A 72089-nucleotide genomic window follows, 5' to 3' on the forward strand; every position below is an offset into this window, starting at 1 on the left:
TCCTCAATCAGCGAAAAGCCATTATACGTGGCGATCATCTCATCGAGAAACCGAGAGATACTTCGACGGTTTGCGAAAACCCCACGAACGCGCGGTAGCACCGCGAGGAGAAACCCCAGCAAGCGAGGTCGCCCAGCACGCGGGGCCAGCCAGGCCCGAGTAACCCACCTTAGGGGGCAGCTACGACGAGCCCGTTACGAGTCCACCGTCCACGAGTCAACCGCCAACGAGTCACCGCCCACGAGTTTCCCACCCACGAGTTCACCGTTTCCAACCGCGATCCCGCATTCGCCGGCCGGCCAGCAGTTTACTATTCTACACACCCACACATACACACGATTGTAAGTAGATTAAAATAAAAAAGTGTAAAAGATAAGACCGTGCATTATGATCCTTTGATTGGTGTCCATGTCCGTGAGCCGACCTTGAGCCTCCGAACCTCAAGCTCGTGCTAGCCAGCAAAAGAGACCTTTGGAGTCCACCCCAGACGGTCCCCGTGGCTCTGACCAGGGACTAGGGGCAACGTAATAGCGGGTCCTTCTAATCCGCCAAGTAACAAATGGCGCCCAACTAAAAGACATACCAATCAAGAGGTCAAAACCAAGTGCTTTAGTCAGGGAAAATTAGATTCTTGTGTTAGGGAACACTCAAATTGCTCAAATCGGTGGAAGGCAAAGTGCTCGAGGGGGAACACGTGCACACTAGTTTTTGGGGGAATAGCTTGTGGTTTTCCGTGTTTACTAGTGCGCGTACACTCACAAAAGGTACCATTCGTAATTGTGAATTTACCATTTAGCGGGTTTTCAATATACTTACCGATAAAAACAAAATTTCTTTAGTGGGTCTTGATTCTGCATAATAATCGAAACACAGCGAAAGAGTTCAGTTAAACGAAGCTTTATTCATTATTTATTAAAATAATACTTACCATTGACGTGAACTGTTTTTCAAAACACTCAATGAACGAAAGTTCATTCAACATGGATTTGCATTCAATGTACAAGAACTTAAATGTCGCTCATCTATCGCTTGATGAAGTAGAGCATAAATTATTGATCAGGAACATAGTTTGCGCACCCAATGAACACGAGAGTATAAAGAGAAGAAAGCTTAAAGATCGAATGAAGGAAGAGAAGAATTTAGACGCCTTTACGGTAACTTACTCGCCGACTTGGAGAGAAGCTGCGGGGGAAGTTTCCATTATATATTCAAAATCAATTATAATCAACGGATTACTAGATAATCCGAAGACTGATGCTAGTCAGAGAGAAAAGCTCAAAACGAGATTAATACACTACAGCGTAAGAATTTTTCTACTCTCTCGTGCTCCCGAAGCTCGTAGACATACGCTCGAGATTATGAATATTAGCAAGCACATTACACAGACTTTTGAAAATCATTTCTCAGACAGTGCGGTTCGCCATAAGGATGAAAATGAGAAACCAGAGCAGCTAGAACACGACATTAGCCAAGCCTTGGAAGAGGTTAGGACAGAGATTGAAATTTTGAACGAAACCGTTTGTGGAAAGGAATCTGAAGTAGAAGAGGAAGCTAGAGTGGGAGTACAAAAGAAATCGATGGAATTATTTAACGGAGCAAGCTTTCATTCGTATTAAAGAATGTTTAATAAGCGCTCCTGTTCTATGCAATCCTAACTTTGACTTACCGTTTCAAATTCAAAGTGACGCGAGCGATACCGCCATAGCTGCGATTTTAGTTCAGGAACATAGTGATGGTGAGAGTGTGGTGGCATACTTTTCCCAAAAGCTCTCTCCTGCTCAGCAAGCCTATGCTGCGTCGGAGAAGGAAGGGCTTGCGGTGATATCAGCCATCAACAAGTTTCGTGCTTACATCGAATGATCCCATTTTGTTGTCGTGACCGATGCTTCGGCTCTCACACACATTATGAGAGGAAAGTGGAGAACTTCTTCAAGGCTTAGTCGCTGGAGTATCGAGCTGCAAGCTTATGATTTAGAGATACGACATCGGCGCGGGAGGGATAACATTATCCCTGATGCTCTCTCGCGTGCGGTCGACGCACTGGACGCAGTGGAGATAGCTGGTACTCCACTCTCCTACAGAAGGTGCAAGATTCGCCTGATGAAAACCTAGATTTTAAAGTAGAGAATGGGAATCTATATAAATTTGTTCCTTCCAAAACGGAATCGCTCGATTATCAGTTTGAATGGAAAGTCTGTCTGCCAAAGGAATCACAGGAGCGAGTTTTGAAAACCGAACATGAACGGTCCCTGCATATCGGTTACGAAAAGATGTTAGACAAGATTAGAAAAAAATACTTTTGGCCGAGAATGGCCACCACAGTTCGAGACTTTGTGGAAAGATGTACGGTTTGTAGGGAGTGCAAACCTGCAACTACGTCACAGCATCCCGTGATGGGAAAGCAAAGAATTTCCACAAAACCTTTTCAAATCTTAGCCATTGATTTTATCCAATCGCTTCCTCGTTCCAAATCAGGCAATATGCATTTGCTCGTCCTGATGGACATATTTTCGAAGTGGACTTTACTGTTCCCGGTAAAAAAGATTAGTGCTGATCTAGTTATCAAGACATTAAAAGAACAGTGGTTTCGGCGGTATTCTGTACCCGAAATCCTAATAACGGACAATGCTAGCAGTTTTTTGAGTAAAAATTTCAAAGATTTCTTGAGAGAATATAACGTGGTGCACTGGGCCAATGCTCGCCACCACAGCCAAGCAAACACAGTAGAGCGGTTGAACAGAACCATAAATGCTTGCATCCGGACGTACGTTAAGTCGGACCAACGAACATGGGACTCAAAAATCTCCGAAGTTGAGTGTACACTAAACAATACACTGCATTCATCCACAGGGTTCTCACCATATCGAATACTCTTTGGTCACGAGATCGTTGCTAGTGGGGACGAACATCGGCTAGATGTGATCACCACTGAGATCTCTGAGCAAGACAGGCTGGAAAAAAAATTACAAATCGATCAAGATGTCTACGGCACCGTGATCAAGAATTTAAAGAGAGCCCACGAGAAAACCACAAAAACTTACAACCTTCGCTTTCGGAAGCCAGCGCCAGTTTACACGGTTGGCCAGAAGGTATATAGAAAAAGGTTTTCACAGTCTTCGGCAGGGGAAAACTTTAACGCAAAGTTAGGGCCATCGTACATTTTATGCAAAATCATCTCTAAGCGAGGAACGAATTCCTACGAGCTTGAAGATGCAACCGGGAAGAATATAGGCATTTTTTCTGCTGCGGATCCAAAACCGGGAATCCCGGAATAGGAAAAATAAACAGCATCACTCTCATTGTTAAATATGTTCATTATGGTTTTCTGATTAATATTCAATGTTATTTGTCAAGTAACGTTTTTTGTAAATTATATCAGTCTCAAGGTCAAAGTCAGGTCAAAGTCAAAGTCGATGAAACAAACGAAGCTCAAATGTACTGTTATGGTCCGTCAATTTAAAGTTTCATTGTCTTAATCCTATTTTCCGTAAACTTTAACGCAATCTTTTCCAAAAAGTAATAGCGAGATTAAAATCACACCGATCAATGCAAACTAAACAAACAATGCAAAATTATAATCTTCGCGAAGCAGACTTTTTCTTAAACCGGTTATGCCTGCGTTACCCTCTCGGAAATCGATTAGCCTATTTACGATAGTAGCTACAACCAATTATATTCACTATGGTTGTTTTCCACAATTTAATTTGCCAATCTTCGCAACTAAATTCACTCTAGCTCAGGACAATAGATCCAAAGCCACCGTACATCAGCCATTACAGTTCACGTTTGAGTAGCAGCTTCATTTAGTACATCTCATGCCAGTGGATCGAAGAGAGATCGAGTCTCTTTCTCTGAACAGAAGCAGTTTAGATTATGGGAAGAAGACAAGATCAATTAAAGAGATCCGCGATAGAGTAAATGTCGCAAAACGGTTTATTTATGACCACAATAAACTATTTTGGTAAATTGACATACGAATGTCTCCTTTTGGAGATAATTTCAAAAGCTTTCAAAGAAGCGGCTCAACCCTGAGCAGGGTTAACCACAAGAAAAAAATAAATAAATATGATTTATTCATTTTTTTTAGAGTGAGTGTGGGGTGGTGTTACCGTTCTGGTACTTTTGCCCTATAAACCGATCACGAGCAAGCAAGAGTGGTGAGAGATAGAGAGAACTTATTTACTCTCTATCGTGGTTACCAATATTATGGCTAGCTAAATGGAATAAATATATAGATATGTATCTACTTATCGTCTAAAATCACGTCCATTTCCTTTGCTATGATTAAATGTTAAATTGTATAGAATATTTTGTTTGTATCTAAAGTATGTTAAAATAGGAAGCACTAAAAATAAAACTAAACGGTATAATATGATAAAATAAATAAATATTGTAACAACACTTACACAAAACACACGATTTGGAAAAATTCGCGGAAACAGGAAACGGCTGGGAAAGCCGCGGAAAAAGAGCACTGGAAGGTGAAAGGGTTGGGAAAATGAAAGAGAGAGAGAGAGTGAGACTACTGGGCCTCTACAGCAAATATTAAAATCACTTTCGATTATACCATCAAAGAGCTCGGATAGACAAACGGATAGAGTTAAAGTTCTACGGAAAAGTCTTAGTTAAAAAGTTAAAGTTCAACGGAAAAGTTTTAGTTAGCAGGAGAAAATAGTTGCGTTGGTAGAAACTACAACGCCTTACGAAAGGTAAAGATTTCCTACTACAGTAAGCCCAGTAGTCCGTAGCAAGTTCTCTCGTTCATTCCCAGGATCAAGACCCAGCAAGTGTTACCCAGCAGCCATTGGAGTGGCTTATTGTCCGGGATCAGCGATTCCCCACAGGGTCCACGGCGTATCCTCAATCAGCGAAAAGCCATTATACGTGGCGATCATCTCATCGAGAAACCGAGAGATACCTCGACGGTTTGCGAAAACCCCACGAACGCGCGGTAGCACCGCGAGGAGAAACCCCAGCAAGCGAGGTCGCCCAGCACGCGGGGCCAGCCAGGCCCGAGTAACCCACCTTAGGGGGCAGCTACGACGAGTCCGTTACGAGTCCACCGTCCACGAGTCAACCGCCAACGAGTCACCGCCCACGAGTTTCCCACCCACGAGTTCACCGTTTCCAACCGCGATCCCGCATTCGCCGGCCGGCCAGCAGTTTACTATTCTACACACCCACACATACACACGATTGTAAGTAGATTAAAATAAAAAAGTGTAAAAGATAAGACCGTGCATTTTGATCCTTTGATTGGTGTCCATGTCCGTGAGCCGACCTTGAGCCTCCGAACCTCAAGCTCGTGCTAGCCAGCAAAAGAGACCTTTGGAGTCCACCCCAGACGGTCCCCGTGGCTCTGACCAGGGACTAGGGGCAACGTAATAGCGGGTCCTTCTAATCCGCCAAGTAACACAATAAGTTGTATAAATAATTATTTAATATTGGTGAAAGGCCACATTGATGTAGTTTCTCTGAGAGAACATCAATGGAAACAGAGTCGAATGCTCCTTTTATGTCTAAGAACACAGACGCCATTTGTTCTTTTTTTTGCGTAAGCTAGTTGGATTTCTGACGAAAGTAGCGCCAGACAATCATTCGTTCCCTTTCCCCTCCGAAAACCAAACTGGGTATCTGATAGCAAGCCGTTCGCCTCAACCCAATTGTCGAGACGTCGTAGGATAATTTTTTCCAACAATTTCCTGATACAGGATAGCATTGCAAACGGTCGATACGAGTTATGGTCGGAGGCTGGTTTTCCCGGTTTTGGAATGGCGATAACTCTCACTTGTCTCCAGTCGTGCGGGACAATGTTCTGCTCAAGAAGCTTATTGAATAAATTCAACAAGCGTCTTTTTGCTAGGTCAGGCAGATTCTTCACCAAGTTGAATTTAATTCTGTCTGGACCCGGAGCATTATTGTTGCATGAGAAAAGTGCAATTGAAAATTCCATCATTGTCAAAGGCGAATCTATGGAATCCTTACTTGTGGGAGCATCGCGAATGATTTTCTGCGCAGGAGCAGAATCTGGACAAACTTTCTTGGCAAAATTAAATATCCAGCGATTTGAAAAATCTTCGCTTTCATTAGTTACGTTTCGATTCCTCATTCTTCTGGCTGTGTTCCAAAGAGTACTCATTGATGTTTCTCTTGACAAGCCATCAACGAAGCGTCTCCAATAACTAGACTTTTCGGCACGACGGAGACTGTCAAATTTGTTTTGCAAAATCGAATAATTTTCAAAGTTCGCACATGTGCACCCTTTCCGTTTCATAATTTCTTTGTAAGCAACTTGTTTAGCTTCATATGCATCCGAGCATTCTTTGTCCCACCAGGGATTGGGAGACCGGTTATTCATTGTCATGCCAGGATTGCATTTCGTTTGGGTTTGTTCTACTGCTTCAATAATCAAACCCGCTAGAAATTCATATTCCTCGGTAGGTGGTAGCTCTTCCGTCGAAACAAGAGAAGTGGAAATTAAAGATTGGTATTTTTTCCAATCAATATTTCGTGTCAAGTCATAAGGGACATTGATTGAATTCGTGAGGCCTAATTCACTGTTAATTGAAATAACGACTGGCAAATGATCGCTACCGTGAGGATCAGGTACAACCTTCCACGTGCAATCTAACCGAAGTGATGTCGAGCACAGAGATAGATCTAATGCACATGGACGTGCAGGAGGTCTGGGGATGCGTGTTGTTTCGCCAGTATTTAAAACTGTCATATTAAATTCGTCACAAACATTGTATATCAAAGAGGATCGATTATCATTGAAGAGGGAACCCCACAATACTCCGTGCGAGTTGAAGTCTCCCAGTATCAGACGCGGAGCAGCCATGGATTCCACTACCTCAAAAATTTGACGTTGTCCAATTTGAACTTTGGGAGGTATATATATATAGAAACGATAGACATGTCTTTGCCTTTAATATTCGTTTGGACTGCTACAGCCTCAATGCCAGCAATCATGGGGATGGTAATTCTATAGAAAGAATAGCACTTTTTAATTCCTAGAAGCACTCCTCCATACGGGGTGTCTCGGTCTAGGCGAATAATGTTGAAATCATTTAAGTTGAAATTAATGTTTGAGGTAAGCCATGTTTCACATAGAGCAAAAGCATCGTATTTTAAATTATGCAGTAAAATTTTTAAGGAATCAATTTTTGGTATGATACTTCTGCAATTCCACTGTAAAACAGTGATGGAGTCTTTCACCTTAGGAGTTGAATTAACCATTGAAAGATATAATTGCTGCAAGGATGGGCCATTGAGCAATCAGCTGCTCTAAAAATGTTCTAATTGTTGGGAGGAACGCTGAAAGTATACTTTTTAGTGGTTCAGAAATATTGAATGCTTTGAAAATCCAATCAACAATTTCAGAAAATTTCAATAAACCTATCCCCGGTTGAGGCTCGGAGGAAGTTGAAATTTTATTATTTCCAGTAATTGTGTTCTGTTTGGATTGTACATTACCAAAACCGGGAGGGACTGGCTTCGGTATTGCATCGGAATTCTTTAGCTTTGGCCGCAATTTATTTGTTGGAGGAGAAATTTTAAGGCCCTTGCTTGGCAGTTTGGGAAAAGAGGATTGTTTTCTTTTCCTGGATCCTCTAGGTAAAACAAATGATGTACCTTCGGACGCTTCGTCAGAGTCAGACTCTTTCGACAATAGAATAGCGTATCTGTTTTCTGGGAGCGTGGGTTCAGGAGTAGCATTTTTCAGTATTTCTGCATAAGAGCGCTTAGACCTCTCCTTCAAGGATCGTTTAATTTTATCCTCCCGCTATTTATATATGGGACATGCAAGGAGCTCGTGTGAATTTTCTCCGCAATGTAAACATTTTTCTAAGTTTTTATTGCATGTATCCTCTTGATGAGGCCCCCCACATTTGCCACACCGTACCTTATTGGAACAGTAAGTGGCTGTATGGCCAAGCTGTTTACAATTGAGGCAATTCATCACACGAGGAATGAAAAGGCGAACAGGGAGACGAATTTTATTATTAAGAACATGGCTAGGTAAAGCAGACCCAGCGAAAGTTACACGAAATGAATAGGATGGTCGGTAAACTTTTTTCTCTTCTTCAAGTGATACTGAGTACAATTGCTTACAATCGAGTATTTTAACTGTATTAAGCAGGGTGTTCTTGAAGCAACCAACACCATGCTTAAGTATATCCTCGGCAGTGAGGCTGGGTTCGGAGATGACTCCATCGCATTCTATATCGCGCGAAAGTATATAAACTTTATATTCACGCGTGAAGAGTTCACAGGCTACTATCTCGTTAGCTTGTCTAATGTTATCAATGCTAACTCGAAGTTTGTCTTTATTTACTTTCACGATCTCTGTTACAGCAGAAAATCGTGAAGTCAGATCCCGTGCAATTTGGACAAGGTTTGATGGCTTTCATTTCCGCCTGAAGACAACTTGCCATGGCCCAGAAGACCCTTGAGGGTATAATTTTATTCTAGGGGGAGTTGAGGGAGAGGGATCAGAAGAATTTTGCTCTTGTGAAATGGAGGATTCCATCTCACTATCCTCCATCTCGCCTACCATACACAATAAGTTGATTAAATACTAACACTAGCTGAATTATACTAAAAATCTACCTGTCCTTCGAAGAGTTGTAGTTTCACGCTGTCTCCCTCTGTCACACGCTCGGGTTGAACACAGCGCAACCACCACTACCAAGATGGAGCCGCTATTTACTTGTGGGTCCAGTGGTATTTCCTTACTACGCAGCGTGGCTAGGTACACAAATACACAAAAACCCGTGTCTGCACTAGCACAGATGAATAAGTGATGATGAAGCAAGACGCTTCACCAACAAGATGCAGCTCTGTTTCACTTCGTCACAAGCGCCGACTGTGTGCAGTGCAACCACTACTACCACCAAGGTGGGGCCGCCGCTTATCTGTGGGTCCAGAGGTATTCCCCTACCACGCAGCGTGGCTAGGTACACAAATACTCAAAATCCCGTATCTGCACTAATACGGATGAATGAGTGATTATGAAGCGAGCCGCTTCACCAACCAGATGCTGCTCTGTCTCACTCCGTCGCAAGCGCCGGTTGTATGCAGTGCAACCACTACCACCACCCAGGTGGGGCGCCGCTTACCTGAGACTTCGTTGCCTTCGCACCAACACTCGCTTATCGCGTGGTACCACCACCAAACGACCGCTCTCGCAGCCAACAATCCTGCCTGTCTCCGCATTAACACAGCATCAAATACTGACACGGTACACAAACTTCTAGCCTATTCACGGCTTGCACAGCTTTGGTTACTACAACCAATCAGCAAACACAACCTTTCAAGGCGAAGGCTAAAACTGTTATGGTCTAAAGGACTTGGGATCGAATTGTAACAGAATTATTTTCATGTATTATTTTTGGGTGTGCAATAATATACGTTGCGCAAATTAAAACTGAAACGAGACTGAAGCGGGAAAGATTCCCATTAGTTTGAAGCTCAACCAGCTGATGTTCACCACATTCCTGTGGAACTATAACTGAAACTGCTATATAGATTGCCCCGTAAACTGAAGGTAGGTTAATTGAGTAAGCTTACTTAATTAACCTACCTTCAGTTTACGGGGCAATCTATATAGCAGTTTCAGTTATAGTTCCACAGGAATGTGGTGAACATCAGCTTGTTGAGCTTACAGCTGATATTCACCACATTCCTGTGGAACTATAACTGAAACTGCTATATAGATTGCCCCGTAAACTGAAGGTAGGTTGATTGAGTAAGCCGGGCTATATCTGTCACTATACGCCAGCAAGATTTTTTCCGGCCGCGAAGCACGATTTGACTTTAACCAAAACTTTTGAACGAATCATCCAGGGATAAAGGTTGGAGTAGCAGTGAATATAACGCTAGAACATAACTTTGCTAAAATAAAATAACACGTCAGAAATAACGGTTATGATCTCCCTTGTTACTTTATGTGAAACTAACAATTTACAGAATAACGTTCCCGCTTTACATGCACCAAAAAAATTGAAAAAAAATGAAGAACCGAACTCATGTCCTTCAGATTGTCTATTTATGACGCTCGCATCTGAACTATAAATCCGCCTATGTTGATAGCTGCCTAATTCAGTTTATGACTAGCATATCACGGTTAACTTGATTGAGGTATCAATCAGAGGATCCAGATAAATTCAATTTTCACCAACGATGAAGACGCTTAAAATCATGTATTGGACATTTTATAATGATTCTCCTTAACCCTGCAAAACCACGTGGTTGGCAGCAGAGGGTTAAGTTGTTTGGAAGAGATGACAGTTAATATATGATACCTAAAAATATAAAATTGTTCTATAAATTGCAAAGTTATTGCCGCGTTGACCTGAAAATTTGTCATTTCATTCATAAAGAAACAATCATTGAAATTATGTCAATTTATCCCATCTTTTCATCATTCGTTTTGGTGTAGCTTTCGCTTAGTGGCAGAGTTGCGACATTCACTGATTTTATTGGAAGGATTTGCAAAAACCTTCGGGTTTGTAGATTAGAAAAACATTTTCTTATGATTCACTAGTAAAAGTACAGAATTAACAAGCGCAAACTTAGTACTAGTTAATAAAAGAAACTTTCTAATTAAATTCTTTTTCCATTTTGCATTCGTCCTAATAAGGACGGTTTGTAGATAACTATGTTGATACAAGACGAGAATCTTTTGAAACAATTCAAATCTTGCCGACGATTGTTTTTACTGCGTACATACATCTTTCCCCTTTCGCAGCTCCCTCCGAATGAGTACGCTTCGCACCAAAGCGTTCCTATTTATTGACTTTACAATGCAGATGGAAGGGCATCCTTTTGTTCGACAAATGAAAATATTTTCATCATTCGTTTTGGTGTAGCTTTCGCTTAGTGGCAGAGTTGCCACATTCACTGATTTTCTTGGAAGGATTTGCAAAAACCTTCGGGTTTGTAGATTAGAAAAACATTTTCTTATGATTCACTGGTAAAAGTACAGAATTAACAAGCGCAAACTTAGTACTAGTTAATAAAAGAAACTTTCTAATTAAATTCTTTTTCCATTTTGCATTCGTCCTAATAAAACGGTTTTGTAGATAACTATGTTGATACAAGACGAGAATCTTTTGAAACAATTCAAACCTTGCCGACGATTGTTTTTACTGCGTACATACATCTTTCCCCTTTCGCAGCTCACACCGAATGAGTACGCTTTGCAGCCTTCGATATTTTGGTGGAAAGTTTAGTGGAAGTTACTACCGCCTTTTCAGTGACTGCGTTTCTTAGCAGGGCTGGAAACGTGACTTTTTTTATGAACGTCATAAGCTTACAAACTTTCACGCTGCTGCCCGAGCAGGAAAGTCATACACGAATTTCATGGTTGGTGTACGTATGAATGTCGTTCAATGAATGTAATCTCTTTGGTGTGCGTGAATGCCGCCACACAGCAGTTTTGTTTCCCACCACCAAGGCTGGAAGAAGTCATTTCGAATTTCATTTTAATGCGAAAGTTCGGGAAAAAACCAATACGACCGCACCGATGCTAGTTTGACTTCGGCTGCTGTGCATGTAAACGGACGAGAGAAAAGCAAAAACGTTCGTGCTGCTGATCGTGCCTGTTACATGTTCGTGAAAGTTCGGTTATTCGGTTTGCTGCCGTAGTTGGGTTTCGTTCGCTAGCTGTTGCGAATGTATGTGAATGGCCCGTGTGTTTTACTTGCATCATCCGTTGCATTGGAACTGTTGCAAATAAATTTCATAGCAGCGGCTCAAAATGAATGTAGTGAACGACATTCATGGCTCATATTTGCAAGATTGGAATGTGCGGCAGTTCGTTTTTCGCTTGCTATAGGAAAGGACTGCAAGCAAAATGTTAGCGGTCACATAGTATCGTTGAAAGGAAAGTTGTTGGCCATTGAAAATCTATAGTTTTGTATATTTACAATTCGCTGATGCGTCAAAATAGAAATATTTTCAACTTTTTAGTAATGAGTTTTATATTGAAGGAGAAGTTGTTGGCCGTTGAAAATCAGTAGTTTTGTACATTTACAATGCGCAGGGGGTCTGCCGATGCGTGAAAATGGAAATGTTTTCAGCTTTTTGGTAATGAGTTTTATATTGAAGGGGAATTCGTTGGCTGTTGAAAATCGATAGTTTTGACATTTAAAATGCGCTGGGGGGTCCGCCGATGTGTCAAAATGTAAATGTTTTCAAGTTTTCAGTAATGAGTTTTACATTGAAGGGAAAATTGTTGACCGCTGAAAATCAATAGTTTTGACATTTAAAATGCGCAGGGGGGTCCGCCGATGCGTCAAAATGGAGAAGTTTTAAACTTTTTAGTAATGAGTTTAATATTGAAAGGGAAATTGTTGGCCATTCAAAATCAATAGTTAAGTAATAATAGTTAAATTATGCGTAAATAACCACAAAACTGCTTTTTAGTTGAACAACAGTCTAACTAGTGGAGGTCTAACTAAAACACGGTCCAGTCAAAGAGTTACGAGCCAGAGAATAAACCCCAATAAAAAAAATTATACACAAACTTTAACCCAGTCCAACGATTCCACATATTTTTTGGATGATACCCTGCACAGGTCGTTAGGCTCTTGGATCATTAGATGTTTATTAGGGAAGACTGTACAGATTTTTTTTATTAGGATGCACATTTCCAACAAAGCTATCTGACAGCTCTGGAAAATTTTAATATGGAATCAAGATGTAAAGGTTAGAAAGGTGTGAACATTGTCGCGTCTGGGTCAGGGTTACCATATTCACAGATTTTTCTGTAATGTCACAGATTTTTTTCACAATTTTTGATCACAGATTCTTTTTCACAGATGGCAGATTTTTTGCATTTTGTCATCACAGATGGTAAAAAGATTTTTTTCGCCGAAACACAGATGTCAATGTGGCATCCCTGGTCTGGGTGTGTTTCTTGATAGTCAAATTGTTCGATGTTAGGTCAACACTAAGACAAGACGTGACGATCGGCTTCTTATTTTTCCTTCGATATTCTTCTTTTCGCGCATTTTCTTCCTGCCATCTTCCGAACAGTGTTGCTATTTTTATTAATGAAAATGAAGGCTTGTTAATTTATTTTATGCCGGCAATATTTTGTATCTTGAATCCACTATATTGGTGAATGGCACCGTTTTTCTATATCATGGGTGTTTAGTAAGGTTTGATGAAGCCATTTTCTGAAAAATTTTAGATTATATTGTGGTTTCTGTCTTATTTTTGTTAAAGATAATCAACCACGTATACGGTAAATGCATGATAAATACTTGTTTCACTTTGCCGTACAATTTCTTTTCAATTTAGTCATTTTTTCTTCTTTAACGATAATAATTTTATTTGTCAAAAGTAATGACAATCTTTTCTATAAATATTGCAACACTGCCAAACATCATTTCGCTATCTCTGCAGTAACATTGCGTACGGTAAAAAAAAGTCAGAATCAACCAATCAGGAGCTGGACCATTCTGACGTAAAATTGGAACAAAACGCCCCCCTATTGTCATGTCACGTGTTATTGAATCGTGTGAACGCTGTGACATCGAGATATTACAAATTTACATATATTCAGTTTTAAATTTTAGCGAACTCTGTGTTCACGAAGGACTACCCTCCAATGATCATTCTCTTGCCTAGACCGTTTACAATATTAAATTATAGTCTCGTCAAACAGCAAGTGGCATAAACCCCAATATGATAACGGATAAGATTTTTACATATGTGACGCCAGTGTTTTGATTTTACATCCAACAGGATTGGGATGGCGTAAATACTACATCATTCTAAAAAACAAATCATTAATTGGAACAAATTGATTTGAATATAACAATTTAGCATTTTCAAGTTTTCTGAGTTTTTCAGAGTTTGCCACCAATAATCTTATTATACACATGCCTACACCTTATGATGATTACCTTGAAACGACTTTGTGTTTGTCAAATTGGTCACTCTTCGCATTTTTCTTTTGATACGCAATTCTCACTTCGACATAGATCTTTCATGAGGGCCTAAATCAGTGATGCCGCAAGTCCAGATTTATGTAGAAAGGTACAGATTTCTGAAGCATTTTTGGCACAGATTCTGTACGGTACCCGAATAAACATCTAATGATCCAAGAGCCTAACGACCTGTTCAGGGTATCATTCATACATTATGTGGAATCGTTGGACTATGTGGGTTAAAGTTTGTGTATAATTTTTTTATTAGGGTGCAGATTACAGATCTTTGTAAAAAAGTACAGATTGGTACAGATTTTTTACATTACAGCAAGGTAAAATAATTTAACCCTGCGATGCATCCCAGTAAACAGTTGAGTTAGGCAGCAGTGATGGCAAGAATCTGAAGTGGAGCTTATACTGATTGAGCTTGAACTGAAGCTGACATTATAATGCAATATGCGAGAAACATGCTTCTAGCAAATCAAAGGGATGATGTCTAATAAAAGCTGAGCGAATCTTCTCGGAGTGCATACGTTTACTCTGACGTACTCCATTTGAATTCCTGCAAGCCGGTTTCTCGCATCTTATTGATATTTCCAACCCCATCTCAGCTTCTCGCCGCTACTCTGTTGCCCACCATTGGTTGGCAAACAAAGTGGCAGTGAAAATTTGAGCTGGAGCTGATATTGACATTACCCAGTCAAACTCATCCAGAATTCTAACTGGTTTCCCACACTACTTTTGAAGTGAACGGCAAGTTACGGCGCCGCCTTTTAGTTTACTGGGTTCTTGCGAAATTCCAGCTCAAATAAAACAACCGAGTCAGAATGTCTGGTTTGATTTCCCCGAATGGAAAATATGTAGAAGAAAAATGATTTTTTTTAACAACCTCGTTATTGTTTGGGTACATAATCCGGCCCTTCTTTCGATACAAGAGTGCAGATAGAAAGGATCCCGGTACAGATTTAATTGTGGCAATACTGGCCTAAATCGCCAATGTAAGAAAACCGAGTTTTCGCTACTATGATATTATGCGACTAAAATACTGCAAGGTAGCGGTAAAAATGATCGAAAACATTTCCTTTTGAGATTTCCACTATGGAAATATGCCAAAATGTAATGGTGGATTATGAAAAAAGAATATTTTTGTTCATTTAATTGTTTCTTATGTATTGGCACAAAATTATTAATGAAACGATTTATTTTCCTGATGAAAGGAGAAATATAATGAAAATTTTGTCTTGCAATACCATCATTCTGTAACTTGATTATGCTACTACCGTATAAAAAAGCTTCCATTATGTCACATTGGCGGTTGCCCGTGTGTATTGTAAATGTCCAAAACTATTAATTTTTAACGGCCAACAACTTCTATTCATTTTCAATGGCCAACAATTTCCCCTTCACTATAAAACTCATTACTAAAAAGTTGAAAACATTTCCATTTTGACGCATCGGCGGACCCCCCTGCGCATTGTAAATGTACAAAACTATTGATTTTCAGCGGCCAATGAATTCCCCTTCAATATAAAACTCATTACTGAAAACTTGAAAACATTTCCATTTTGACGCATCGGCGGACCCCCTGCGCATATTAAATGTCAAAACTATTGATTTTCAACGGCCAACGAATTCCCCTTCAATATAAAACTCATTACCAAAAAGCTGAAAACATTTCCATTTCAACGCATCGGCGGACCCCCCCTGCGCATTGTAAATGTACAAAACTATTGATTTTCAGCGGCCAACGAATTCCCCTTCAATATAAAACTCACTACTAAAAAGTTTAAAACATTTCCATTTTCACGCATCGGCGGACTCTCCTGCGCATTTTAAATGTCAAAACTATTGATTTTCAACGGTCAACAATTTTCCCTTCAATGTAAAACTCATTACTGAAAACTTGAAAACATTTCCATTTTGACGCATCGGCAGAGCCCCCTGCGCATTGTAAATGTTCAAAACTATTGATTTTCAACGGTCAACAATTTTCTCTTCAATGTAAAACTCATTACTGAAAACTTGAAAACATTTCCATTTTGACGCATCGGCGGACCCCCCTGGGCATTGTAAATGTTCAAAACTATTGATTTTCAACGGCCAACGAACTTCCCTTCAATATAAAACTCATTACTAAAAAGTTTAAAACATTTCCATTTTCACGCATCGGCGAATTGTAAATATACAAAACTATAGATTTTCAATGGCCAACAACTTTCCTTTCAACGATACTATGTGACCGCTAACATTTTGCTTGCAGTCCTTTCCTATAGCAAGCGAAAAACGAACTGCCGCACATTCCAATCTTGCAAATATGAGCCATGAATGTCGTTCACTACATTCATTTTGAGCCGCTGCTATGAAATTTATTTGCAACAGTTCCAACGCAACGGATGATGCAAGTAAAACACACGAGCCATTCACATACATTCGCAACAGCTAGCGAACGAAACCCAACTACGGCAGCAAGCCGAATAACCGAACTTTCACGAACATGTAACAGGCACGATCAGCAGCACGAACGTTTTTGCTTTTCTCTCGTCCGTTTACATGCACAGCAGCCGAAGTCAAACTAGCAGCGGTGCTGTCGTATTGGTTTTTTCCCGAACTTTCGCTTAAAAATGTCATTTGAAATGACTTCTTCCAGCCTTGTTTCTTAGCCTTTGGCTTTTTGGCCTTCTCACCGCCACCAACGCTTTTCTTCTCTCCGGTGGTAACCGATTTGATTAGTCGTCCGATGCAGCTTCTCACGACCACGCACGTCTGTTATGCACTGCGTCTTCCACACGTCTGGCTTTGAGAAAAGCTGCGACACCCCCTATTTATAGGTTTTATCATTAATGTTGATTCTCATTTAAAGTAGTTTTTGAACTATTTAAACAAATTTTATATAGCAAACAACGTATCGGTAGCAAGCGTTGAACGTTTTCCTTCCGATTTATGAAACAAGATTGGCAATCCGTTTAGTAGAAAAAAAGTTATTAAGATTCAAAATGTACGTAACGCTTTCGCTAATATGCACTACTATCGCTTTCTCGCTCGTTCTCGTGGCGTGCATGAGCCTTTTCTTTCCGTCCCGCTTCTAATGGCTTAACCAAAACTAATATGACGGTTTTCCTCCACCAACTGCTCTCGTCAAGCAACCCAATACGAATACTCATAGGAACAAACATGTAGTGGACCTATATATAAACTTTTCATTATTTTATTGTTCATTTGCTGCACCATTTTGACGGCTCTGTGCGGGATGGGCTGAAAATTTTCACTTTTCCGAGTCGTTTTCGAAAGATTTTTCAAAACACTATTTTTCCGTTGATAATGAATGTCCTACATATTCCAAAATTTAATACAACATTGGTACAAATATTTTCGACAAAATGCCGAAGAAATTAATTAAATCCATTCAGTACAACAAAAGATATAAGCGTTCAAAATCTTTCATCATTTTTCTTCCGAAATTTTGAAAAGGGGCCCCTATATTGAAAGGTAAGTCGTTAGTCACGACAAAAATGCCAAAAGTAGAATACACTTTAGGCTGTTAATACAAATGCTACAGTTTTGACTATCTTCTGATCGGTTGTATTAAAACCAGTTATTTCGAATGGAAACACTGAAGTATCGGTACACGCACATCGAAATCTTAAATATTCGAACATATTTATCCTCATATGGTAACCCTGAAAAGGGCATTTAATGAAAGTGAAACAATTAATTTGGCATCAGTAGAGAATCGGATATACTTTTACCCTAGGATAGGATCCGCCAGCTCTGTCCCCTGTTTTTGAACCAATTCTGAACCAGCTCGTGATTGGATGAAAGTGACATAGGCAAACCTTCGGCTTGGAAACTAAAAGTACTAAAGGGCTGCTTGGAAGTGTTGTCATATTGTGATATCAAACATAAAACGACGATTGTTAACTGTGTTGATTTTTTTGTTTTCTCGAGATACCGCTTTATGAAGTGCAGGCATTATTTGGCAGACGAAATCAAACATATTATCCAGAACTGAAGTTCCCGAGAGATCCGGTAGCGCGGTTATCGTGGATTCTGTTCTGTGTGCGGAATAATGCAAAAATGCCGCTTTTCGAAATCAACAGGCTGTGTAGCGTAAGTATGACAATATTTTGAACTTCATGTAAAAATTGTCTTTGTTCCAGTACCGAGTAAATTGGAAGTACTGAGCAACCAGGGAGAAAGTTATCCCGGAAGTCGCTTCTTGTTCTTCCTTTGCTATTATCGATACAGTTGAATTTTACAGTTTTCAACTGAATCGATCATCGGTGTAAATAGGAGCGTGTATTTTCTACTGCTGTTTTCTCCGAAACGATCACATGTAGTACTGGAACAAACCTATACATTGCTCCAAAACAAAAATTAAACCTTGCAGAAAAGTAGTTTTAGAATACTTAAAATAAATCCGAACAGAGAAGATTATCCTTGTGACAGAGGTTGCTTGACTCAGAAAGCAACTTACAAAAATGAAGAGGCATGAAGATATTTTTCGTAATGTCCAACAACGAATATATATATATATATATATATATATATATATATATATATATATATATATATATATATATATATATATATATATATATATATATATATATATATATATATATATATATATATATATATATATATATATATATATATATATATATATATATATATTATTTTGTTTTTCTGTATTCCGATGGAAAAAACGTTATGATCGTTTAAATGCGGATATAAAGACTAAATCTTTGATTTTTCCAGAAGCATGAAATTGGTACATAATATAGAATATTTTAATCAGAACAAATATACGACCGAAACAAAACAAATATTTTGGCAACATTGGTCGAGTGGGGTATGTCGTTTTCAACAGGGATTAGTAAAATATAAGAAGAAGCCAGCTGGCGGATCCTATCCTAGCTTTTACCGTTATTTCGCTATTTCCTTTTGATATACCGAAATAACTTATTTTGATAAAACCTTTCAGAAATTAGTAAAAATTGCAGCATTCGTATTAATAGCCTAAAGTGTATGCTACTTCATTACAGTAATGTCTCTGACATCACCTACCCATCTTTCTAATCTAAAACAGAAAAATTGTTCTGAAAACCTACTAAATGCATAACCTAAAGCGCTTTAAAGCTACATTTTTATGAAATCCCGACAAAAAACAAAATTACGTGTTTGTCCAACGAACTTTCTGTCTCGTTGTGGTACTGAACTATGCCCCCTTCTTGTTGTGAAGTTTATCCACCGACAATCTGACATGACACTCTATTTTTAGATTTGGCAAGAGATTATTAGAGAGTTGACGCAAAAATCGGTAACTCGTACCGTCAAGCGAACATTTGTATTTGACAGCACGAGCTACAAAATTTTGCCTCAACTCTCTAGTAATCGACAAAACTGTCATGTATCGTTTAGAGTTCCTACATTAAAGGTCTAGTCAAGAGAAAATTGACAGCCATAGCTTCAAGAAGTGTGTTGAACTAAACTTTAAATTGTTGAAGCGTAATAATCTTAGCAATACATGTTCCGGTTTTATTGAACAGTTGACAATTATTTAATATTTTTTAAAGATAGAACGATATTTGACCATATGTCGGGGAATATGCTAAATTCAGAGTAAACAATGTGTTTGAAAAATGTTGTTTTTTTTCGATTTACTTTTCATGGAGTCAACTGAAGTACAAAGTTAGTCAATACCACTTTCCTAGCTACTTGAAATGTGTATATAAGATGCTCATTCGAATACAAAAAACTTCTGCTCGTTTGAATATGTCAAACTCATCTTGTCTAGACTTTTACTAGAGTACATTAGTGTTCTTTTATGAGAGACATGTTACGTAATGATGTGTAACTCATTATACGGATGGAGCTACCCCGGCACAAGTGCGTTTTGTCCTAACCATTTTCCAAAGCGTAATTTATAATGATTTTTAAACATTGTATATCTTACATGTTTTTGAATATTTTACAAAGCGTTATGATTGTGATTACAGGGGAAAATGTTGGTTGAATGATATTTATTCAATTCTCCTAATTAATGTTTTATAGCTAAGCTATTATCCTATTTCCTTAGGCGCGTTTACCCTATCTTTTCGTAAATAATAATATGCTCAATCCTTAACCAAGCAAGTTTCTTAGAGTTTGAATTTTCTCAATAACCCTGCAATTGTCACGTATGATAATCGACAACGAATGCAGTATCAGGACATTACTTTTAATGGAGCTTTTTACTTGTTGAGCCGCGATATATGCAAACAAAATAAGTAAAATGCACATTGCGTCATCTAGCCGCACATAAACTAAACTTAACCCTCCGGAAGTCGTGCAAATGGCTCACTGAACGAGCAGCTGCAACTGCTCTAAGACGATTTCACTAGGTTTTCAGAGCAGCGTGTACTCAGTGCACCAGCAGAGATGGTTTGCTCATCAGTGTTCGTTGAGAGAAAAGAGCTATCACACGCTACACACGTATTTTCATTGAGAGTGCGAGTGCGCGCCGGTAGGTCTCTTACACACAATGCCATCGCACGATCTCGGGCATCTCACACAGCTCGCTTCAGAACTGTGCACAGGCAAAATAAAATGATAAAATCAGTTCTCACACAACTGAAATAGACGAAGAAATGTGTACGCAGCTCGCACAGCTCTGCGTAGTTTACAGTTGTATGCACAGAGCTATGCACAGTGTTATGAGTGAGCAGAATTGAAATAAAGCACGTTTAAAGAGGCAACATTATTTGATATATTATATGACACGTAGAGATCTATATTGGTAATTGGCATCCACATCAAAGATTTTCTTCTTTAACAAAATAGTCAACTTCGTTTTCATTGTTTGATTATCATGTTCAATGTTGATATTTTTGAAATTCAACTTCTGAGAACAAAAAAGCAACACATTTTTTTTTAATAGCCCGCCTCTTACCCCCACACTAAAAAGCTCACAAACGGAGCCCCCTGGTAGTGGACACATCAGTTCTCAGCGTACAAAAAAAAAGGTCAGCACAACAAACAAAGTTACGAATCGCGGAAACGCTGAGAACAAAAAAAAAACAATACGAGACCGACAAAACACAAAATTTGACAAGAAGCTGCGGCGAGTACCCAGCGGAAAAGGTCCTTTTAAGGGTCCCATCGTAGCTTTGCAGGAAGCTCATAATAATTTAAATTTATTTATTACTTATTGCTAGAAAAAAATGCATTTATCAATTGTTTTTATTTAAAAAAATGTTAACCAATTATAGCTAAAGGAATAAGCTCGATTGGTGGTGAACTATTTTATTTTTTAAAATTAGTTTCAATTTTGCTTGGAAACGAGTGCGACATGTTATTTGCTTTAAATCAGTAGGAAGCTGGTTGAATAACTTAGGTCCGATGAAAGAAATGCGTCTTTGACCAAGGTTCGTGGATACTGGAGTATAATAAATGATTGGCTTGTCTGGTGCTGTGAGCTCGAATTCCTGTCGTAAATTCTAGATTATTATGAGCAATAGTATTATGCAAAGCATTGTGGATGTACATTATTGTTTGGTAGTTAGTCAACCCAAGCAAAGGTAAAATGTTATGGGCATTATTATTGTATAACAAAATAGTAGGGTACATAAATGGTTTTTTATAAATAATTTTAAGACATCTGTTTTGAAGCGTTTGTAGCTTTTTCAGATTCGAAATACTGGCACGGCCCCACACAGATACAAGGTAGTTCAGCAATGAGTGGATATGCGCATAATAAAATTTTAGAAGTACATGCTGGGGAACAAAAGAGCATACTTTACGCATAGCCCCACATAACGATGCAACTTTTCTCTCTATAGATGTTATATGCTCAATCCAGGAGAGTGTGGGGTCTAAGTGAAGTCCTAAATATTTGAAGCAGTTAGTTTCCTGAATTACAGACTGTCCCATTCTTGGGTCTGGATGCACGCCTATAGCTCTTCTAGATGAACGAAACAGCATATATTTAGTTTTTGATAGGTTCAAGGAAAGAAGGTTTTCGTTGAAATAGGTCGTTAGTGTTTTTAAATCCGATTCAATGTCGCGTACAATATCCAGGCAGTTGTTGTTCGGGTAGAACAACGCGGTGTCATCCGCGAAAAGACGAGGAGTCCCTTTTAACCCGAGTCTACCTAGGTCATTGATATACAATAAAAATAACAGTGGCCCAATATTACTGCCTTGGGGCACTCCTATTTCTATTGGTCTATGAGAGCTACACGAGTCTCCAATAGATACGAATTGGTTCCTATGCGACAGATAGCTACGAATAATATGATTTGATAATCCTCTGATACCATAGCATTCTAACTTCTTAAGCAGGATTGAGTGATCCAGAGTATCGAATGCTTTTTTTAGGTCCAGAAAAAGGGCACCAACAATTCTTTTGCTATCAATTTGACTAATGATGGAGTCAATTAGTTCGGTCATTGCAATTAAAGTGCTGCAGCCCTGTCTGAACCCATACTGGTAGTTGTAAATTATGTTGTGTTTGTTCAAAAACTCGAGTAGTCGAGTGATGAGCAATTTCTCAAGAATTTTATTGAAAACGCACAATGTTGAAATTGGTCTATAGTTGGAAGGTTGGTTTGGATCACCAGCTTTGAAAATTGGAATTACTCGGGCTATTTTTAAACAGTCTGGGTACCTGCCGGTTTGAATTATTAAATTAAAAGCTTTGGTTAGGATATTTGCAAAAGTGGTACAGTTACTCTTAAGAACACTAGCGGGGATCTTATCAGGACCACAACTGTTATTTTTTTCGAGGTCTTTAATCAAAAGGATCACTTCGTTTATGGTTGCAGGACGCAAGAAGATTGTTTCTTGGACGTGTTGTATATTTGTAATAGGATTTGAGTTGGGACTCGTGGGAATATTGTCAGACAAATTTTTGCCAATACTAAGAAATATTAGTTGAAAACATTACATACTTCTTTAGTCTCAGTGACTCTGATATCATTGGAAATTAGGCTGATGGGAACATCCGACTTTGAACGACCAAAAATGGTATTAATATTTTTCCAAAGTTTTGAATGAGTTGTGTTGGATAGAAGGTTTTCAATGTAGGCCTTTTTGCACCGCTTTTTCATTACATTAACGTTTTTAGTTATGTGTTGCAGAAGAGCTTTGAGGTTTTCATCATTGGGGTTATTTTTTACTCGTTTCAGATAATTACTTTTGATTTTAATCAGTGTCCACAAATCGAAATTGATCCAGGGGCAAAAAACATTTAAAAGTTTTGGAGACCGTTCTAGTGTTTTCCGCAAGTAAAGAATTGTAGGTTGTGATGATATTTGTAAGACATACATCTACATCATCAATCAACTCGATGTTTTCTATGAAATTTTAGAAGTCGTTATTGAGTTTTTCATGATTGATTATTGATTTAGTCAAATTAACGGGTTCTCTTTTTACTGCAAGTTTATATGAAGATATAATTTGAACGTGATCACCAACTATGGTGTAAACCGTGTCGTTTCGTAAGCGAGCAGCATCCTCCAGTCTACAAACAACGTGATCAAGAATATTTGAACTAGCTGGGCGAGTCGGAAATGTGTTCGTACATATACGTACCATACGATTCCAGGAGAGCTTTATAACGTGAGATGACATTGTTATTCGATAGGTTAACCGGTATATTGAGATCTCCTACAATGAAACGGGCGCGAATTTGAAGCGGAAGCGAGAACACTTTTAAGCTTGGTAAGGAATTGACCAATATCGTAAGATGGAGGGCGATAAAAACAATGCACATCGAAATAATGTTGCATTATGCAGAGTTCGATGTGAGCATGATGAAAGCAGGCACGTAGCCAGAGGGGGGGGCTAGGGGGCTAAAGCCTCCCCCGAAATTTTTCAAAAATAAATTTAAAAAACCGGTGACTTTTAACAAAACTTGTTGCTTATTTGGTTTGAACAAATTATTGAGAAAAAGTTAAAGAAGGCTATTTCTAACCACCGAAGGCAATGGTCACGAAATTCAGTGTGCTTTATGCTTTTACTCGAGCCAGTGCGAAGCGAACAACAAAAAAGTAACTTTTATATTGTGTGCCTTGTCTGAAGAATACAAGAGACTGTTACTTTAATTGTAGCTGTAATAATCTGTCGAGATTAGTGATTAGCAGAAGCAAGAATTGGTGCTCCAGCCAAATGCGGTGATTATAAAATTATTGATCATTCGCATCCTGAAGGTGTAAATAGAGATTAGACTTTCGGAAACCGGCTCTATCCAGTTCTACCATGGCAGGCATTTAGCGCTCAACAAATTAGTGCAGACGAAACCATTCATTTCGCACAACTTAAAGCACAAGGTTGTGTGTGACAATGCTATAATTAAGATCCTTCTGTATATGGACTATGAGAAAATGAATGTTCCGCTACAAGATCGGATACCGCTTACTCGCAGATTAATGTCACATTTGGGAGAAATGGAATCTATTTGGAAGGGCAATTATTGAGGGCGAAAAGCAAGGAAGATATTCGCGAACATAAAGGCAGCAACTAGGGTGGATGTACCAATAGTCGCATGCTTAAGGAAAACTTTTGATAAAAAATCGATAATAGACCTATGGGCAATGTAATTACATTAAACGAAAGCTTTCAGTCCCTACTTCATAGGAAAAATATAAAGATGGCTTAGTAACCAATTTATGTATTCAAAACCGCTTGTACCACTATAGGAACACATGTACCAATAGTGGTGCAATCGCTAATTTCGGTTCCTATTGTTGCAAATCCCATTGCTTTCTTATGGGACTTGCAACTATAGGTACACTACATCAACTATAGGTGCAAGGGAGCTCAAAATTCTAAGAAAATAATTTTTTTCAATAGTTATTTGAGCAAATTTCAAGGATAACAGTTTTATTAACGCATAATTTTAGTGCGATGAATCGATAAAAAAATATTTGTTGATGGTTGGTATCTTAGTTAGGCGTATAACCCACTACTGCAACTATTGGTACACCTCAACTATAGGAGCACCCACCCTACGATGATGACACGGAAATGTACAATAGCGAGATAGAAATGAACTACTCCCCCCCAAGACATAGTTGGTGAGGAAAAAAATATTTCCTCGCCTCGTAAACAGGTTTCCACGTGCAATGGCTAAGCGCTTGCGCGAGATCTGTAGGACAACCACATAAACTCGTTATATTATTTTTATTGTTTACATAAGGAAATATATAAAAGACCCACGACCCAGTTTGTTATTTTTAAATGATAAGTTTTTGAATTGCACACAATTTTGAATTTCTGTATTAGGTCAGTGCACACTGTACACTCTGTTCTCTGTACACTACTCTGCGCTACACAAAAAGTATTTCAATTTATCTGAGAACGATTGAGCCGAGCATAGAATTTTCATTTCGCGTCATTTTAACGCAATACCATTTTTATTAACGCTTCATTTCATTGTTACGAGTAATTCGTTCCGTACTAATACACTGTTAATCCGTAAATCCGTGATATCTTCGACAAACGTGCAAAAAAAATTCTTTTAAAAGTGGACCGGGCAAAAAGTGGTAAAATAATAGGCAATCACGAAGAGGGACTAAAATGTTGGGACTGATTGAATCTATAAGTCAATAAGTTGGGATAACAGTTTCGATTTCATGTCTTAAGTATGTGACAGTCTTTCGTTCCGTTTTTGCTCGTCATGGAATAAAATGAGAGAGATAATCTTAAATAAGAGAGCAAAGAGAGGAAAAAATCAACCAATCTAAATCGACTCAAGATCACTCTTCTATCTTTACTATACACTCAACACGAGTTCTTTCCGAATTGCGCTCTGATCTTCTCATTTCGTCTTCGTTGCGTTAGGTGCAACAACTTTAATTGAAACTTTTTCCCAAATAGTGATAAAACAAACATGTAATCAGACAAACATTACAACTTTCTTCAAGAAATCATACATCTCTTCCAATCTTGATGATGATTGAAAAAAATCAAGAGCTAATTATTTTTATTCACAAACAAACCTATTACTAAACAGATTAGTGTTCATATTTGTTTAATGAATTGGCAAAGAGTTTTGCAAAAGTTTTACAGGAAACGGATAATTTGCTGTAATTTAAAACAGACAACTCTAAAAGAAAGCCTCGGCAAATTAGGTGCAAGTGCGATGTGTTCTCTTCCATGTGTCGGAAGCAAGTGATGCTGAAATTATTATCTATGTTTATAGTCTCTAGTTATTTTGGTGGTGTCATCAATGTTATATTTACCAAATTTTATGTAAATTAGAAGCATTGAGTAATCAGTGCTAAGTAATTTTCTTTCGATTTGTGAATAGATTCTGAGCAGTTTCGCTCAGTAGATTAAATTCTGGGTAGTTTCCATTAGTAGATTAAATCATTGAAATATATATTTGACATTGTCCAAAACCCCACGAATTCCGAAATAAAACCTTCAAATAAATAAATAAAACCAAAATGTTCAAATATAATATTTACTTAATCTAGGTAATCTTCTCAAGTTACAACGGTTTTGCAAGATTGTCAAAAGTCAATAGAGCTAAGGCATTCTTGCTTTGTAGTGAAATCAGTAGTTTTTGCACTCACTTTACATTTTGACTTTTACTATAGTTTTAGGGATCTAGGAAAATCAGACTAGGATATTTTTAATTCATAAGTACAATGATATAAAAAGTACCTAAAAAGAATCAACTTAAATAGATAAAAAGATAGTTATTCTGAGTTGCCTGATAATGTTGTCGAAGATAGTCTTTAGCCCATTACCTATGAGAGTCAAATGAAAAAAACATGTGTTTTTTTCAGGATTGTTTTGATTACGACATGATCAGTATCATTTAAATTGAAAATTTCATAAAGTCGAGTTAACGCAAACTTCGGATGAAGTCAAAGAGCTAGTAATAGTAGAAAGAAACCTGATCATGAAAATAGGAGTTGAACCTATTTTCTGCATCTACAAATCGCCTGCCTTATCAGAAGATTTGAAGCAAATTTCGACATTCACTTTGTTCGGACATTCTTTGCAACGGTAAACTTTGATTTCACACTGATATATTCCTATTCATGGGGACAACCTTGACGTTGGTTTCGTTCTTCTGATTAGCAAATGCGTGTAAAGTTTCATGAGACGGGTTTTTGGATATTTTTCTACTCATTCCAATTTAGCGTCTTCTACAAATTGTAAAGGTGTATCGAATGTGTAGCATTTTCAAGCAGCGTAGCATTTTCAAGCAGCCCTTAATACTTTGAGCTCTTGACTATTCATTTTCTTAACTAGAGAAATTTCTAACTTGTAAATCAAAAATAATCAAATTTAATTCGTCGATGCACTATAGCCTTTCTTGTAACAGGCAACATATTATTAGAGTTTTTAGTGTATATTGTCTTATTTTTGGAATTGTTTTCACTAAGAACTTTTCATAATTACGTTCAGTTTCCAGTGATTGTTTCAAGTCATCAGAATTAATACATTTATGCAATAATTTTTAAGCCCCTCCCGAAACAAAATCCTGGCTACGGGCCTGGATGAAAGCCGTTAACAACAGTGTTCAGCACTACTCTATGAGAAATATTCTTCCTGACGTAGATAGCTACTCCACCGTTCGATTGTTCTCTACAGGAAAAAATCCCATTATAGCCCCTAATTTTAAAGATATCTTCATTGCCCGACTTGATCCACGTTTCCCCGATAACAAGCACATCAATTAATTTATTGCAACGATCCAATGTTTGCAAGATTTGATCAAATTTACAAAGCTCATTCATACCCCTTATATTCCATTGCAAAATATTCAGCGATTTACTATTATTCATTGAAACACTCGCATTATAACTGTCTATATCATCGTGAAAGAAATTTTCTATATAAGCCATTGAAATGAAATGTAAATTATATGTAAAAGAGCAAAATGTTATAAAAGCAAGAAGCACTATTCCCTCGGGATATTGTTTGTTCGTTTTCTTTTGGGTGATGGAGAAATATTCGCAGGTAGCGAGTCTGCAACGTCAGAAGAACCATTTGAGTATAGGCTAGTTATGCGGTTTAGATCATTCCGGTTATTTTGCTAAATCTTCATGAAAAATTAATCAGCACTTTCCCCTAACAATGATAACTGCTTTGCGTTTACATCACACAAATTAGAACATGCAACTTTAACAAGTTTTCCACTTCCGTTATCAATCTGCTTTCTCGAAAAAGAAGTTCTCGACCACACTTTCTGGCAGGAGCGGATCCAGAAAAAAATTTCGAGGGGGGGTCCGAAATTTTGATTTTTGAATGAACATTGTACAATACGTTATGTGTAACAACCTCATTTAATGAAAACCAGTTTTGGTGGTCAAATTTGGTTTGCAATGATTTTAAGTTTGAAACTAATATAAAATCGAAACTCATATTCAAAATTTCTCTCCAAGTTGAAAATTTTCGGAGGGGGTCCCTCTAGGGTTCGTCGCGGTGCGGATGTGGGCGGTAAATGGATTGTCCGAACCGCAACCGCAAAAAAATTATAAAACCGCACCGCTTACCGCAACCGCAATTTATTTACCGCACCGCACCGCGCGGTAATGCGGTAAATGCGATAAAATTTTTATATTTTACATTTCTTATAAAAGAAATGTATAGAATTCGCTCAAACTTTCAAGATTTTTTCCGAGGCCCGGAGGACCGAGTCTTATATACCAATCGACTCAGCTCGACGATTTGGGACAATGTCTGTGTGTGTGTGTGTGTGTGTGTGTGTGTGTGTGTGTGTGTGTGTGTGTGTGTGTGTGTGTATGTAACGGACAAATTCTCATTCGTGTTTCTCAGCAATGACTGAACCGATCTTATCCAAACCAATTTTAAATGAAAGAACTAAAAAACAGTATAAACGCTATTAATTTGTTTTTGATTCTGATGTTTAGTTTCCAAGATATGAATGTTTGAATGCGTAAAAATGGCGTTTTTTGCAGTTTTGTTGAATTATCTGCCGAAATTGACAATATAGATTAACAATATGTTTTTAGACAGCTTTAACGAATACCTTTCGAACAAGCTATAGATTGTTGAAATCGGACTATTATCAAAAGAGATATTTAACATTAAATGCGGACGAAAGATTTTTATCATTTCCCATTGCCAGAAATATGACCAAAAACATGTAATCTATTATTAACGCCAAAACGGCTTATTTTAGGTCAATAGTATCTTCGGAGAATTTAATGGAGGAAATATGCCCTTTCTTTTGGTATTGTGCTTTTGCTGATTGATCCCCCTATGAGTGAGATATTTTCACAAATTTTCTTGGAAGTGATTATATCGAAATGATGCCTTCTACAAATTTGTAGCTCTTACTTTTGCGAATAACTTTACTGAAGACTTCGAATATCTATTTTGAATACTTTAAAAGTTATGGCTTGTTGTTTGTGGATTACTCTTTGTCGCCTATTTATTGTTCAATATAGAAATAATCCATTGAAATAAGCCAAACATTATTTCGACAAATCGAATTTTGTATTTCATTTTTCTATCTACAACCGCTAGAAATAATCACCGAACACTTCCAAGTTGTCTGGAAGGAACTTGATAACTTATCAGTGCAAAAATGTTCATTTGTGCGAACCTTCTGACTGCAATTTTTCTAACTAATGACCATCGGATCGATCTGAAACATATCGGAAAATGAAAAGCGAAATAAATAACTCCAAGCAATGGCGTAGCCCAGAGAAGGTTTTGGGGTTTAACACCATACAACGCTCCCCACCCCCCCCCCCCCCCAACACACCCAAAAAAAAAATTGGATTGAAGTTGAAAATTTATTGATGCAGACTGATTTAATTCAATATTACAATAACAATTATCTGATCCGTAGATTGATAACCTGTTGTTGTAAACATCATGAGGACTTTTGATAAATTGTCGAAATGGGGTCCTGATATGTAACTGATCTTGATTTCACAGTTGTCTAATAGCATCAATATCAAATTCTTGCCTGAAAATATTCCAATAGAAAATTCCAGAGTTCTGCAATCAGTCATAGTCCTCAGATTTATTTTCAAATTGATCTCGTTTTTGTAGAGATGTACTGTAATAAGGGTCTTTATTAAATAGGAAGAGAAGTTAAAATTGATTTAATGTCTATGAAACATAGAACTGCTCACCAAAAAAATGCATAACTTTCAACATTTGCTAAAAATGTTCTTGCCTTTCTCATTCACTCTAAAATTCGTCAATCTAATCCCGACCCGGAGGGCCGAGTGTCATATGCCAATCGACTGAGTTCGTCGAGATCGGAAAATGTCTGTGTGTGTATGTATGTGTGTATGTGGAAAAAATGTGACCTCTGTTTCTCAGAGATTGCTGGACCGATTTGCACAAAGTTAGTCTCAAATGAACAACCTTCCCGTCGGCTGCTATTGATTTTTTTTATTGATTGGTTTGATTCCGGTTCCGGAGTTACGAGTTGAAAAGTGCAATCACACAGCAAATTCCCATATAAACTGAAATGAAAAATTTTCAAAATCAAATTTGTATTTTTGATGCCAAATGACTTTAAAATGCATGAAACATTGAGATGTTTGACAAAAATTGACTTTTTTTGGACTTTGGTACATTTTTGTCTTTCTCATATAGAAAGGTTATGCAATCACTTTAAAAATCGTCAATCATACCGGCCCGGAGGGAGTATGCAGTGAGGGGTTGCGGTTGCTACTTTAAAATCAAAACTAGTTTAAAATTTCTTAACAAGTTGAAAATTTTCGGCCGGATCTGGACCTCCCGGACCTTTCTCCATGATCCGCCGCTGGTTTCAAGCGATGTTTCAGTATCACATAGTATCTCAAGATCGTGGCTGTCGATCCATTGTATTTATGTGCAAATCGTACTGAACATGTAATATTCATTTCCACCATTGTATTGAACATAACCAGCCATGGAATCGTAGTCTGGACAAATGAGACAAGCACACTTGCACCACTAGGTGGATTAAGACAGGTTTTTTTGGGAATGCGTCGAGTTGGGACGAAAACGTAATATGATTAATAACGAGGATAACACTTTCCGAATGTAGAGAGAAATTTATGAAAAATAACGATGTCCATTCGATTCTAGCAGGTTCTGATCGATTTTGATGAGCATTTGATTTTTGTTGTATGACCAATTATATGTATAGGTGAAATGTTTAAAATTAGTAATTTAAGGTCAAGATAGCATCATTTTGAAACCGCCAACTTCGGAGGTTTAGTATCTTCGATGAGTTTTACAAACGTTAAACAGCGCATCATTTGATAAAATAATTTTGACGGTATATCGTCCAAGAAGTATTTATGGTGATTTTTCTCAGGTTAATATTCATGACTACAATAAAGTCTCAACAAATTCGCTAGACACGAACTCTGTTACTATTTTCTGAAAAATTAATTCTGCATAATTTTAAAACTTCAAAAATTACGGTTTCGGAATTATGCCGTTTGGACAGTATGATCGATTTTCACCAAACCCCCACCAAACCGAATTTCTGGCTACGCCGCTGACTTCAAGTAAGTAGAAACAAAGTCGTTCTACTCTCGTTCACAAGAAACTTCTTCGAATGCTGAATATCTATTATAATACATTGAAACCCTGATTTTATCAGCCAAATATGAACATATGTTTGATGGGCTCTAGCAGACGAACAAGACTGAATTCGAGTAAATCCTTTCTTGAGCATGTTTTCCTTATCATGAAGATGGAAATATGCAAAAATAAAAAGTTCATCATAATCAGAAATAGTTATCAGACTACATCAAGGGACGGGAAGAATATTTTAACAGCTTTAGTTTATTATAAAGAAAAAAAAATTGCCCGCTTTAGTCAATGTCCCCATTTTGTCAGCCTAAAATACGCCATGAGACTGATAAAAATGGGTCTTCCTTGTATGTATTATTCACTGTGTTTCACATTAATAGGTACATTTCATTTTTGGGGATTTTTTATTATATCGAAATACAACAATTTTTAGGTAATTTTCAAGGGGTTTTTTTTAAACTTCTTCCAAAATTTGGCGAACCTATTCCAATTCGTATACCAATTAATTGGTATACTTAAGGGTTAATATGTTGCAGATAGAGAAAATACTGAAATTTTCAGCTTTTTTCTTACACAATATTACGAAAGATTATTGAACAATTTTTCTTAATAAGTTTGTGAAAATTATGAACTATTTGAAATTTTTTTAATAATTTTATTTTTTATTTAACCGTGATTTTTTAATAAATAGTGACCATCGCTTCACAACGTAGTCTATTTTTCATGGCTTGCGGTGAACACGATCTCTCGAATTGCTGAACTGAAAATTATGGAATAGAAATTAATTTTTGGTATTCTTTACTTTACTCGAAGCGCAGATAGCTCTGAATTAGACCCGCTGGTGCCCTAAGACGATTTCGCTAGATTTTCAGAGCACTGTGCACCCAGTGCATTAACGCAAGTGACGGAAGGTTATCGAAAAGTTTCGTGAAAATGAAAATTCCAGTAATGATGATGATTTTCCCAAACGGTTCGTTTTCGAGAGGTTTTTATTTGTTCTTTGGCATTAGGATTAGCGATAATAATTCAAATCAAGGATACTACTGGGAAGTCACCTTTAGAAAAAGTCGATGTCGAAGTAAAATTTGGAACTATGCACGCATGCACTTCAGAGATAGCGTGATATCCGGAGCTGCGATTTCATTTCAACCCTTTTTTGTGAAAATGGCGATACAGGTAAACTTCGATATAACGTACATTTCGGTTTAAAAATTGTACGTTATATCGAATTGTACATTATATCGAAGCATGCAAAATCCTCACAGAATTGTTGCTCATGGTACTTTATTTTGAAAAATTTTGATAAATCGTAAATAATTTTGAAAATCTAACCTACCTAGCAGTGTGAAACAACTTTTCTCATAAGAAAATTATAGTGGTTCTATAAAAATGATGCCGCAATTGATTTTTTTTTTTGGTTCTATAAAAGGATGCCGCAATTGATTAATATTCAGATTTTTTTAGTGTGTATGAATCAAATTTATTGAAAATATTCTTATTTTGACTCCTTTTCTAATTATTAAGTCATTAGCCATTATTATTCTGTGTGGGCTTGTAAAATGTTTTTTTAATATTCCCGCCATTTGTGCCTCATCAAATAAAAGCAATCTATGAACTTTCATCATTAGAATAGACTAAGAAGATCCACTTGTATCCACGATTCAAGAATTTCTGAAAATATATTTCAATCCGCTAACCGGTTTCCTAAAATGATGTGACACATAACAGGATTCGAAAACAATCTTCGATTCTAGTAACCGGATTCAAGAGTCTAAGCAACAAGAAATTTTGATAAATATCACTGGATTCCTCGTCGATCGTCAATGGGACGTCATTTCATGTGTCACATGATGGCAACATCAATGTAAAACAGACAAAAGAATCATGAGTCCAGGGAACTGAATTCAGGAATATCCGAAATCGGAGTTGAATGTGTCCGCATTAATTGCAATACGATTCGCAGATCACATGGGTATGTAATTTGATGACCCAAATGTCGAGAATCTGTAATCCGAAGTACTGAATTCAGGAAGCGATTGTACACACCAAAAAATAATGAAATTTAAATGACATGTAAATCGATATGAATGTAAACATACAAACCTTTAATCGAAAATTTGATTGAAAATTAAGTTGAATTCAATGCACTCAATGGGAACATCAATAAGCATATGATTTTATACTTTCGTTCGTGTAATATTACATGTCATTTATTTTACAGCAATATTGGATTAAAAACACTTTAAAATGCATAGGTATCCCGTTTAATCAAACTGTAATTTTCAATCAACGTGTAAAATATAACAAAATTCCTTGAAGAAAGCACGACAAGTTGTGTGTATTTGTTGTGGAACTTAATTTTACATTTATATTCATGCTCTAAATATGTGCATGAAAATATATTGAAAATTACAAAATATTTTTATCTGTGTATCTGATTGTCATCAAATATGATAGCACTAGGCATGCTAAATTTAAACATTGTCATTCGGCCCAGAGAATTAGACTCCGCAGTGCTGAAACCACACACCAAAAAAATAATGAAATTTAAACAACATGTAAATCAATGCGAATGTAAACATACAACGATTGAATCCAAAATTTGATTGAAAATTACGTTAAAATCAATTGGAGCATCAACCAGCATACAATTTTACACTTTCATTCGTGTAATATTACATGTCATTCATTTTACAACAATATTCGAGTAAATACATTGAAGTGCATTGGTTTTCCGTTTAAAGAAACTGTAATTTTCAATCTATGTGTAAAATTATAATAAAATTCGTTGAAGAAAGCACGACAAGTCGTGTGTATTTGTGGTGGAACTTAATTTTACATTTATTTTCATGCTCCAAATATGTGCATGTTGACGATAGTCAACAGGGTAGTTTCCGATAATATAATCTCGAATAAAACGACCGTAGAGTAGGATTTCAATGTGCGAGATTATAATATTCCTGCAAATGTACATAACAGTATAAGTATTGAAAGTAATAGAGATAGGGCACGTGTGTATAAATTTAGGTTATGTGTAACTTACGTTTAGTCCCTTAGCTATTATTAATGCTTTAATTTGCACCGCGCCAACTAGTTTAGTTCATATAATTCCTGTAGTTATTAAGTAATTTAATTATATAATAAGAGGGTAATTTAGATTTAATACAATGCTTACCAATTTCCATTGGCATTTTAATTTGGAATAGAAACTCGTTGTAAGACAACGTAGAGCAAATCCACTAATTGCAGAAAGGTTCTATTAGCATAATAAATTTTAATAAAAAGCAATCAACTTTACCTATAATTTCAGCACACTCACTTTTAGGCAGATTAGGTATAAGATTTTAGATGTAAGCTAAGTATACGATTTTAGATATAAGCTAGGATAAGATTTTAGATATATGCAAGATTTTAGACGACTGCTACGATCAGAACTTATTCTTCTTTTATCTAACTCACCCAAGTGACAAGTGTAAGTACCTGTCACTCCCAGTTGCCCAACGATCTCGTTTGTTAGGGTTGACTTTTGGTATGTGGACCAAGGTGCTTCATGTAGCGTGTCTTCATCAATGGTGCTAGGGTGAGTTGAGCTAAGGCGCGCGCACTTGCGTCTAGTTCAAGTGACACTCCTCCCCAGTATGTCGATCCGATGGTCGGCTTACAACTGATCGCGCCGTACGTCTAACACAGCCAGCTTGACCACCGGGCGCTCGTAGACACCATTCGCAGTTTTTACAGTCGCTGCTCTGATTTTGCCGTCCTTACTGATATTAGTACCGATAATCTTCCCTTTGGGCCAGCAGTTTCGAGGTAGATTGGGGTCGGCAATTACTACTACGTCACCAACTTCGATTGGTTTTGTGTCGACATACCACTTTGTCCTACGGGTGATCTCTGGTAAGTAATCGCTCAACCAACGTTTCCAAAATTGGTTCGCCAACACCTGTGATGTTCGCCAAGTCCTCCGCAACACATCACCGCTATCGTTGAAGGTACACAGCGGTTTTGTACCATCAGAAGATCCTAGGAGGAAGTGATTCGGTGTGAGAGCAGGAGCAGATTCGTCGTCTACCGGAACATGGGTCAGCGGCCGTGAGTTCACGGTGTTCTCGATCTCGGTCAGTAGATTCCGGAGTATTTCGTCGTTGGGCTTCCTCGATGGACAAATCGACATCAGATTCCGCTTCACTACTCCGATTAGACGCTCCCAACTGCCGCCCATATGCGGCGACAAAGGAGGGTTAAACTTCCAGCTGGTCTCTGCACTGTTGAACTCTTTCATAACGTCTTCCATATTGACCTGCTTTGCTGCTTCCTGCAACTCTCGATTCGCCCCGATGAAACAGGTTCCACGATCACTGTTGATTGTTCTTGGAGTTCCTCGGCGAGCTGCAAAGTTGCGGAGACCCATGATACACGAGTCAGTATTAAGCGTGTGTACGATCTCAATGTGGATCGCCCGAGTAGTCATGCACGTGACTAACATACCCCAACGTTTCTCCACCCTGCGACCTACGACTACTTCCAGCGGTCCGAAGTAATCAATGCCTGCATGCGTGAATGGACGAGCAAAAACATCGAGTCTTTCATACGGGAGATCAGCCATCGTTGGTGGCTGCGGAATTGAGCGGTTGTTTTTGCAACGTTGGCAGTCTTTGCGCACTTTTGCGTAAGCGGTACGTAGTCGGGGAATCCGGAATCTTTGCCGCAATTCGTTCATAACTGTCTCGTGGTTTTGGTGATGATATTTGTTGTGGTAGTGTGCAATTATGAGCGTAGTCGTGTGATGGTTACGGGGTAAAATGATTGGATTCTTGGCGTCTTCAGTAGCCAACGCACAGGCGCTTATTCGACCACGCATTCTCATCAGACCATGTTCGTCCAACCAGGGTGATAATTTATACAGGGAGCTGGCTTTTAGCACGGACGAATTGGATACCCCACTCGGTTTCAGAAGGATGGATACTTCGTCTGGATAGGCTTCTCGTTGAGCTTGGCGTATCACGTAACGTTCAGCGACCAGCAATTCTTCCGATGTAGGGGGTCCACATACGATGGGCCTATTCTGTTTCCTCAGGCGACAGTTTGCTGGGAAACGATGAACAACAATGGCAACGTTAATCATCCGCTTCCAACTGGAGACCTTTATTGAAGTGTCTGGCTTTATTAAGTGAACTAGCAGACTCGGACGGAGTTCAGTGTCGGTTTTGCTTCCCTTCACCAATTGATGTGGCCAAGCTTCTTCCGGTAGCCAGAGAAATTCCGGGCCGTTGTACCATCTCGAACTGGGGGTCATGTCTGGCGATTTCTCCCATTTTGTAGCATCATCTGCGACATTAAGTTTGGTCGGGACCCAGCGCCATTGATTCACCTCTGTAGCTTCCAAAATCTCACTCACCCGAGATGCGATGAATGGGGAATATCGGCGATGGTCGGAGTTCAACCAGCAAATCACGTCTCTGGAATCCGTGTGGTAGAAGAGCTTATCTACGGGAAAGGACAATGAGTCGACGATCGACCGAGCGAGTCTCACACCGATGACTGCAGATTGACACTCTAGTCTCGGAATCGTATGGTATCTCAGCGGTGCGACTCTAGTTTTGGCGGCGACGAGGGAGGATCGGACGACTCCGTTCTGTACGAAACGCAAGTAGCAAGCAGCGGCCATCGCGTTCTCACTCGCGTCCACGAATGTGTGTAATTGGACATGTTCGTAGTCGCGGGTGAAGTTTGAGCGCAAGCATCGCGGAATCTGTACTTGTTCGACTTGAGGCAGTCCTCTCAGCCAGATTCGCCATTTTGTGAGAATGTTGTCGTCAACCTTATCGTCCCATTGAATTCCGGAGCGCCAAACTTCTTGCAACAGAATCTTCAAATAGACGAGAAACGGAGCGATAAGCCCAAGAGGGTCGAATATCGTCATCAGAACTCGCAGTACTTCTCTCTTCGTTGGCCGACGATGACCTTCTAATAGGTCACGGTCGTAGCGATCCCAACCGACCTTAAAGGTAAAAACATCTGCTTCGGTACACCACCACATGCCCAGCACCTTTTCCGTGGCAATTTCTGGCGAAAGGTCCAAATTCTTGTCGGTGGTGTTGTTCTCCTGCAATGCTTTCAAGACACTTTGAGAGTTGCTGGCCCAATTGCGGATTTCAAATCCGCCTTGCGAGTGCACGAATGCTACGTCCTGTGCAAGTTTGATCGCCTTTTCTTCGGTGTCGACGCTCACTAACATATCGTCTACATAATGCTGTTTTTTAATGACTTCTGTGGCTGCCGGATATATCTGCGCGAAGCGATCTGCATTCATGTTCATCACATACTGGGCACAACTCGGAGAGCAACAAGCGCCAAAAGTCATAACTCTCATCACGAAGACCGCAAGCTGCCCATTTTCATCCCTCCAGTAAAAGCGTTGGCACTGCTGGTCCGGTTCCCGAATCATAACCTGGTGAAACATTTCCCTGATGTCACCAGTCAAGGCAATAGGGCTCTCACGAAAGCGGATCAACACGGTGTACAGCGAGGACAGTAGGTCGGGGCCTTTGAGCAGTGCCGAATTGAGAGAGACTCCGTGTACCTTGGCTGCTGCGTCCCACACCATTCTCACCTTCCCGGGTTTGTTCGGATTCGTGACCGGGAATACTGGAAGATACCATGTACGCTGGTACGACTGCTGTAGCTCATTCTCTGTCAGTTTCCGAATATAGCCTTTACTCAAGTGATCAGCTATTTTTTGAGTCAGAGTTTCGGCGAGTGCTTTGTCCTTGACCATACGTTTCTCCAGGCATTGAAAACGATGCAGAGCCATCGCTTGGCTATCCGGCAGACGCAGATTGTATGAGCGCCATAGTAGGCCCGTTTCGTAGCGTTGTCCCGTGAATCTGGTCAAAGATTGTTGAAGAGACAGTGCTGTTTGGTCCTCGACAGAAAGCAGCACTTTATGCGGCTTCGTGATTCCTAGACTATCCAGAGAGAAATAATCCTTCATCGCCTTGTGCAGATCTTCATCCGTCTTATCCAAATCGCAATTACTAATATGGTAGACGGAGTGTACTGGGCTTGATGCTAGATCGGTGCTCCCACCTCCGCAGACCGTCCAACCTAAACGTGTCTTTACTGCGATCGGTTGACTCGGTTTGCCTTCGCGGCAGTTAAGAATCATACTAAGGTGCAAATCTTTAAGTCCGATCAAAATTCGTGGTCGAACGCCCTGGTATGATGCAATCGGTAGTCCTTGCAGGTAGGGGTTGACCTGCGACAGTTCCTTGATGTCCATTGTTTGGAATGGGAGCATTAGTTCGTTCACTGTGCGGGCACCGTTGATGGTATAGCTCTTAGCACCACTGTGAATACCAGCTATTTGTAGTTCAACGACACGTGAGTTCGTTTCATGACGCTGTGTTCCACTGGTCCAGTGCAGACACAATGGCTTAATTTCTCCTTCCAGCTCAAGTTCGTCAGCCAGCTCTTCATCTAGCAGTGTAAGGGCTGATCCATCATCAAGAAATGCGTAAGTTCGCACAGATCTACGCTCTCCATGAAGCATTACGGGTAGGTAGCGGAACAATGTGTCGCTGGTTTTTGTTCGATGTGTGTGACATCCATGCGTCACCGTTGAATTCGGTTCTGGAAATTCGTTGGTATTTTCTGATGATATTGATGTCGAGCTCTTGGACGTCCCTTCAGTAGCCAATGAATGCTGCCTCTGGTCGTTATGAAGCAATGCATGATGCTTGTATTGGCATCCATTTTTTCCACAGACTTTTGCTTGACACATACCGTCGTGACGACAAAGGCATCGCCGACAGAGCGAGAACTCTCGTACAATGGCCCACCTTGAATCCCGAGAAAGCTCCAGGAAACGTTTGCACTTGTCGATGGTCTTACAATCAGCTTTGCACACCAAGCACACATCGTTTGATCCATTTGCGCTGGGATTCACAGAATGTGCGTTCAAAAAGTTCCCTTTCTTTGCAGTACTGCGGGACTCGCTCTGTGTTGGCTTGATACTCATGTTGCTTGGGCACATCAGAGCACTTGCCGCTTCGGCTATGGTGTAAATCCAGGTACTGAATGCCGCCAAGTTGACAGCCGGAAGAGACTGCCGATGTTGCGCCCAGTTTAGCTTCATCGTGGGTGGCAGTTTGTTGACAAGCTGATGCAGGAGTGTAACGTTGTACAGATATTCTTCCAAGCCACAGGCGTCCACTGTCGCACAATAATTCTCCACGCTAACAGCAAAGTCCACAAGTGTCTCAAACTTGTCTTCCCTTATGGGTGGCAGAGCGCAGATTTTTTCGATGAGCGAGTTAATTATGGCTTCCGGTTGCCCGAACATCATCTTTAAGATTTTCAGCACACCGGGGACGTTGGAAGAATGTACTAGCCGACTCTTTACCGCTTCATAAGCTCGTCCTTTTAAGCTCCGTTGCAATCGGAAAATATTCTCGTCGTTCGTGAAACCGCACATAGCCGTCGTACTGTTGAATGTTGCTAGGAAGAGAGGCCATTCCTCGGGGTTGCCGGAAAACTGAGGCAGATCCCTCGAGATAGCATGCCGCGCCGCTATCTGCTTACTAGTCAATGAACCGCGATCTTCTTCGCGTTGGGCGGAATATCCGTGGTATGGGTTTTCGTGGTGCACCGACGCCGCGATATCCGATGCTGATCGATGGTTCGTACGGGAAATCGTACCAGCTCTTTGCTGGCTTTCCTGATGAGAGTGTCGACTGGAGTGAGCATATGGGACGAAATCAGAAACTTGTTGGCCATCTACCCACTCTCTTACGGCACTTCCTGCGCTACTTAAATTTGATCCCGTCTCATTAGCTAGTTCTTCCAGCAATTTATATTTCTCCTCCAAGTACGTTCTTTCTTGCTCCGTTTTCTTCGCGTTTAGCAAGCGTTCCTCCTCCAGCTTGTTTGCATTCAGAGCACGTTCCTCCTCTAACTTTTGCAGCTTTAGTTTGGCGAGAACATGCGAGGTTCTGCTGGACGTATGGGATACAACCGATTTAACTTTACTGACCTTAAGTGTCTGCGCGTTGTTGGGATCCGAATTCGAAAGTACAGGAACAACAGGCAAGGTTGTTTCTTTTGTTCCATCTGGATTCGAGTTGGACCCCGAAACCGGGTTCGGGTTTGTACAACCTACACAGCTCCAAGACATATCTTCGATATCCTGCGTGACTCCAACACAGCTGAAGTGAAACCATTGGAGACACTTGTCGCAGCTCACCATTTCCTCGTCGTCTTCTCCGCGACAAACTCGGCACGACCGGCCAACGTGAGAGGTCTCCGGGTCAGCCGTTCCACCCGTGCTCATCACTTGCTTACTACCTGGTTTTGCACCACGATGGCCACCACCGGCGCTACTACCTTTATTTGATCGGCCTCTTCCCGACATAACTAGTTGGCGCGGTGCAAATTAAAGCATTAATAATAGCTAAGGGACTAAACGAATATTATAATTTGTTGACGATAGTCAACAGGGTAGTTTCCGATAATATAATCTCGAATAAAACGACCGTAGAGTAGGATTTCAATGTGCGAGATTATAATATTCCTGCAAATGTACATAACAGTATAAGTATTGAAAGTAATAGAGATAGGGCACGTGTGTATAAATTTAGGTTATGTGTAACTTACGTTTAGTCCCTTAGCTATTATTAATGCTTTAATTTGCACCGCGCCAACTAGTTTAGTTCATATAATTCCTGTAGTTATTAAGTAATTTAATTATATAATAAGAGGGTAATTTAGATTTAATACAATGCTTACCAATTTCCATTGGCATTTTAATTTGGAATAGAAACTCGTTGTAAGACAACGTAGAGCAAATCCACTAATTGCAGAAAGGTTCTATTAGCATAATAAATTTTAATAAAAAGCAATCAACTTTACCTATAATTTCAGCACACTCACTTTTAGGCAGATTAGGTATAAGATTTTAGATGTAAGCTAAGTATACGATTTTAGATATAAGCTAGGATAAGATTTTAGATATATGCAAGATTTTAGACGACTGCTACGATCAGAACTTATTCTTCTTTTATCTAACTCACCCAAGTGACAAGTGTAAGTACCTGTCACTCCCAGTTGCCCAACGATCTCGTTTGTTAGGGTTGACTTTTGGTATGTGGACCAAGGTGCTTCATGTAGGGTGTCTTCATCAATGGTGCTAGGGTGAGTTGAGCTAAGGCGCGCGCACTTGCGTCTAGTTCAAGTGACAGTGCATGAAAATAAACTTAAAATTACAAAATATTTTTATCTGTGCAACCAACAATGGTCAAACCAATATAATTATTTTTGTTTTCAGTTAGAAATTACTGATCTTGTATTATTTATGGAGATACATGTTTGGTTTTAATAAATAACAATCATCCGCAAATGAAATTGAAAAAAATCGCTCTCGGGGCCTTCAATGAAATAGCCAATTGCTAACATGCTTATTGGAAGCCCAAATAGTACGTTTTAAGATTGTGTGTAACATATTGAATTCTTAAAATATGGAATACATGCGTAATTGAAAAGAAATTTGGACCTGAAAAATAAATTAAAAATATTGTACGTTATATCGAGGAAAAATGTGCGTTATATCGAGTGACGCTATATCGAGGGTACGTTGTATCGAAGATTACCTGTACTTACAAATGTAAACATAAGGCTTTTTTCATACATGCGAATGAGGGCTTTGAAACGCAACCAATTAACCTAAAATTTTGATTCTACGATATTGCTTTCTTAAACTACAGCAAAAAATACAACGGGCGAAACTGTATTTTTGTTTGTTTATTTAAAGTTTCGCCCTCCACGCTCCATGCAAACAAACAGGGCGATACTTTTTTTGCTAGCAGTTTATAAGCGAAACTGTCATTTTCGTATTTTTTTAGGATTATCAAGCTGATACCAGCTGTAAATAGTAACAATGATCGCTATTGAAAAAAACCCGGACGAAATCGGTGGTGTAGAACGGTAGTTATTGTAAAAAAACGTATGAACGATACTTCAATGCTGATAGGTGGGACCGAAAAAGTAAACAATCGCCAAAGGGGCGATACCATCATTTTGTAAATTTCAATAGCAAAAACAAATTTTAATTTAATAATTTCAAATACTTTATGAAGTTTTGGGTTTCGATCACTGAATCATGCAATCTAGGATGTAAAAAACACAATAGTTCTTAAATAGGAAATAAAAGTCTGGAAATATTCACTGTTGATTTTCTTTGAATGGTGTCACTGCTAGTATCGCCCTTTTCAAGAAAAAGCGTTGATTTCTTAGTTCTCAGTCGCGTTGGTGATTTGAGTAAAGTATAAACTTCAAATCGATTAAAAAAATGCGATTTTTTTGGCTCAGTACAATATATAACCCCTTTAGGAAAATTCAGTTTTCCCACCACAATTTAGATATTTTATTAACAGAGCATTAACAATAATTCGTAGCTATGTCTATTTTATGGGCCATTTTTTCGCTTCCCTTTGATTTGATTTGAGATTTCTAGCACTGATGTTGTCCTATGCTGATTTGAGCGATTCTCTGAGTCCTGCCACTTTCCCATGTAGTATGTGTTATCAAAAACATCGCGAAGCATCAAGTTCTAAATGTTCTCAAACGCTATAATATCCGAAGAGAGTGATAAGAGTTATAAGAAATGTCTCATCACACTGTTAGGTGGATTAAAAGCGTTTTTAAAAATAGTGTTGAAAAATTGTACATACCATATATAATAAAATGTTATTCTTATTCACACGAAAATTTAACTTTAATAGCGGTAAGCTTGAATCTAGTTGGTACCGCCACACGGTACTATCTTTGATTTTAGGCCTGAGTTTAGTCCGGCCTAAGACGTTAGTACCTGTCATTGCAGAAATGGCTGCATCCTGAAGCCAAATGAAAACAGTGTAAAAGGCCGCCATGTTCCTCTTGCATACATCTCAATAATTTGAATCAACTTTTCGAACTTTATGTGCAATATTATGGCCCATGTTGCACACAAACCATATGAGGGCAAGTAAGCAAGTTTTATCCCGTACGTAAAACAGGTGTAATCGAATTTTAAATGCATTTTTTTCAATATTCTTTATCGTCCTATATCTAGAAGGTGCTACACGCTCATTTCAAAACGCCACATCGAAGAGTTATATTGCAGGTTAGCAGAAGTCGAATCAAACTGACGGACGAAATTTTATAATTGGATTCAGAGATGAAAATTGTTTTCGTTCGTTAGTTTACCTATGGCTATCAAAATGAGTGAAGTTTAATTTAATTGCAATTTTTTAGTTATTTTTACATTAGGAAAAAATATATAATCACAATTTGTTCTCTTTTCTAGTTGTATCTTCTCACAAAGAACACCATAAGAAAGTGGAAGTTTATTTATATTTTTACTGCTTTTGAAAGAGTTCAAAACTAAGATTGAATAAAAAATTGTAAATGAAGCCATGCCATATAGCCTGTTACAAATATTCTCATTTTGATCGTTATTTAAATGTTATCGGAGCTTGCTTGTATTGTTTCGTAATTTATAATTTTCTAGCATATCTTGTACTATTTGCATTTCCGCTGTAGTACAAATTTTAGTTTAATTCTTTATGATAGAACAGATACGCACAGGGTATGAAAGAGCTGTGAAAGCTGAGACTAGACAGATGACTTGGCAAAATGACGCAAAAAGTTGAGTACGGAAAAATCGCTTGAATCGTGTCGGAACTTAAGGGGGTGCAAAGATTCTTTGTCTTTTCAGTCATGCGCCACATCGAAATCTTGTTTTGCGGTATATACCATAACTCAAAATCTACTGGACAAACGTTGAGACATTTGCACAGTTGTTTTCACAGCATTTCACAAGTAATTAAGGGAGCTTTTATTTTTTGGTCGATTTTCGATTTTTTCGTAGTACTTTGAAACCAAAATCCGATTATTGCTAAAACAACGATTAACATGTTATTGTAAAATAATAATATTTAGCAGTTTGCAAAAAGCTCTTGTAGTTGCCTGGGCAATGATGTGAAGAAGAAGAAGAATTGTGCATAATTCAGAACGATTGGTCCAAGAAATTTTGTCTGCATCCAGTACCAGGTTCAATTTGTAAATTTATAATTATCAATTCATTATCAGACAGATGGCAGACTATAGGAAGTAACTAATTATAATTTTTATTAATTAAAATTACTGGACTTTTGGTATTTCAGGCATGATTGGATAATCGTGCTGATAATTTGAATTACTTCATTTTCAGCAAAGTAGGTCTGCCAAATTCTATATGCATGGTTAGTAGACTAGTTGGGTAGGATGGTATAATAAGCCCCACCAGCCTAAAATTTCAGATTTCTATTCCATGGACGACATAATTATCTGAAGCAAATAAATAATTTTTATGGCATTTTTCATGTGTTGCAGAACAGCAACTGATACAAACTTTTCAAAAGATGTAAGCTTCCACTCTTTTTCTATAAGCATTTGATTTAATTTGGAACAGTCAGATTTGGCTGAACTGACAAACTACTAAGTGTAATGTTAGAGAAGCTCTTCAAGCCCTTGGAGAGGCTAGCGCCTAACAATACAACTCTATAACGTTCTCGATAGTATACACCATTATTAGCAAAATAACGTTTTAGTCAATTATGGATCTTAAATAATAAATTGTTTAAGCGGTTACTCCACTGTAGAATTTTAAAACAATTGATTTTTTATTTATTAGTCTAAAATGTGCTTTAGGATGTAAAAAATGATATCCCAAAACATGGAGAACGAAAACAATTCAAAAATATAATTTTCAATTTTGCCGCAACGCCTCTTATGTATAACCCATGTGTACTGCAAACTTTAACCGCGTTTTTCTCGAAACCACTGGCCGGAAATGTAACTCGAGCAAATGATTTTTGGTCGCTTTGAAATTTTCACAGTATATTCAAAATTGATTTTTCTAGTCAGGTACGCAGGATTAAATTGTTTATTGCTTACCTTTTTATTGAATAACGATTTTGTGTAGATTTTTATGACATTCTCTATGTTTTTTCACTCAAAACTGCGCCATTTCGCTTAAAACCAAAATATCGAAAAAATCCTACGTACATCGCTATTGACATAAGCAATCAGAAAAACTTTAGTTTTTGGCGCCAGGTCAAAAATCACGGGAGATAGATTTTCGACCGTGGACCCCTTCCAAAAAAACGCGCATGACGTGAAAATGCTGCAGAGCCGCCATCTTGTGATGAAATTGCTCGAAGAAATTATTTTATTTGATACAATACTTATGTTATAAATCCCATTCAACAAGATGTCGATTCACCATTTTATTGAGCAATAAAAAAATTCTCGAAATAATCAGACTATTAAATGGCATAAACAGTGAATTTTAAATTAACTTTATTGTACAGTTTTTTAACATAGCCGTGTATTGCTGATCAGAACGCAGCAATGCAAATAGCAGCATCATGTTACCGGAAGAAGACAAAAATATGCAAAAAATTGTCATGCTTCTCTTGCATACATTTCGTTATTTTCAATCCTCTCTTCGGCTTTCTTCTGGATAAATATGGCTTTCTTTGCTCGCAATAAAGATGGCAATAAATAAGCCAGTTTATCAGGTAGGAAAGACTAGCACTGTCGAACTACACTACTAAAATAAAATACCAATTAATGCGTAGAAAACTACGCATTTTCAATAAAAGTGGAATAACCCATTTAGTGGGTAAAGAGTTCGTATCCATAAATGAATACAGCTTTTGTACGTCAACCTGGGTATGTTTTACCCTTTATTTTTCGCAGACCTGTTACAACAAATCGCGTGAAAAATATCCATTCATGAAAATCGCGCCAGAATGAAAAATTATGTCAATAGAATTATTTCTGAATTAAAAAAAAAACATAAAATAACATTCATTTCACATTATTGTCTCCTTAACTACTTAACAAAATAAAACCGCCAACTGGATATATTTTTAATGGCTGGATCTTTTGGCTGCTCTAAAAATGCCAAACGCATATTTGCAACATCCTCAGTAGTTTAAACATGCAGGCTGGTAATTTGCAGCTTCCGCTACGAACCTTAGTTTGCAGGTTAACTCGCTTAAAATAATTCTTAATGACTTTTAACTCATTATTAAGATCAGTATATCCATTGACATTATCTCATCGAGTAGTTGTGAAATGAATAAAAAGCACCAATGGTTATAAGCAATAAAATACCCATTTTTTGACAGCTCATAAAATGTGTAAAGTTTTTTTACCGTGTTTATCTACCCGCATTTTTTTATTTCCTCGTTCTTTCCTTCTCTCTACACGCTTGATTCCAATTGCACATCAAAGGGTTACAGTAGAGCACGTTTAGATAAATTGAGATCTATTCAATCAATTCAGATTAAAGTTGTTTTTGTGAATTAGAAACAGAACTACAATAAGAATTGTTTTGATTCTTTTCTTTTTGCTTATCTAGCGGGAATAATCGAGACCATTTAATTCGTTAATATAAATCGATAACATATTTTCACGAATGATTGCCCATATATCTATTGTATCACACATCAAAGAAAGTAAATAACGAAAGAAAATTATTGTTTTTAGGGGATAGATCCAAACAAATGACAATTGGATATAGATCGTAAAATGCAATATTTTATGAATTTACTTACACTGGTCGTTAGCAAATTGAATCAGAATGTTAACAGCTTAGAAATTAGCTCCACAAATACCCTAAGCTAAGAGTAAATAATAGATTTTAAATATGTGCAATGTTCCAATAAGAATAAAATCACATAAAACTTCTGAATACAAAATGTTTTGAAATTTATTGTGAACACAACGGTGATCAATATATTTATTTCCATTCGTTTTCGAGCTCTCCATCGAGACAGAGGTTGTTTTTTCTAGTCCGTAGTGCTGTGTGAGGCGATAAAGAATAGAGTTAATCCGCATTCAAGGTTATTTTGCCAGTTCGGTTCGGTCCTCAGTCTTTTGTTCGCGTGTGAGGATTAAACAATAGCCAGCTGTATAAGCTGGATCGGTTCGTCGTTGGACACCAGTTTAAAGCTAAGTGGTTTTTGTCTTTTGTAACACATTTATTGCTTTCTTCCGTCTGCGCGGGCGCTGACCCCGTGCGTTGACGTTTTCTATGGTTCCCTCTCCGGATGGTCAAATGGAAGTTGAATCGGGTTCAACTTCTAAGGCTCCCCCCCGGCCCAAATGCTATCCAGAACTCTCAACTGGTCCATTTGTGGTCTTCTTTCGGCCCAAGACTAAATCACTGAATCTTCTTCAGATTTCTAGAGACCTGACGGAACGGTTCTCGGCTGTGACCGAAATTTCAAAGGTCCGCTCGGACAAGATAAGGGTGTTGCTAGCCAACTCAAAGCAGGCAAACGATATTGCTTGCTGTGAGCACTTTACGCGGGATTATAACGTGTATATTCCGGCTGTAAGAGTACAATCCGAAGGCGTCGTAACCGATGAGAGTTTGACGTGCGAGGATCTGCTGAAGTACGGGGTTGGCCGATTCAGAGACCGCTTACTTCAGCCAGTTAAAATACTTGAGTGCAAACGCTTGCACTCAGTAGTAGTTGCGGGGGATGGTTCAAAAACGTACCCCCAATCAAACTCTTATCGGGTGACCTTCGCTGGTACCGCTTTGCCAAATTTCGTCCTCTTGCACAAGGTTCGTCTGCCTGTGCGTCTGTTTGTGCCGCGGGTCATGAATTGCACAAAGTGTAAACAACTGGGTCACACAGCCACCCATTGTAGCAATAAGGCCCGCTGTGGAAAATGCGGGGAGAATCATCTAGATGATTCGTGCAGTAGGCAAGCCGAAAAGTGTCCTTACTGTGCGGAGAGTCTGCATGATATCTCGGCATGTCCCGCGTACAAACTACGCGGGGATAAACTGAAACGTTCCCTTGCGGGACGATCCAAACATTCTTTCGCAGAAATGTTAAAGAATGCTACGCCACCATCCTCAGCAAACATCTATACTCACTTGCCTCCTGACGAGGGCGAGGCTGATAACCCACAAGAGGGAACATCTACTAGGGTGCCTAGAATTTATAGGAAGAGGAGGAACATTTCCTCTCGTAAAGTTGCTTGTAAAGGCCAGAAGGTGTCCCTTGACGGGGCTCCGAAAGTGACATCTATTGGAAGTGTTGCAACCAAACCGAAGCAATTAGCTCCTGGTCTCGGAGGATTAAGCTCAGAGAAGGAGTTCCCAGCACTTCCAGGAACATCAAAAATCCCAAGTGTTCCTTTGTTTCAGTTCGAGAGTAATCACAGCACTGGAATTATAAAACTCTCGGACATAGTGGACTGGATAATAAAAACTTTCAATATTACTGATTCTATTAAAAGTCTTATGTTAGCTTTTCTCCCTACAGTGAGAACATTTTTGAAGCAGTTGTTTGCTAAATGGCCCCTCCTCTCAGCGATTGTATCCTTCGATGGCTAACTCATCGAACGAGGTCACGGATTTGATCACTGTTCTACAGTGGAATTGCAGAAGTATCATCCCGAAAATTGATTCCTTCAAAATTTTAATAAATAATTTGAAATGCGATGCATTTGCATTATGTGAAACTTGGTTAACTTCCGACATAGATCTCAACTTCCACGACTTTAATATTATTCGCCTGGATCGAGACACCCCCTATGGAGGAGTGCTTTTGGGGATCAAAAAGTGCTATTCCTTCTACAGAATTAACCTTCCTTCGATAACAGGTATTGAAGTTGTCGCTTGTCAAGTAACAACCAAAGGCAAAAGCCTTTGCATAGCTTCCATATATATTCCCCCCAACACCGCGGTTGGGCACCGACGGCTACAAGACATCTTAGAATTCCTGCCAGCACCGCGACTAGTTTTAGGAGACTTTAACTCTCACGGTACAGCATGGGGTTGCCTCTATGATGATAACCGGTCTTCCTTAATTCAGGATCTTTGCGATAACTTCAATTTGACAATTTTAAACACGGGTGAAATGACACGGATTCCTGCTCCTCCAGCGCGCCCGAGCGCCTTAGACTTGTCCCTTTGCTCAACATCGCTGCGGTTAAATTGCACGTGGAAGGTAATTCCTGATCCCCACGGCAGCGACCATCTGCCGATTGTAGTCTCAATCAATAACGGTTCAAGGCCATTGAAATCAATCAATATTTCGTATGACCTCAGACGAAATATCGATTGGAAGAGCTATGCTGCCGCGATATCCGACAACATCGAATCTACCCAAGAATTTCCTCCGGAGGAAGAGTACAGCTTTTTGGCTGGCTTGATTCTCGACAGCGCGAATCAAGCTCAGACTAAGCCAGTACCCGGCGCGAACATACAAAAACGCTCTCCTAATCCGTGGTGGGACAAAGAGTGCTCAGACGTGTACGCGGAGAAGGCCGCCGCGTATAAGACCTTCCGGGACGACGGGTTACCTGCTAGCTATCGACAATATGCGACGTTAGAAACGCGAATGAAGAGTTTGATGAAAGCCAAGAAACGTAGTTACTGGCGCCGGTTCGTTGACGGACTAACGAGAGAAACATCGATGAGCACTCTTTGGGGCACGGCCCGGCGTTTGCGAAACCGAAACAGTACTAACGAGAGTGCAGAATATTCAAACCGTTGGATATTCGATTTCGCCAAGAAGGTTTGTCCGGATTCCGCCCCGGCACAGAAGATTTACCGCGCCGCGTCTCCTCACGATAGCGCGAACGAAACACCTTTTTCGATGGTGGAGTTCTCACTTGCTCTCTTGTCGTGTAACAATAAAGCTCCGGGGCCAGACAGAATCAAATTCAACTTGTTGAAGAATCTGCCTGACTCTGCCAAGAGACGCTTGTTGAACTTATTTAATAAGTTTCTCGAGGCTAACATTGTCCCACTCGATTGGAGACAAGTGAAGGTCATCGCCATCCAAAAACCAGGAAAACCAGCCTCCGACCACAATTCGTACCGTCCGATCGCAATGCTATCCTGTATCCGGAAGTTGTTCGAGAAAATGATCCTATTCCGCCTCGACAATTGGGTCGAAGCAAATGGCTTACTGTCAGATACACAATTTGGCTTTCGCAAAGGCGAAGGGACGAACGATTGTCTTGCGTTGCTCTCAACTGAAATTCAAATGGCCTATGCTAGCAAAGAGCAGATGGCATCAGTGTTCCTAGATATTAAGGGGGCTTTTGACTCAGTTTCGATCAACATTCTTTCAGAGAAGCTGCACCAGCATGGTCTTTCAGCGACTTTAAACAACTTTTTACTAAACTTGTTGTCGGAAAAGCACATGCATTTTTCGCATGGTGACTTATCGACATCACGATTTAGCTACATGGGCCTTCCCCAGGGCTCATGTCTAAGCCCCCTGTTATACAATTTCTACGTCAACGACATTGATGAATGTCTTGACAATTCCTGCACGTTAAGGCAACTTGCAGACGATGGCGTGGTGTCTGTTACGGGACCCAAAGCTGTCGATCTACAAGGACCATTACAGAATACCTTGGACAATTTGTCTGCTTGGGCTGTTAAGCTGGGTATCGAATTCTCCACGGAGAAAACTGAGCTAGTTGTATTTTCAAGGAAGCGTGAACCAGCACAACTACAGCTTCTATTAATGGGTCAAACTATCGCTCAGGTCTTCACAGTAAAATATCTAGGGGTCTGGTTCGACTCGAAAGGTACTTGGGGATGTCATATTCGGTATCTGAAACAGAAATGCCAGCAAAGGATCAACTTTCTTCGTACAATAACCGGAACATGGTGGGGTGCCCACCCAGGAGACCTAATTAGGTTGTATCAAACAACGATACTGTCGGTAATGGAATACGGATGTTTCTGCTTTCGCTCCGCCGCGAACATACATTTCATCAAACTCGAAAGAATTCAGTATCGTTGTTTGCGTATCGCCTTAGGGTGCATGCAGTCGACCCATACAATGAGTCTCGAAGTGCTGTCGGGCGTTCTCCCGTTGAAAAATCGATTTTGGGAACTCTCATATCGATTGCTCATTCGATGCGATATCTTGAACCCGGTCGTGATTGAAAATTTCGAAAGGCTTGTTGAGCTCAATTCTCAGACCCGTTTCATGTCCCTGTACTTTGACTACATGGCGCAGAATATTAACCCTTCTTCTTACAATCCCAACCGTGTGCATTTCATAAATACTTCTGAATCTACTGTTTTCTTCGACACATCCATGAAAGACGAGATTTGTGGAATCCCGGACCGCATACGCCCACAAGTGGTTCCAAACATTTTTTATAATAAATTCCGAGAAGTCGACTGTTCTAAGATGTTTTATACTGACGGATCAAACCTCGAAGGGTCCACTGGCTTCGGTATTTTCAATCAAAAGTTCACCGCCTCCTACAAATTCAGTGACCCTGCTTCAGTTTACGCCGCAGAACTAGCTGCCATTCAGTATACCCTTGGAGTCATTGAAACATTACCCGCAGGCCATTACTTCATCGTTTCGGATAGCCTCAGTTCCATTGACGCTATTCGCTCGATGAAACATGGAAAGCACTTCTCCTATTTTTTGGGGAAAATACGGGAGCTACTGAGTGCTTTATCTGACAACTCTTTCCAGATTACCTTGGTATGGGTCCCTTCTCATTGCTCCATTCCGGGCAATGAGAAGGCAGACTCCTTAGCTAAGATGGGTGCCTTAGAAGGAGACGTTTACGAAAGACCAATTTGCTTCAGCGAATTTTTCAGTATTACTCATCAGAGAACCCTCGAAAGTTGGCAAACTTCATGGAGCAGTGGGGAGCTGGGAAGGTGACTACATTCGATAATCCCTAAGGTATCGACGAAACCTTGGTTCAAGGGGATGGATGTGGGTCGTGACTTCATTCGTGTGATGTCGCGACTCATAGCAAACCATTACACGCTGGATGCACATCTCCGGCGTGTTGGGCTCGTGGATAGTGGTATCTGCGCTTGTGGCGACGGCTATCACGACATCGAGCACATTGTCTGGGCGTGCACCGAGTACAGTTCCGCCAGGTCTCGGCTAATGGATACCCTGCGGGCCCGAGGAAGACCAACCAACGTCCCGGTTCGAGATGTGCTGGCAAGCCGCGATGTCCTCTATATGTCCCTTATATACACGTTCCTCAAAACCATCAACATACAAGTCTAACTGCCCCTTCTTATTTTCCTTATCATTCTCAGAACTCTCTTCCACCTGTATCAAAGCATCTGTATCGAATGAGCCAACAAACACGGGACCTACGGCACGAACATAACACGCTTAACTCGAAATGTAGCCGATCCACATCTGAGCCGTACTACGAAATCGTCTGGAAAAACCCCTGCCATCTTGAGGAGGACCACCCGGCGTCCCAGTACATGATTCCCCTGATGAAGGCCACCCGAGTTTGTAATCCATCCGTTGATCTCACGATGCCTGAAACTGAAATAATTTTCTCTCCCTGCCATCTTTGTCTACCCTCCCTCCCCTGACTCTTATACCCAGAAGTAAAACCCCTAAACCCCCCCCCCCCCCCCCCCAATATATCACGAAGCATTTAGCTCTTCTTGTCTCTTCTAGTTTTAACTATTATATAATCTCGTTGAAAATGCCCAACTCTACTACCCACAAAAATAACTATAATTACGAATCTTTACAAAATTCAATCATGCCCTCTAGTTATTCCTAGTTTTAAGTTAGTCGTAAAAAATTGTCCCCCTTAGTTAAACATTATTTGCTCCAATAATCTCACTGATAAAAATGTCAAACCATATTGCCACAAAAACTAAATGGAGTTGTCTTATGAAAATAATATTATCCCCTTGTGTAGATATATAAGATAGCTATAAAATCGCATTAGTTTCATTTTAAAAAAATCAATATGTAATCCCCTAGTTTTAAGCAATTTAAAATGTTAAACAAAACAAAATTGGCACCTTTAAGCTAACGCAACGTGCCTTATCAAATAAACGATTTGAATAAAAAAAAATATATTTATTTCGATTTTTGGCATAAATCGTTCCAATTTGCATTGATGCATTATAGAAATATATCTATATTCTGTCTGCCACAGTGCAAAAAAACGCTCAAGAATATAAATGATCATTCTGTCAAAGTTTAATTTTCTGTTTGATCTTCGTTTTCTTTTTATTTAAACCTCGCTGAAAAACGTGTATAATTTTAATTCGCAGACCTTCATTGATAATTGATCTTTATTCCAAACTTGTGAAAATTCACTTGAAACGAAAATAAATGTTCTCCCCAACGTCGATAGGTATCATGTTCAATTAGAATGACCCTCACAGTTCATTTTGTAACCCGCCAGGGTAACAATTTTGCACTGGGTGGAAATATACCCTGTTTTTGCGTATACACTCCGTAGAGTGTATTGTTTACGTAAAATTATGCTCACCGCTGTTCGGTACCGTTCACATTTAGTTGTAAATTTTTGTTCATTTTCGCGTTTGTGAACGGTTTTATTCGTTCAGATAGGTTAGATAATTTTTGTTTTACGTTTGTGAATTAGTAACATAGGGTTTAGGTAGGTCTCCGCTCTCCTCTCGCTGTAAAAGTGATTGCTAACTATGCTGTACCATGGCAATGACAGCTATGCGACGGTGTGTTTTTTTGGTGGTTGTTTGGTGGAGTGAAAAAGGCGGCCATCGAGATAAAGAGAAAGTGACGAACCACGGCGTATTACAGACGTCCGTAAACAGTGCTATTTTTTCGGGACAGTTTTCCGCCACTATTGCCAGCAAAGTGAAGTGCGCGCGTGTGACGGCCAGTTTATTCCGTCGAAGAGTGCCGGCCCGTGGTTCGGGCACATATAAAAGTGGTGTTGGTTCGCCGAAGTGGGACAGCTAACCGTAAAAGAGCATTCTCGCGTCCCCGGCTAAAAACCAAGGAACCTAACACCGACCGTTCTCGCTATAGAGGATAAGTCGAACGAGCCTAGCTCTCCTCTATAGCTAATAGCCAAGGAGAACGAAGCAGGGCGGACAAAGGTTCCCCCTGGGAAGTTTACTGCGGTAACTTCCGGGATCGTTTACGGCGAGTAGACGATCCGGCGATTCGTCGCCAACGTCGCTAGGGAGGTTCCAACAAAGGAGCCAAGCTCACCTCCCTAGCTAAACGCCAAGGACCGCTGCCGGAGCAGCCAACGACCAAAGGAGAACGCGGCCGTTGTTGTCCCGGCCGGTCGGAGGAAACCGCCCGCCTTTCCGCCCGCAGCAGTGAGCCACCAGCAGCAGCAGAGAAGTGGAGAGTTTGAGGACAATAAAGTCGGTAAATTTAGTAATTTATTTTGTTTGTTTACTTTTGTTTTTTTGTTGTTACGAAAATCCGAAATTCTGTAGAGGCACCTAGGCCGCCCTGAAAAGAAGGGTTCGCCGGGCAAACAAGAACCCGAGTAGTGGGCAAACCCCTACTTACAATTTTAAATTCAAATTGAAATATTTTAACCAATTATTTAATCAAAGTATGAAATCCCGACAAACATATAATTCCAGCTTAAAAGCCAACTGTCAAAATTCTCTTTGAAAGGGAATTCCGGACAAACCGTTACTCACCAATCACAGATGTTGGCAGTAAACAAAAGAGAAAAAAATTTCTCTTCCATTAACTGCTATGAACTGTGTTTAACCAGCGACGGTTTGTCCGGAATTTCCCTTCAAAGAGAATTTTGACAGTTGGGTTTTAACCAGTAATCATATTTTTGTCGAGAAATAACTATCATGGCACCAAATACAACCGATGGTTTAACCTACAGACACTTTATATAACAGACTAACAGAGAGAAAAACAGTAAAACTAGCAACCAAAACCCTCATGCTCCTTTGGTTGCACTTTTTGACAGTCCGTTTGGCTGCAATTTTTGACACTTCGCTAGTCTGTGTATAAAGTGTCTGTAGTTTAGCCACCTCTAACTCGACGAGCGCCTATTCAAACTGAATAAAAACATCCATATGTATATCAATTTATTTTCTTTTGTGCATATTATGTCACTACAAAGTACTGCACATCATCGGCCAACTTTCAACTATCCAACACGTTAAAGTTCTATGTTCAGAAACATATCGGCAACAAGTTGACAAAATTGTTCTCAAACCCTATGGAACGAGATATTTGACGAAGAAAAGCTATTTTACTGCAAGAAAATATCGGAATGAATTTACTTATTTTCTTTAACTTGAATTTGTTGTTTTTTAACATTGACGTGTAACGCAGATCAGAACGCAGCCATATATGATTAAAGCTTACCAAATATTTTAGGCCGGTTTAAAAGTTAGTCCGGTTTAAAAACAGTTAGTACGGCTTTGTGCTTACGGCTAATAGAGTATTGCTTTACTGGTGTTTTAGGGGCAAAACTAAACCGATTTTGAAAATCGGGGTATGAAAACACATCTACGTGATTCAAGGAATTCGATGTTGAGAACATTTTGTGAATTACCTTTATAATAAATGAACTATGTCTCAAAAATCAATATATAAGTTCACTTCAAAGACAAAATAATGTGTTGATGAAGAAACAGTGAGTTCTAGTATTTATCCCTTGGATTAGGCATTGCGTTCAATCATGAGGTATATGTTGGGCGGTATATCAATACACAGATTAACAAGTAATTCACCTAGTAGTGAGATAAAAGATTTCTAATATAATTATACTTGTGGCGTCACCGAAAGCAACTGTAACAAGCTAAAAAATCTAGCAAAAATTTAGCTTTTTTGCAAGATTAAGGTTATACTGGTTATGGCGCAAAAATTACTACTTACATTATTTATGATAAGAATGTAAGAAATCAATATATCATAATAATATACCTATAAAAATAATGTCACTGCATTGACCATCATTTGCCATTCCTCACACGCCCCCCCCCCCATCTCTCTATCTCTCTCTCTCTCTCTCTCTCTCTCTCTCTCTCTCTATCTCTCTCTCTTTTTTTCTCTCTCTGTCTCTCTCTCTCTCTCTTTCTCTCTCTCTCTGTCTCTCTTCTATCGCATCTATCTAGCTATTTCTGTATCCATTTCTAAGTTGCGTGATAAGATCTTCTGCCAATCTGAAATATTTATTAATTGTAATTGCTAAGGTTTTTTTCTGTTGCTACATCAATTCAACTTTAATTCAATTGTATTCAAAGCCTGTATCTACACTATAATTAAGGAAATTCATGGCTATATCAGAAAAATATTTGGCTTAACTGTGAATATGAAAGTTTGACGATGAAAATTTTCAAAAGAGACATTCCACGTGCGATATTTAAACTATTCGTATCTCTATTGAATTTTGAATGAAATATATGCTCAAAGACTGAAAGCTGAAGCCAGCAGGATTGGACTTGCCATCAACGTTTCGAAGACAAAATACATGAGAGGAAGAGGTTCTAGAGACGACAATGTGAACCTCCCACCCGAGTTCGGATTGACGGTGACGAAATCGAGATGGTCGACGAATTCATGTATTTGAGCTCACTGGTAACCGACAATGATAACAGCAGAGAAATTCAGAGACGGATCTTAGTGGGAAATCGCGCCTACTTTGGACTCCAGAGGACGCTCCGGTCGAACAAAATTCGTTGCCGCACGAAGTTGATTATCTTCAAGACGCTGATTAGATCGGTGGTCCTCTACGGCCACGAGACCTGGACTATGCTCGTGGAGAACCAACGCGCCCTTGGAGTTTTCGAACGAAAGGTGTTGCGTACCATCTATGGTGGCGTGCAGATGGAAGACAGAACGTGGCGCAGGCGAATGAACCATGAGTTGTATCAGCTGCACATTCGTTGTATTGGTACAAACTTTCATGAAAAATAACGGATCAAAGACCAAAAATATCCACAAATTAGATCTAGGAAAAGAAGTCTCCCAAAGTACCCACTCTCGATGAGGGATGCAACTACAATGTGTCTTCTAACTTATCGTCGTCCATATTTGGATATACTGAGTAGTTTGAACCATTTCTTTTTCACAGTATGGATCTGTATAGGACTTATTTATGCATATTTTCTGCACGAGAATTCCGAACGAAACAATATGAAAGCTATAAGGATGAATGGAAAGAGACTGCATTGCAATCAAATGAATGCACGGCTTTTATGCTATCGACATAGCCTAGACATTTCACACTATTTACTTCAATGCAAATGAAAACTTTGAAATATCTACCTGTCTCATTCACGAATCGCATTCTCCCTGTCATTCTCTGTTCAAGGGGCTTGAAAGCATATGTGACCTTGTCTCACTTTACTATATTCAATTGCGCGTTAAAATACTGGACCAGTAAATTCAATTCTGTACATGAATCTTTTATTCGGGAATATGTGACCAAAAAGTAAACTTCGAATTCCAAAGCAAATTGAACGTTCCAGATTCCTGATAACTAATTAAGGTCCAACAATAAAGTAGAAACACCAGATAATATTAAAACGACGCCGTCAAGTAAAGAAGCATGAAAACAAAAAGAATAGAACCAAAAAAATGGAAGCCATAGAAAGTCCATTGCATATTTATTAGCCTTTTCTCAGAAGATGGGATTTTCAAAAACATTTCAAAACTTTCTGTTGCAATGGTTCTCAAATTCGTACAATCCGGTTTATTAATTTTCTTTATTCAAACATGTATTTAGCTTCAAATATATGACCATTTCATTTTAATTAAGTATTTCATTCCGCATCTTTTTATTCGTTTTGTTCATCTGCGTTCATTTTACTTATTTTATTCGTTTCATTCTTTGGATTCACTCTGATCAGTTTATTCTTTTTGTGCATTTTACTCATATCATTCATTGTTTTCATTGTATGCATTTTATTCATTTTGTCCAGTTTCTTCATTTTAATAATCCGACTATTTTTTTCAGTTTTAATCATTTCATCCAAATAATTTATTTGATTCAATTTATTTCTTTATATTAATTTATAACCTTTTACCATTGTATTTAATTCTGCACATTTTCTTCTTTTTATTCATTTTATCACTTCAGCTCATTTTGTTTATTTGATTCGTTTGTTTCACATTTCTTACAAAAGAAATGTATAGGATTCGCTCAAACTTTGAAAAAAATTTCCGAGGCCCGGAGGGCCGAGTCTCATATACCAATCGACTCAGCTCGACAAATTGAGACAATGTCTGTATGTGTGTGTGTATGTGTCTATGTATGTATGTACAAAATGTCATGTAATTATCTCAGCAATGGCTGAACCGATCTTACTGAAATTAGTTTCAAATGAAAGGCCTAACGTTGCCATTTGACACTATTATTTTTGATTTTCGATACGTTGTTTACTTTCTGAGATATGGGCGATTTTGTTAGAACACAGCAGGTTTTTTTGCAAATAACTTTCGAACAATACAACATTGTCCCAAAATCAAAATCCGTGCACGAGCGGCGGAGATATTAAACTTTTGTATTTTTATTCCTCGCTTACCAATTTCCACTAATTAAAAATGAGATTGTTTCATACAGAGTATTGCTTTACTGGTGCTTTAGGGGCAAAACTAAACAGATTTTGAATATCGGGGTATGAAAACACATCTACGTGATTTAAGGAATTCGATGTTGAGAACATTTTGTGAATTACCCTTTATAGTAAATTAACTATTTCTCAAAAATCAATATATAAGTTCACTTCAAAGACAAAATAATGTGTTGATGAAGAAACAGTGAGTTCTTGTATTTATCCCTTGGATTAGGCATTGCGTTCAATCATGAGGTAAATGTTTGATGGTATATCAATACACAGATCAACAAGTAATTCACCTAGTAGTGAGATAAAAAATTTCTCATATAATTATATTCGTGGCGTCACCGAAAGCAACTGTATGTTTGAAGCCCAAAAATCTAGCGAAAATTTAGCTCTTTTGCAAGATTAAGGTTATACTGGTTATGGCGCAAAAATTACTACTTACATTATTTATGATAAGAATGTAAGAAACCAATATATCATAATAATATACCTATAAAAATAATGTCACTGCATTAACCATCATTTGCCATTCCTCACACGCCCCCCATCACTCTCTCTCTCTCTTTTTTTCTCTCTCTCTCTCTCTCTGTCTCTCTTCTATCGCATCTATCTAACTATTTTCTGTATCCATTTCTAAGTTGTGTGATAAGATCTTCTGCTAATCTGAAATATTTATTAATTGTAATTGCGAAGGTTTGAGAAAACAAAACTATTTTTTGTCTGCTGCTACATCAACTCAACTTTAATTCAATTGTATTCAAAGCCTGTATCTTCACTATAATTAAAGACATTCATGGCTATATCAGAAAAAAATATTTGGCGTAACTGGGTAATATGAAAGTTTGACGATGAAAATTTCCAAAAGAAACATTCCACGTGCGATATTTAAACTATTCGTATCTCTATTGAATTTTGAATGAAACATATGCTCAAAGACTGAAAGCTGAAGCCAACAGGATTGGACTTGCCATCAACGTTTCGAAGACAAAATACAGGAGAGGAAGAGATTCTAGAGACGACAATCTGAACCTCCCACCCGAGTTCGGATTGACGGTGACGAAATCGAGATGGTCGATGAATTCATGTATTTGGGCTCACTGGTAACCGCCGACAATGATAACAGCAGAGAAATTCAGAGACGGATCTTGGCGGGAAATCGTGCCTACTTTGGACACCGGAGGACGCTCCGGTCGAACAAAATTCGCCGCCTGATTAGATCGATGGGTCCTCTACGGCATCGAGACCTGGACTATGCTCGTGGAGGACCAACGCGCCCTTGGAGTTTTCGAACGAAAGGTGTTGCGTACCATCTATGATGGCGTGCAGATGGAAGACGGAACGTTGCGCAGGCGAATGAACCATGAGTTGTATCAGCTGCACATTCGTTGTCTTGGTACGAACTTTCATGAAAAATAACGGATCAAAGACCAAAAATATCCATAAATTAGATCCAGGAAAAGAAGTCTCCCAAAGTACCCACTCTCGATGGGGGATGCAACTACAATGTGTCTTCTAACTTATCGTCAACCATATCTGGATAGACTGAGTAGTTTGAACCATTTCTTTTTCACAGTATTGGTCTGTATAGGACTTATTTATGCATATTTCCTGCACGAGAATTCCGAACGAAACAATATGAAAGCTATAAGGATGAATGGAAAGAGACTGCATTGCAATCAAATGAATGCACGGCTTTTATGCTATCGACATAGCCTAGACATTTCATACTATTTACTTCAATGCAAATAAAAACTTTGAAATATCTACCTGTCTCATTCACGAATCGCATTCTCCCTGTCATTCTCTGTTCAAGGGGCTTGAAAGCACATGTGACCTTGTCTCACTTTACTATATTCAATTGCGCGTTAAAATACTGGACCAGTAAATTCTATTCTGTACATAAATCTTTTTTCCGGGAATATGCGACCAAAAACCAAAAACTTCGAATTCCAAAGCATATTGAACGTTCCAGGTTCCTGATAACTAATTAAGGTCCAACAATAAAGTAGAAACACCAGATAATCTTAAAACGACGCGGTCAAGTAAAGAAGCATGAAAACAAAAAAAGATGGAAGCCCTAGAAAGTCCATTGCATATTTATTAGCCTTTTCTCAGAAGATGGGACTTTCAAAAACATTTCAAAACTTTCTGATGCAATGGTTCTCAAATTCGTACAATCCGGTTTAATCATTTTGTTTATCTAAAAATGTTTTTAGATTCAAATATATGACCATTTCATTTTAATTAATTATTTCATTCCGCATCTTTTTATTCGTTTTGTTCATCTGCGTTCATTTTACTTATTTTATTCGTTTCATTCTTTGGATTCACTCTGATCAGTTTATTCTTTTTGTGCATTTTACTCATATCATTCATTTAACTTATTTTATTCATTGTTTTCATTATATGCATTTTATTCATTTTTTCCATGTTATTCATTTTGTTCAGTTTCTTCATTTTAATAATCTGACTAAATTTTCAGTTTTAATCGTTACATCCAAATAATTTATTTGATTCAATTTATTTCTTTGTATTAATTTATAACCTTTTACCATTGTTTAATTTTTCATTTTATTCAATGCATTTTATTCTGCTCATTTTCTTCCTTTTATTCATTTTATCACTTCAGCTCATTTTGTTTATTTGATTAGTTTGTTTTATTTATGCATTTCATTTATTTTTTACTCTATTCATTTTGTTCATCCATTCTTTTTATTCATTTGATCCATTTCATTAATTTGATTCATTGTATTCACTGGATGAATTAAATCAATTTGATTCATTTAATTCATTTGATTCACTTGATTCATGTGATTCATGTGATTCATGTGATTCGTGTGATTCACATGATTCATTTGATTCTTTTAATTCATATAATTCATTTGATTCATTTGATTCATTTGAATCATTTGATTCATTTGATTCATTTGATTCATTTGATTCATTTGATTCATTTAATTCATTTGATTCATTTGATTGATTTGATTCATTTGATTCATTTCAGTCATTTGATTCATTTCAGTCATTTGATTCATTTCAGTCATTTGATTCATTTCAGTCATTTCATTCATTTCAGTCATTTCATTCATTTCAGTCATTTCATTCATTTCAGTCATTTCATTCATTTCAGTCATTTCATTCATTTCAGTCATTTCATTCATTTCAGTCATTTCATTCATTTCAGTCATTTCATTCATTTCAGTCATTTCATTCATTTCAGTCATTTCATTCATTTCAGTCATTTCATTCATTTCAGTCATTTCAGTCATTTCATTCATTTCAGTCATTTCATTCATTTCAGTCATTTCATTCATTTCAGTCATTTCATTCATTTCAGTCATTTCATTCATTTCAGTCATTTCATTCATTTCATTCATTTCATTCATTTCATTCATTTCATTCATTTCATTCATTTCATTCATTTCATTTCATTCATTTCATTCATTTCATTCATTTCATTCATTTCATTCATTTCATTCATTTCATTCATTTCATTCATTTCATTCATTTCATTCATTTCATTCATTTCATTCATTTCATTCATTTCATTCATTTCATTCATTTCATTCATTTCATTCATTTCATTCATTTCATTCATTTCATTCATTTCATTCATTTCATTCATTTCATTCATTTCATTCATTTCATTCATTTCATTCATTTCATTCATTTCATTCATTTCATTCATTTCATTCATTTCATTCATTTCATTCATTTCATTCATTTCATTCATTTCATTCATTTCATTCATTTCATTCATTTCATTCATTTCATTCATTTCATTAATTTCATTAATTTCATTAATTTCATTAATTTCATTAATTTCATTAATTTCATTAATTTCATTCATTTCATTCATTTCATTCATTTCATTCATTTCATTCATTTCGTTCATTTCATTCATTTCATTCATTTCATTCATTTCATTCATTTCATTCATTTCATTCATTTCATTCATTTCATTCATTTCATTCATTTTATTCATTTCATTCATTTCATTCATTTCATTCATTTCATTCATTTCATTCATTTCATTCATTTCATTCATTTCATTCATTTCATTCATTTCATTCATTTCATTCATTTCATTCATTTCATTCATTTCATTCATTTCATTCATTTCATTCATTTCATTCATTTCATTCATTTCATTCATTTCATTCATTTCATTCATTTCATTCATTTCATTCATTTCATTCATTTCATTCATTTCATTCATTTCATTCATTTCATTCATTTCATTCATTTCATTCATTTCATTAATTTCATTAATTTCATTAATTTCATTAATTTCATTAATTTCATTAATTTCATTAATTTCATTAATTTCATTAATTTCATTAATTTCATTAATTTCATTAATTTCATTAATTTCATTAATTTCATTAATTTCATTAATTTCATTAATTTCATTAATTTCATTAATTTCATTAATTTCATTAATTTCATTAATTTCATTAATTTCATTAATTTCATTAATTTCATTAATTTCATTAATTTAATTAATTTCATTAATTTCATTAATTTCATTAATTTCATTAATTTCATTAATTTCATTAATTTCATTAATTTCATTAATTTCATTAATTTCATTAATTTCATTAATTTCATTAATTTCATTAATTTCATTAATTTCATTAATTTCATTAATTTCATTAATTTCATTAATTTCATTAATTTCATTAATTTCATTAATTTCATTAATTTCATTAATTTCATTAATTTCATTAATTTCATTAATTTCATTAATTTCATTAATTTCATTACTTTCATTAATTTCATTAATTTCATTACTTTCATTACTTTCATTAATTTCATTAATTTCATTAATTTCATTAATTTCATTAATTTCATTAATTTCATTAATTTCATTAATTTCATTAATTTCATTAATTTCATTAATTTCATTAATTTCATTAATTTCATTAATTTCATTAATTTCATTAATTTCATTAATTTCATTAATTTCATTAATTTCATTAATTTCATTAATTTCATTAATTTCATTAATTTCATTAATTTCATTAATTTCATTAATTTCATTAATTTCATTAATTTCATTAATTTCATTAATTTCATTAATTTCATTAATTTCATTCATAATGAATCAAATTTTCAAATTTCATTAATTTCATTAATTTCATTCATTTCATTCATTTCATTCATTTCATTCATTTCATTCATTTCATTCATTTCATTCATTTCATTCATTTCATTCATTTCATTCATTTCATTCATTTCATTCATTTCATTCATTTCATTCATTTCATTCATTTCATTCATTTCATTCATTTCATTCATTTCATTCATTTCATTCATTTCATTCATTTCATTCATTTCATTCATTTCATTCATTTCATTCATTTCATTCATTTCATTCATTTCATTCATTTCATTCATTTCATTCATTTCATTCATTTCATTCATTTCATTCATTTCATTCATTTCATTCATTTCATTCATTTCATTCATTTCATTCATTTCATTCATTTCATTCATTTCATTCATTTCATTCATTTCATTCATTTCATTCATTTCATTCATTTCATTCATTTCATTCATTTCATTCATTTCATTCATTTCATTCATTTCATTCATTTCATTCATTTCATTCATTTCATTCATTTCATTCATTTCATTCATTTCATTCATTTCATTCATTTCATTAATTTCATTAATTTCATTAATTTCATTAATTTCATTAATTTCATTAATTTCATTAATTTCATTAATTTCATTCATTTCATTAATTTCATTAATTTCATTCATTTCATTAATTTCATTCATTTCATTCATTTCATTCATTTCATTCATTTCATTCATTTCATTCATTTCATTCATTTCATTCATTTCATTCATTTCATTCATTTCATTCATTTCATTCATTTCATTCATTTCATTCATTTCATTCATTTCATTCATTTCATTCATTTCATTCATTTCATTCATTTCATTCATTTCATTCATTTCATTCATTTCATTCATTTCATTCATTTCATTCATTTCATTCATTTCATTCATTTCATTCATTTCATTCATTTCATTCATTTCATTCATTTCATTCATTTCATTCATTTCATTCATTTCATTCATTTCATTCATTTCATTCATTTCATTCATTTCATTCATTTCATTCATTTCATTCATTTCATTCATTTCATTCATTTCATTCATTTCATTCATTTCATTCATTTCATTCATTTCATTCATTTCATTCATTTCATTCATTTCATTCATTTCATTCATTTCATTCATTTCATTCATTTCATTCATTTCATTCATTTCATTCATTTCATTCATTTCATTCATTTCATTCATTTCATTCATTTCATTCATTTCATTCATTTCATTCATTTCATTCATTTCATTCATTTCATTCATTTCATTCATTTCATTCATTTCATTCATTTCATTCATTTCATTCATTTCATTCATTTCATTCATTTCATTCATTTCATTCATTTCATTCATTTCATTCATTTCATTCATTTCATTCATTTCATTCATTTCATTCATTTCATTCATTTCATTCATTTCATTCATTTCATTCATTTCATTCATTTCATTCATTTCATTCATTTCATTCATTTCATTCATTGCATTCATTTCATTCATTTCATTCATTTCATTCATTTCATTCATTTCATTCATATGATTCATTTGATTCATTTGATTCATTTGATTCATTTGATTCACTTGATTCATTTGATTCACTTGATTCATTTGATTCATTTGATTCATTTGATTCATTTGATTCATTTGATTCATTTGATTCATTTGATTCATTTGATTCATTTGATTCATTTGATTCATTTGATTCATTTGATTCATTTGATTCATTTGATTCATTTGATTCATTTGATTCATTTGATTCATTTGATTCATTTGATTCATTTGATTCATTTCATTCATTTCATTCATTTCATTCATTTCATTCATTTCATTCATTTGATTCATTTGATTCATTTGATTCATTTGATTCATTTGATTCATTTGGTTCATTTGATTCATTTGATTAATGTAATTCATTTGATTAATGTAATTCATTTGATTAATGTAATTCATTTGATTCATTTGATTTATTTGATTCATTTGATTCATTTGATTCATTTGATTCATTTGATTTATTTGATTCATTTGATTCATTTTATTCATATCTTTAATTTTATGCATTTTATGTTCGGTCATTCGTTTTATTTCATTCAATTTGCTAGTATGAGCACAGATAACAGACGTTTAAGCTCGATTTGAATCGTGTGTAAATACCCGCTACTGAAATTCCAAATAAATCAGACGTCTGAAACACGTTTGGCAAACGTTTGTATCTGTGGTATGAGTCAAATTATTCTATTAATCTTATAACTATTTCTAAATATAATTTTAATTTTTATTTAACAACCTAATCTAATTTGGTTCGTGTATATTATAGTTTTGATTTACATTAATTTGTCTACTCATTTTATGAATTTAAAATCCTATTATTTCATTTTTTGCTTTACTTTTTTATTTCGGTCGTTTTGTTGATTTCTATAATTTATTCAGTTTATTCGAGATTTTATTCCTGCAAGACTAGAAACTGTTTTCATTTCACCTCTAGTTGGGTGCCTACTTCTCGTGAGTTCTGCAAACTAATCCAATAGAGAAATGTGTAAGAAATGTCTCATCTCACTGGTAGGTGGATTAAATCGGTTTTTTTTTTATGAAAATCGACTTTTTGGGACTTTGCTGATTTCGCACCTTTTTGCCTTTGTCATATAAAGAAAGGCTATGCAATCACTGTAAAAATCGACTTTTTAACCGAGGCCCGGAGGGCCGAGTGTCATACACCATTCGATTCAATTCGTCGAGATCGGCAAATGTCTGTGTGTGTATGTATGTGTGTGTGTGTGTATGTGTGTTTGTCATTTAAACTCACACAATTTTCTCAGAGATGGCTGAACCGATTTTCGCAAACTTAGTTTCATCTGAAAGGTATAACGCTCCCATAAGCTGCTATTGAATTTTTAGTTGATCCGACTACCGGTTCCGGAGTTACTGGTTGAAGAGTGCGGTCACACAGCAAATTCCCATATAAACTGGTACCACCATGCTGTTCAAATGATGTAAAACATATTAAAATTGATGTAACATTACTCTAGTTTGCGGGTCTGGATCACTAATGATCAAGCAAAGCAGCTTTGACCACATTGGCCACTTATGACGGTTCATGACGCCCCCGGGGAACCCGCCAAGTTCCTAAGCTAATATGACACCATTTCCCAACGAATTCTCTACCGATTTTTACAAACTTGATTTCAAATGAAATATACAGTAATACCATTGACTGCTGCTGAATTCCATTCGGTTCTGACTCTTGTTTCCGGAGTTACAGGGGTGTTAGTAAAGATACACTGGAATTTCCCATATAAATCGGTACAATCGTAATACCTCAAAGGCTAAAAACTATTGAAATGGTCACCAAATTACTTCTAATCGCAGATCTAGATCACTGATTACCAATCAAACGTTCTTTGAATATATTGTCCACTATCAACGATTCCGGAAGTCCGGAATTCAGGGCATATTCCACAACTAAAGTCACATCGGTTCTTCGGTGATGACTGAACCGATTTTCTCAAACCAAGTCTCAAATGGAAGGTAAAATATGCAGTTGAGTATTTCGTCGCCGCCCCTCCCCCGCCTTGCCCTTACACCTCCCTTCTTCATCACTCCCCTCCCCTTGGACCACCCTCACGCCCGCATTTTCTTCATCCACCCCGTATACCGAAATAAGATGAAGGATTTCTGACGCATCCTCCACTCCCACTCTACCCATTCCCTCCACTTTCAAACCCATTCCACCAACATTTCACATGAAGATAACATTGAACTCATGCTGATTAAGCTAATTAAATATTATTCTTTTGCCTTTCTCATATAGAAAGGTTATGCAATTGCTCCAAAAACCGACTTTCTAACCGAGGCCCGGAGGGCCGAGTCTTATATAACATTCGACTCAGTTCGCCGAGATCGCAAAATATCTGTGTGTATGTATGTATGTATGTATGTATGTATGTATGTATGTATGTATGTATGTATGTATGTATGTATGTATGTATGTATGTATGTATGTATTTTTTTTTTAGAGAGCAGTAAAAAAATTTTCAGAAAAACCCTTAGTGAGGAAAAATGTACAAAAACCCCATTGTCTCAGGGAACGGGTTTGGGCTGCCATCACCCGACCCGCTAAAAACCATTGCTCTTGCCCAGAACCTGATTCCTCCCCGGCACTACCTTACGGCATTACTTCGGGGAGGGGTTTTTATGTGCATAGCACACACTCTAATTCAACTACTTACTAGTTCGTTTCTTCCGTAGAATGACAGCCCCACTCCTCTACACACTACCAATTCTCTACCATCCACACTGACTGGCAAGCTCTGCATGGCAGTCGGAAAGCTGGCTGTGAGCAGTGCAGTAAAATTTCATTTCATTCAATCGAAACTGAATGAACGCAGTCAATCAGTCGTCTACGGTAGCATTCATATTCATTTAACGCATCAGTTGCTGTTGATCTGAAGCTCAGTTCGTGGCACTTCACTCATCGATGTTTTCAAATGAGTTGCAATTCATATTCAACCTCCTTCGTTTGATCCTCCTCTGGTTTTCTGGTGGTAGAAACTAAACAGGCAAAAACGTCAAATGACCAGAACCTGTTATTCAATTGACAGTGAACTCTGAGTGACTCAAACGAAGACGGCAGCAGAACTCAATTGATATAGTGGTGGTATGCTTACAGTGAAAGACTCGCAGTTTCACTTGAAACGAATATTTTCGTTTGAAATTGATATTTTACCGCACTGGCTGTGAGTCGAGGCTTAGTACTCCTCCCCTACGGGTACAGTCTGAGCGGCAAACTTCTGACTGTCTAATTCACCGAGCCCTTCGGCTCGCTTGTGCCGGTTAGCACCGCAACTCCCTTCTCGCACCATTCAACGCCGTTTACTCTTTGAGCACCAGACTTGTTCGCGAACTACTCGGTCTAGTCCCCGACGATGAACCTAGCCTACTCCGACGGAGAATTCCCCGGCGAGAGAAGTTCTCCCGAAACCGAGCCAACCAACCAGATGTCGAGGTCAGTTAGGCGATTCCGGTGGAGCAGAGCGTCCGGTTCGCTGATGCCCCGACGACCTGCGACTGATGGTATTTCGTCGCGGTCTGCTCAATCTAGTCCCCGGCGGTGGATCTAGCTTACGCCGACGGAGAGTTCCCCGGCGAAGGAGGCTCCCCCGGTACCGATTCTTCTTTTGTTTTAGCACCACAATTTCATGAGCCCTTTGGCTTCCTCTCGTTCCGTTTCGCTCTACTTTCCCGATGAGCCGTTCAGCTCCCGCCCTCACTTGTTCGCGAGCTACTCAGTCTAGTCTCCAACAATGGATCTATCCCATTCTCCTGCAACCGAGCGGTAGATTTCTGCTGATTCCGATGTTCGTTTTTGTGGGCCATTTAGCTCTCCGCGTCGTCCCGATCTACTCGATCTAGTCCCCGGCGGTGGATCTAGCCTACTCAACGGGCCATACAGTAGGTGCTGAGGTCTATCCGGCGATTACGGTTGGAGCGTAACTTCCGGTTCACCGGCGCCCCAACGACCCACTGCTAGCTCTGCGACGCGGTCTACTCGGTCCAATCCCCGGCGGTGGATATAGCCTACTCACAGCTACCCGGAAGGATGTCGAGGTCGGTTCAGCGATTCCGGTGAAGCTTGACGTCCGGTTCCCAGGCGCCCCGACGACCCAACTCGGTGCTACATCACGCACTACTCAACTGGTCGCCGGCGGTGGACCTAGTCTACACAGTTGGAGAGTTCCCCGGCGGCGGAATTTCTCTCGAAACCCGATTTGCGGTTTCTTGTTGGTCTCTACGCCACTTCCTCTGCAACTCGGAGAGTATGCTCGAGACCACTCTGTTGACAGTGTCCCAGGTATGTTCGTCACGGCACATCTCTTCGACGATATTGTCCACTGTCATACAAGGTATACCCCTACGAACTTCTTCGAATCTAGGGCATTCGAAGACCACGTGTTCCGGTGTCTCCTGCACGGTCGCACAACCCGGGCAAAGGGGTGACGAAGCATGTCCAAACCGATGCAAGTACTTCCGGAAGCATCCGTGCCCGGACAAAAACTGCGTCAAATGGAAGTTCACCTCTCCATGCTTCCTATGTACCCAGGCCGATACATTTGGGATGAGTCGGTGGGTCCACCTTCCTTTCTCCGCGTTGTCCCACTCCTGTTGCCATTTAGCCAACGAGTCCGCTCGAACCTGTCTCCTAGCGTTACGTGCATTTCTCCGCATAGCATTCCACGTCCTCCGCCAGGGTAATGCAGATGGGGATCATCCCGGCGATAACGCATACTGCCTCCGACGATATTGTTCTGTAGGCACTCGCGACTCGTACGGCCATCAGTCGGAATGTCCTGTTTAGCTTTTCACGGTTCCGCTTGGTTTTCAGCGCAGCACTCCAGGCAGGAACCCCATATCGGAGTATCGATGACGAAACAGTAGATAGCAGACGTCTCGTGCTGCTTCTCGGACCGCCGACGTTTGGCATGATTCTCGCTATTGCGTTCGTTGCCTTCGCCGACTTTTCACAGGCGTAATCAACGTGGTTGTTGAAGCTCAACCGGTCGTCGATTATAACTCCCAATTGCTTCAATGCACGTTTCGATGCAATCACGTGCCCTCCGACGTCGATCTGCATCCGTTGGACCGATCTGCAGTTACTGACCAACAACACCTCCGTCTTGTGGTGAGCTATTTGCAGCTTGACCCCGTTCATCCAGCTCTCGATCGCGTCTATTGTCTCCGTCACCGACACCTCCACTTCTTCAAGTGTCTCACCCATCACCGTTAGTGACACGTCGTCCGCGAAACCTACGATTTTCACTTTCCTAGGCAGCTGGCACTGTTGAACGCGTTCTTCACATCTATCGTGACCACATCGCAGTATCGATCTCCTTTTCGCTTCTGTTTAGATGACTTCTCGGCACTCTCGAGCACTATCCGAATTGCATCCACTGTCGATGCTCCTTTGCGGAAACCAAACTGCATCTTGGACAGTCCGCGCTCACCTTCCGTGAATTTCGTCAACCTGTTAAGAATGATCCTTTCCAGGAGTTTTCCGAGTGTATCCAGCAGGCATATGGGTCTGTACGAGGTCGGGTCGCCAGGTGGCTTCCCTGGCTTCGGCAGCAACACCAGCTTCTGGACCTTCCACATTTCGGGGAAGTTGCCTTCATTTAGGCACTTCTGCATCACTATCCTGAACATGTCCGGATATGCCAGGATCGCAGCTTTCAGTACCACGTTTGGTATTCCATCCGGACCAGGGGCTTTCTTTGGTTTTAGGCTCTTCGATGCTTCTGCTAGCTCGTCGTTAGTCACTTGCCGATCCGTGTTTGTTCCTTCTTCCTCGCCGTGCGGTGACGGTGGCCATATAGTTGGATCGTGCTTCGGGAAAAGACCCTCGACGATTATCTTCAGCTTGCTCGGACACATTTCGGCTGGCGTCGTCGGACCCTTCATTTTCGCCATCACGACTCGGTATGCGTCACCCCAGGGTTTGGTGTCTACTTCTCGGCATAGCTCCTTGTGGCACTCTGACTTGCTAAGTCTGATCTCCCGTTTTAAAGCGGCCCTAGCTTCCCGAAACGATGCCTTATGCTCTTCTCTATCTGGTTCCGACCTTGCTCTTTGGGCCCGCCTTCTGGCTCTGAGACAAGCAGCGCGTAACGTACTAAGCGTCTCGTTCCACCAGTAAGCTGGACGCCGTTTGTTGCGTGGTTCCAGTTTTCGCGGTATTGTGGCGTCACAAGCCGCCACAATCCTTCTTGTTAGGTCAGCCGCATCCACGTTCTCGGTCCCGCCGTTCGGCCGAAGTGCCTCAACAAAGAGGTCTTTGTTGAAGGCTTTCGTCTGCCACTTTCGTTCGCCGGTCACCCTTCTCTGTACTGCCGCGGGGTTCCGTTGACCGATACGGTAGCGAATCTCCTGGTGGTCACTATGCGTATACGTTTCGCATACTCTCCAATCCATGTTCGCCGTCAATGAGGGACTACAGAATGTGACGTCTATGATAGACTCCCTCCCGTCTCTCAGAAATGTACTAACAGAGCCTTCATTGCACAATCGTACGTCTAACTTCGCTAGAGCTTCCTGCAGGATACACCCTCTTGTGTTGG

The 72089-nt window shown here is 38.4% G+C and overlaps 1 protein-coding gene across 1 annotated transcript; it reads right to left on the minus strand.

The window, feature by feature from the left end:
* Positions 1 to 35115: 35115 nt before the first annotated feature.
* LOC131696311 (uncharacterized) lies at positions 35116 to 40869 on the minus strand. Its single transcript, XM_058984859.1, has one exon. It carries the CDS (start codon positions 40867 to 40869, stop codon positions 35116 to 35118), a length of 5754 nt encoding a protein of 1917 aa, XP_058840842.1.
* Positions 40870 to 72089: the final 31220 nt, after the last annotated feature.

The sequence above is a fragment of the Topomyia yanbarensis genome, chromosome 1, assembly GCF_030247195.1.
Source record: "Topomyia yanbarensis strain Yona2022 chromosome 1, ASM3024719v1, whole genome shotgun sequence".
Classification (NCBI taxonomy): domain Eukaryota; kingdom Metazoa; phylum Arthropoda; class Insecta; order Diptera; family Culicidae; genus Topomyia; species Topomyia yanbarensis.

What these genes read in the sequence shown, in the direction of transcription:
- LOC131696311 (XM_058984859.1), bottom strand. Translation starts at nt 40,869, where the DNA reads ATGTCGGGAAGAGGCCGATCAAATAAAGGTAGTAGCGCCGGTGGTGGC.